The sequence below is a fragment of the Conger conger genome, chromosome 5, assembly GCF_963514075.1.
Source record: "Conger conger chromosome 5, fConCon1.1, whole genome shotgun sequence".
Lineage (NCBI taxonomy): Eukaryota > Metazoa > Chordata > Actinopteri > Anguilliformes > Congridae > Conger > Conger conger.
The window spans coordinates 66802945-66875033 of record NC_083764.1 but is presented as its reverse complement, the minus strand read 5'-3'; the positions used below and the strand labels follow the sequence as shown (position 1 = coordinate 66875033).

Below are 72089 nucleotides of genomic sequence, written 5' to 3'. Positions count from 1 at the left end.
CTGGTGCTCAGTCGCTTCACTCCAGGGCTCTTACACAGACAGGACCAATATGACTCTGACTGGCTTCATCAGCTTGTGGAATGGATGCTGAAGATTCCCCCTGTACAGTGAAAATATGGAGCTCCCTGCCCCCAGTACTCACTGTATTGAAGTGAGTTTCGTTGAAGTGAAGTTTCGAAGAGATATTTGCAAGTTACATGAAAAGGTAGCTTAGAGAATATTATATTGTATAAATGAATGTGGGTGAGCATTAACAGCAGTCTGTATAGAGTGCCACAGACACAGAGTGAACAGGTCTTACCTGCAGGAATGAGACATCTTCAGCTCCCAGCTCCTGTTCTATGGCTCTGATCTGTTCTGAAAGGGATGATATCTCTTCTGTCATCTTCTCAATCTTCTCCTTCATCTTCTGACTCTTCTGCTCCTCTTCCTCCCTCAGTGCAGTGATCCTGGCTGCCTCTTCATCTTTTAGGAACTGCTGAAGTTTCTCAAACTCCATCTTTATCTGTCTCTCTGTGTGCTGGGCCTGGCTCTGGAATAAACATTATTCACCATCATTTCAGCACAATCCAGTGCTGCATTTTCAACACTGTGATTTAAAGGCCTCAGTACAGTACCTTGATGTGCTTTGCCGTTTGATCACAGATTAGTTTCACTGCATTAAAGGCTCTTAGCTTCTCCTGCAGTGGAGCCAGTGCAGTCCTGAGTTTCCCCTGGAAAGAAATGAGAGTCAGAATGGAGATTCAGGTCACAACTTGTGTAAAAACAATGTGTTAATTGACACATACATATCTGTGCATTGATTCTATGACAGGTAAACAGGAATGACTACAGCAAATTACTGCACAGATATTCTGTTGAAGGGTCTAAGGTCCAGGAATGTGTAAATGAAATTGTTCCAAGTTTAATGTAGTGTTTAGTCTCTTTATGACACAGTGACCTGCCCTGTAAGGCCACATACACACATACAGTGAGCACTTTATTAGGTATTTATTCGACTTGTTTCTTAGACTTCTGCTGCTGTAGCCTATCCAGTTAGAGGTTTGATGCGTTGTGTGTTCAGAGATGCTCTTCTGCATACCACTGTTGTAATGTGTGGTTATTTGTATTACTGTCACCTTCCTGTCAGCTTTGACCAGTCTGGCCATTCTTGTCTCTAATTAACAAGGTGCTTCTGTCTGCAGAACTGCTGCTCACTGGATTTTTTTGTTTTTTCGCGTCATTCTCTGCAAACCCTAGAGACTGATGTATGTGAAAATCCAAAGAGATCAGCAGTTTCTGAGATACTTGAACCACTCTGTCTGGCACCAAGAATCATTCCACGTCAAAGTCACTTAGATCACATTTCTTCCCCATTCTGACATTTGGTCTGAAAAACAGCTGCACCTCTTGATCATGTCTGCATTCCTTTATTCATTCAATTGCTGCGACATGATTGGCTGATTAAATATTTGCATTAACAAGCTGATGTAGAGGTCAGTGATCACTTGAATGTATATCTGACCATGAACTTTGACCCCTCCTATCTCATGCTGAGCACTGCTCCCTAACACAGCTCTGAGAATGTCTTCACACTCCTGCCCCTCCCTCCTGTCTCTCTGTCAGTCATGTGATACGTAGTGAGGAGCTCAAACTGCAGTCAGGCCTGAGAACTAAAATGGATCCTTTTGAGGTTATAACCCTTTGGAAATACAATAACTACTTCATTAGAAATTCACAATCATGAAAAATATTAAGATTCAATATTAATTATATTTCCAGCACAAATATATATATATTTTTAGTTCCAAGGCCCTGTAGATGACAGCACTACAAAGCTTAACTTAACTTAAAATGTAAGTGAAATTTGTAAATTATAAAAGTAATTTAAATCTAAATCATATTACGAGACAGTTACCTTATTTTCTTCTGCAGCCTCCTGAACTGGTCAAAATTTGTGGTTTTCATGTTTTTTTGAAGTTTGACAGATATTACAGACAGGTATTTGATCTTCCAAACAGAAGAGTTTGAGTTTCTCACTGTGCAGACTGCAGAGCACTTCAGATCCTGCTTGAGCTCTATGACTTCTCTCCTTTAGGAACGACTCACAGGTATTCCTCAGAGACAGGTTACAGGTAGGTTGATCGTTAGAAGATCTTCTCCTGCAAACTGGGCACTCCTGAGATCCTTTCTCTCTCCACCAATGCAGCAGACAGGCCTTACAGAAGCTGTGACTGCATCTCAGGACAACAGGATCCCTGAAGATTTCAGAGCACACAGGACAGGAGAGGTCCTCTTCCAGGAGAGAAGATCCAGACGCCATTCTGTCCCGTCTGTTCTGAGCTGAGTAATGGCTTCTGCTAAATCTGTAGTTCAATTTCACTTCCTGCTGTTACACCTGGTCTAAGCGATGGTCCTGTCCTTGTTTTTCTGAACTGGTTACTCAACAGGGTCCAAGTTGTTATCTATGTGACACAGGGAACTACCCTTCCCTCTAGGGTTTGCAACACACTTGTGCCTGTTTATCCACTCTAAGAGCATCTGCTAAATGCCTGCAATGTACTGCAAAAGTCAGGGGCCCGGGTGGCATATTGGCACGGAAATGAAGACATACCCGTGGCAGAACTGAGCAGAGTGTTATCAGCGTATTCACACCAGGGCAAACACCGACACCAGGAGGATGGGCGTATTCACACCAGGGCAAACACCAACACCAGGAGGATGGGCGTATTCACACCAGAGCAAACACCAACACCAGGAGGATGGGTTTCTGGTCACACAACACCAGAGCCTGGTCTCATGGTCTTGGTTGAGACGTTCAGTTTGCCCGTTAGACTGGGGATGTTACACAGAGGACAAACAAGGCCCTGGTGAGAGTACAGAACGCTTTCCTAAACCGTGAGGAGAACTGGGGACCTCTGTCGGTCACAACGTCTGTGGGGAGACCGTGGAGGTGAAAAACATGAGACACTGTACTGCCTTGGAGAATGGACTAACTGATGAGCGTGTTGCACTCTGAAGGCAGGAGAATGGACTAACTGATGAGCGTGTTGCACTCTGAAGGCAGGAGAATGGACTAACTGATGAGCGTGTTGCACTCTGAAGGCAGGAGAATGGACTAACTGATAAGCGTGTTGCACTCTGAAGGCAGGAGAATGGACTAACTGATGAGTGTGTTGCACTCTGAAGGCAGGAGAATGGACTAACTGATGAGTGTGTTGCACTCTGAAGGCAGGAGAATGGACTAACTGATGAGCGTGTTGCACTCTGAAGGCAGGAGAATGGACTAACTGATGAGCGTGTTGCACTCTGAAGGCAGGAGAATGGACTAACTGATGAGGGTGTTGCACTCTGAAGGCAGGAGAATGGACTAACTGATGAGCGTGTTCCACTCTGAAGGCAGGAGACCAGTGACAGGGTCTAGAGCCATGTGAGACTGGAGCGACCAGGACCAGGCAAGGGGCGGAGCAGTGCGTTAAGGTGTTCGGCACTCTGGATGTACGCGAGAGTTTTATGACCCGTGAGGACCAGGAGAGGGTGTCCCGCCCCCTACAGCCCACGGCACCACTCCTCTAGAGCCAGCTTGATCACCTGCAGCTCTCCAGGGCCGACAGGACCTCGTAGTTCACCTCAGGATGGGTTAAGCCATATTTATTCAGGTTTAATGTGAATGCAAACTTTGGTGTCAGCTCTGCCTCTCATCACTCCTGGTTGTGAGCCTGATGAAACAGGAAGTGGCTGCAAACCCCCCTCATGGGGATCAGAGAGGCAGAGCTCACCGGTGGATGCTGGGGTGGTGGTGGTGGTGGGAGCGCAAACATTTTGAAGATATGAATTAGGAATAGCAGGATTCCAAAACAGGAAGTGCAGCAGAATGAGCCAGGCAGTGCTATGGCTTTGTTCAGGTTTGATCAGGTGTTGTGGAACTCCAAACAAACTCAGTTCTGAAAGCAACTATACCCTCATACCCTCATACCCTAATACCCTTATATCCTCATACCCTTATACCCTTGTACTCTCATACCCTCATACCCTCCACACAGCCTCATTCAGACCCAGCTGCGCTCCACACAGCCTCATTCAGACCCAGCTGAGCTCCACACAGCCTCATTCAGACCCAGCTGAGCTCCACACAGCCTCATTCAGACCCAGCTGAGCTCCACACAGCCTCATTCAGACCCAGCTGAGCTCCACACAGCCTCACTCAGACCCAGCTGAGCTCCACACAGCCTCATTCAGACCCAGCTGAGCTCCACACAGCCTCATTCAGACTTCAGCCTGTGAATACATACACTCACCCAGCACTTTATTAGGAACATTTACTTTATTACATCTACTTACTCATGAGATTATCCAATACATACATTAAGAAGTAGATCAAGTGTTTCGTAACTGGGCCTCTTTCTCAGCATACTTGCAGTTACTTTAAGCTCCTAATATTCAAGAATATGATTATGATTATGTATATAGGAGGACATGCAGCATATATGATCACTTATGCAACAGATGTATATGATAAAAATAAAAACAGGTAATACAAAAAGTTATTATGTAATACATAATAATAAAACAGCACATTTTTCCACATTTTTTTTTTTTTTTTTTGGGGGGGGGGGGGGGCACCCCAACTCATTACACACGCACCAATGTACTTACAATACCACCATGTACCACAGTCATAACAATGTGAGGTTATATCAGGGAGATCAGACATTTCTCATCAAGCATTATAGAATGTTTGTATTATATTTCAAATACTGTCCAAACTACCCCCTGACTCTGCATCTTCCGCCCTGCTTTCCTCTCTCTCCTCAGCCCTTGACTCTCTCTGTCCTCTTGTCTCCAGGCCTGCTCAATCCTCCCCTCTCAGCCCATGGGTTTGCGACCTACGTTCCTCCAGGCCCAGCCTACGTGCAGCTGAGAGGAAGTGGAGGAAATCAAAAGACCCATCAGACCTGTCTTCCGACTAATCTCCTCTGCTATCACCATCGCCAAAAGAAATTACTACCGAACAAAAATTCACTTAACCCTCGTCAACTGTTCTCCATTTTCTCCTCTCCTCAGCACACCTCCCCCACCATCTCAGGCCTCCCTCACTGCTGATGACTTCGCAGTGTTCTTCCACGAGAAGGTCCCAGACATCCGCAGCACCTTCACGACCACCATCACCTCTGTGCCTGCCTCCCTTTCTGAGCCTGCCTCCTGTTTCTCCTCTTTCTGTCCCCTTACAGATGCTGATGTGTCTCACCTCCTGCTCTCCCACCGCCCTACTACTTGTGCCCTGGACCCCATCCCCTCAAACCTCTTTCAGGCAATCACGCCTGACATCCTCCCGTTTGTCACCTCCCTTGTTAACTCCTCTCTGACCTCTGGCTGTTTTCCCTCATCATTCAAGAGGGCCTACATCACCCCACTCCTAAAGAAACCCACTCTTGACCCCTCCTGCATTCAGAACTACCATCCGGTATCTCTCCTTCCTTTTCTATCCAAATCCATTGAACGAGCTGCCTCCAACCAACTCTAGTGCAAGAAACCTTGGAGTGGTGATGGACAACAGGCTGTCCTTCTCTGAGAACATCACTATGGTGACCCGGGCGTGCAGGTTCTTCCTGTACAACATCCAGAGAATCCGACCCTTTCTCACCACCTACTCCACTCAGCTCCTTGTCCAAGCAATGGTCCTGTCCCGCCTGGACTATTGCAATTCTCTGCTGGCTGACCTTCCAGCATCTGCCATCAGACCCCTACAGCTGATCTAGAATGCCACAGCCTGTCTGGTATTCAATGTTCCCAGACATTCACATGTCACCCCCCTGCTCAGCAACCTCCACTGGCTGCCTGTTATGGCTCGCAAGACCCCTCCGTTCTGCCACTTCATGCCGTCTGGCTCCTCCCCCTCGCCACACCTGCACTTCACGCTCACAACTGCTATCTGTCCTGGTCCCACGGTGGTGGAATGACCTCCCTGTGGATGTCAGAACGGCAGAGTCTCTGACCTCTTTAAAGCGCAGACTGAAGACTCATCTCTTCAGGCTGCACCTTTCCCTCCTGACCTCACCAGCATGATTAGCCTTGTATATGCCATAGACCATATTGGCACTTATATAGTTATATATGGACATCATTGTGTTGTATTGTACTAGCTATTGTATTGTGTACTGGGGGTATTCTTGCTGCCAACTGTGGTATGCTAATTGGTAAGTTGTTGTACTCTTCAAAGGTTCCGATTGTATCTGCATGGTCACTCTAGGACTCGGAACACTTGTTCCTGTGTTCAATCTGCACTTCATTATTTGTCGCTCTGGATAAGAGCATCTGCTAAATGCCTTGAAAGGTACTGTAATGTAAAAAATAATAGACAATAGTCTGTTAATGATACATACAGCCCTTTGATTTCAGCCGATGTTTACCAACAATGCCACAGTGCTATTCTACACTTACAGACACCTTCTGTGGACAGATCTGCATAGTCTCCACAGTACAAAAGATTGGAAACAGTCTCTCAGTGAAGGAGTGTTTAAAAGTGTAGAGAGGAGTGTTGTCACTGGGGTCAGAGAATGACACCTCCCCCCTGTCCCAGTCCAGCTGCACTCTGACCCTCTGGATTTCCCACTGCACAGTGAGGGCTTTAGGTGGGGAGGTCCGGGCATAGTATTTCCCCCTGAGCAGCTCAATACCCCACACTCCTCTTGCTGGGGTCAGAAACACAATCCCTTTCCTGCTGATGGACTCTTTAACCACACCCACCATCCAGTCCACACCCCTGACTTCTACATCCCAGCAGTGTGTCCCTGAGCTGAATCCCTCAGAGCCCAGCACCCAACACCACCCACAATCAAATCTCTCTGGATTATCAGGAACCTGCTGTCTCTCAAAACTGTGGCTCACACTGGTCAGATCCTCAGACAGTGATAGTTCAGGATATGCTGTGTTTGGGTCCAGAGTCACAGGAGCTGAAGGGACAGAGAATGAGACGTCAGCACTGATCTGCACAAAGGGAAACCGTCAGACACAATGGGCTCCTAATGATATAAACTGGGTTTCACAAGAACAACATTATAGCCTCAGATATGTGTGAGAGAAGCACCAGAACTAAAGGATATTAATATTTCATAAGTCACACATTGTATAATCATTGTAAGATCTAAGCCTATCAGTGTTTGTGTAGCTCCTGTCCTTCCCCTTAAATACAGTATCACTCTTAAAGCAGCATATTATGAGCATCAGTGAGATTAAGGACTGGTGCTCAGTCTCTTCACTCCAGGGCTCTTACACAGAAAGGTGAGACGGGTGCGTGGGGGTTGGACCCAAAATGCACGACTCAGAAACAATAATGGAATAAAGTCCCGTCAGGGCTTTATTTGGGACGAATCCCAGGAGCGTAGTCACAACAAGCAAAGTCCATACACGTAGATCCAGCCAAACAAACGATAAACAAACAAAAAGCACGGTGCCGAGGGAAGAGGCAAACTCGTAGTCGGTAAACGTGCAGGGAGGTCCGGTAGCAGGAGAGCTGTCAGTGGGGCAGATGTACAGGCGGACGGCAGGCAGAGTCGTAGTCGAGGGCGATGCGGAAGTCGAAACCATAAAACAATCAGCGAGGCAAAGGTACAAAGACGGTAGGCGAGGACGTGGTCAAAAACAAACAATGGTCAACGAAACAGAAATCAATAACGATGGTCGGTAAAACAGGCTTGGATCTTAACGTGAATCAATCAGAAAAAAATGCTCAAGAGTTACGTAGTAAGACTAGAGGCAGACAATTTCGCGAAGAACAGTTGCGCGACTGGGCTATAAATGCGGGTGTAGACAGGTGTAGACGATTATTTAGAGTGTAGCAAGGAAATGGAAAACAGGTGCGATGGATGACAAGTTTAACAAGGAGATTAGTAATCGTTAGTAATAAACCTATCCTGCCCTAGCATTAGTAAATTAGTAAATGACATGCACGAGAAACATAAGGTAACATGAACACATGATTAGTCTTGTTAGTTTCTACCCAATCCTGATCTAGCGTTAGTCGTTTTAGTAAATAGACAAATGGAAACACTTAGGGAGTGAATGACAGAAGGAGAGAGAGAGAAAAGGCGGAACGCAAGGTTTGCGGAAAGACATGTAAAAGTGTATGCATAAACAACGACCAGTTAACGTAACAATAAACATAAATCAAAACATAACACAAAGCGAAACTAAGACAATAACCAATCAACATAACAAGGTAATATAATCGTACGAAACATAACTAGACATGACAAGAAAATAAATCGTAACGAAACATAACTAAACAACATGACGAACCTAGACTAACATAATACATGATAAGACACTACGTGACTAAGACAACATGAATAAACATAAAACATGGCGAGACAGACCTGAAACGTGACACAAGGACCAATATGACTCTGACTGGCTTCATCAGCTTGTGGAAAGGATGCTGAAGATTCCCCCTGTACAGTGACAATGTGGAGCTCCCTGCCCCCAGTACTCACTGTATTGAACAGTCCCCAGCATCTTCTCCCACACTCTGTACTTCAGATTGCCCAGGTGCTTGGCCACATCAATCAGCGGTCCTGAGACCTTTTCTGGATCCCCCAGTGTGCACTGGGCTCTGCAATAATATTCAGGAGTCACTTGTGCTGTGGGCGTTGCACTTATGATGACTATATGTTTAGAACAACACTTTTACTAGCTATGCTTTAACTTGTGGGAGAACCAATGCACTTGTAAATCGCTTTGGATTAAAAGCGTCTGCTAAATGACAAAATGTAAAATGTAAAATGTAAAAAATGGCTCCTTCCCTCCCAGCGTTCTGCCACACAGCCCCACTGAGAGACACACACTCACAGCCCCACTGAGAAACACACACTCACAGCCCCACTGAGAGACACACACTCACAGCCCCACTGAGAGACACACACTCACAGCCCCACTGAGGGACACACACTCACAGCCCCACTGAGAGACACACACTCACAGCTCCACTGAGAGACACACACTCACAGCCCCACTGAGAGACACACACTCACAGCCCCACTGAGACACACACTCACAGCCTCACTGAGAGACACACACTCACAGCCCCACTGAGAGACACACACTCGCAGGAGGATATTTATAATACAGGGAAATAGAGCATGTTCATTGAGCTTCATTACTTCATAGCAAACAAACAAATCACAGATCTGACACAAAACTATTTTTCTTTCACAGCTGAATATTCTGGCTTCATGAAACAAAAATTAAAATATTTTCATTAATGACATACTTCTTTCCAGATCAAGCAGAGGATATTGTTTGAGTTTTCTATCCTGACGCTTTGACGTCTTCCGTGGTCTACCTGTTTGGCCTACCTGTTTTCCTTTTATAACCTTCCCATTTTGTTCATACTTGTTCAAATTTTAGACACTGCTGACTGGGTACAACCCACATGTTCTGCTGCACTCAGTGTTGGATTTCATTCTTGTAGAGGTTTCATAATCCTTTCCATTGTTTCAATTGACAGCTCTCTTCTTGGAGCCATGTTTCCCTTCAATTAGCCAAGTCCAACAGCTCATTCAGATCTGCAAATACTCCCTTTTAACGGCCGACTAATTTGCATATTCAAACTTGTGCCAGTATTTGTTTTAGAAATACAAATTACAAAGTGATTCCATAATTTTTTCCTCTACTTGATCTAGAAAAAAATAATCCTATTAATGAAAATAAATGCCTTTAATTTATTTGAGCTATGATTCACCAAACCATGTTCAGCTGTTAAAAATGTAAAAATGTAAAAAATAGTTTTGTGTCAGATCTGTGATTTGTTTATTTGCAATGAAGTAAAAAAGCTGGATGAACATCCTCTAAGTGCTGATTCCACAAAAAGGGTTGTACTGTAATATTTTAAATGTTCTTCCATAGTGAGTATTTAAGCTGTGGTAGAGAGAAGCATTTCTAACACATTCCACAGAACCTCACTGATAGAACACTACAGCCTAATAAACTACTTTTGATATTTAATCTGATGAGAGTTTGTTTACCTGTTTTGTGTGTCCTTGTACCTCTGAAATAAAGAGAGTGAAACACAATAATCAAAACATTACACTCATGTATCAAATCCCTAAACCATTTCTGCAAACATTAAGCACATTCTCTGTTTCCACTCAGATCACAATTCTAAATCACATTTTTTGCAAAACTTTACACACAATTCTCTACTTTCGGCACAATTCTCATGAATGTAATTTCTTGTATTCACATGGAAAGCACTACTATTCAAAATGCTAAACACAAATGACCATCTGGCCAAATTACCTCCTCACCAGTTTAGACACTTGTCACATAAATCACAACTTACACATGAATAAAAGGACCACAGAAACGTAAAGAGTTTTTCCAGCATGGTTAATGGTATTGCAGTTTTTGTTTAGAGTTTTGAGAACTTGAGGTATGGTTTTAGAAAACTTGTGTAAAGAATAAAAAAAAAAAACCTGAATTATCACAGTAGGAGAAACTCCATGAGTCCATGAACACTGCGTTCGACACCACATTCATTCATTCATTCATTATCCTAACCTGCTTATCCTGAACAGGGTCACAGGGGGGCTGGAGCCTATCCCAGCATACATTGGGCGAAAGGTAGGAATACACCCTGGACAGGTCGCCAGTCCATCGCAGGGCACACACACTATTCACTCACACACTCATACATACGGGCAATTTAGACTCTCCAATCAGCCTAACCTGCATGTCTTTGGACTGTGGGAGGAAACCGGAGTACCCGGAGGAAACCCACGCAGACACGGGGAGAACATGCAAACTCCGCACAGAGAGGCCCCGGCTGACCGGGATTTGAACCCAGGACCTCCTTGCTGTGAGGCGGCAGTGCTACCCACTGCACCAACCGTGCCGCCCGATACCACATTAATATCTTTAAATAACTTTTGATATGACATGACATAGAACAAGTGTTAAATGGCGTAAAAATATTTTTATATAAGTTACATATAATATAGTGGGTGGCGGCACGGATGGTGCAGTGGGTAGCACTGCCGCCTCACAGCAAGGAGGTCCTGGGTTCGAATCCCCGTCGGCCGGGTCCTCTCTGTGCGGAGTTTGCATGTTCTCCCCGTGTCTGCGTGGGTTTCCTCCGGGTACTCCGGTTTCCTCCCACAGTCCAAAGACATGCATGTTAGGCTGATTGGAGAGTCTAAATTGCCCGTAGGTATGAGTGTATGAGTGTGTGAGTGTGTGAGTGTGTGAGTGTGTGAGTGAATGGTGTGTGTGCCCTGGGATAGACTGGCGACCTGTCCAGGGTGTATTCCTGCCTTTCGCCCAATGTATGCTGGGATAGGCTGCAGCCCCCCTGCGACCCTGATCAGGATAAGCGGGTTCAGATAATGGATGGATGGATGGATAATATAGTGGACACCATGCATAAATCAATATATATATATTAGCTTTAGCATTAGCATTTGCTTTAAATAAATGTTTTAAAAAACTAAATCAGGTCCTAAAAAATGTCATATATCAAAAATGTGTTGATGTTGGATAGGGTAGTCTTGCAGTGCATTAGCTTTGTAAATACCATATGTATAATAATAATAATACCATATGTAATGTCATAGAATATTTATTTATTTACTTACTTTCGGAAGACATTGTTACTGTGTATTAACCACAAACAAACACACACACACACACACACACACACACATACACACACACACACACACACACACACACACGCACACACACACACACATACACGCACACACAGGAACACACACACACACACACACACACACACACACACACTCACACACAAACACACACACAAACAATATAACTGTACAGTTGAACCCAGTCAAAGACAAACACAGCATACGTTTGGTTAAATAAAACATCCAAGTTAATAATTATCACTACTTTGAGTAAAACCTGCAAAATACAGATGCAGAGACAAATAGGCCCAATATGCAGAATGTCCCCTTTAACACACAATGTCCACTACAGTGGACAGATGCTATTTCAGTCACAGGAAAAGACAACCTTATTTAATTGAGAACCTTTTTTTACTTATCTGCATATCTTAGAAGAGATAAATTGGCATGACAGGCATTTGGCAGACACTCTTATCCAGAGCGAAGTGCCGTTGATTAGACTAAACAGGAGACAATCCTCCCCTGGTGCAATGCAGGGTGAAGGGCCTTGCTCAAGGGCTCAATGGCTGTGCTGATGTTATTGTGGCTACACTGGGGATCAAACCACTGACCTCGCGTGACCCAGCCATGTACCTTAACCACTACGCTACAGGCCGCCTGATTTAGCTCAGATTCATGGTGTTTCTCCACTTTCGTGTGTCATTTTGAACATATGATGTCATAGCTCAAACAGACAATGATACATAAGGACAGGAATCATATTTTATTAAGACTCGAGAGGGTGCAACCACTGGTGGTTTGAGCATGTAAACACAAACTAAATTATTACAAATGGCTTCTAAATATCTGTCCACTGTAGTGGACACCATGCATGAAAGGGCTAACCCTGTTATACATGTGTCCAGTGTGTGGATGTTCACTGATCTAAATTGGACAAAAACACTTTCCCTGCAAGACAATAATTTTCCTGCTGGATAAAGTTTTGAAGAGATTTAAGGATATTTGCAAGTTACATGAAGACGTGGCTTAGAGGATACTATATTGTAAAAATGAATGTGCGTGAGCATTAACAGCAGTCTGTATAGAGTCCCACAGACACAGAGTGAACGGGTCTTACCTGCAGGAATGAGATGTCTTCAGCTCCCAGCTCCTGTTCAATGGCTCTGATCTGTTCTGAAAGGGATGATATCTCTTCTGTCATCTTCTCAATCTTCTCCTTCATCTTCTGACTCTTCTGCTCCTCTTCCTCCCTCAGTGCAGTGATCCTGGCTGCCTCTTCATCTTTTAGGAACTTCTGAAGTTTCTCAAACTCCGTCCTTATCTGTCTCTCTGTGTGCTGGGCCTGGCTCTGGAATAAACATTATTCACCATCATTTCAGCACAATCCAGTGCTGCATTTTCAACACTGTGATTTAAAGGCCTCAGTTCAGTACCTTGATGTGCTCTGCTGTTTGATCACAGATTCGTTTCACTGCATTAAAGGCTTTTAGCTTCTTCTGCAGTGGAGCCAGTGCAGTCCTGAGTTTCTCCTGGAAATAAATGACAGAGTCAACACTTTACTGAGAAAACAGACAGACAGTAAGCTTCACTGCCTACACAGACAGCACAAGAGCCCCTGTTCAGACAGAGAGGAGCCAGAATGGAGACTCAGGTCACAACCTGTGTAAAAACAATTTGTTAATTGACACATACATATCTGTGCATTGATTCTAAACAGGAATATAGCACATTACTGCACAGATATTCTGTCAAAGGGTCAAAAGTCAATTTCTAGAAATATATAAATATTGTTCCAAGTTTAATGTTTTTAGTCCCTTTAGTGACACAGTGACCTGCCCTGTTAGGCCACATACACTCAGTGAGCACTTTATTAGGTATTTATTAGACTTGTTTCTTAGACTTCTGCTGCTGTAGCCTATCCAGTTAGAGGTTTGATGCGTTGTGTGTTCAGAGATGCTCTTCTGCATACCACTGTTGTAATGTGTGGTTATTTGCATTACTGTCACTTTCCTGTCAGCTTTGACCAGTCTGGCCATTCTTGTCTCTAATTAACAAGGTGCTTCTTTCTGCAGAACTGCTGCTCACTGGATTTTTTTTGTTTTTCGCACCATTCTCTGCAAACACTAGAGACTGATGTGTGTGAAAATCCCAAGAGATCAGCAGTTTCTGAGACACTTGAACCACTCTGTCTGGCACCAAGAATCATTCCACATCAAAGTCACTTAGATCACATTTCTTCCCCATTCTGACATTTGGTCTGAAAAACAGCTGCACCTCTTGATCATGTCTGCATGCCTTCATTCATTCAATTGCTGCCACATGATTGGCTGATTAAATATTTGCATTAACAAGCTGGTATACAGGTCAGTGATCACTTGAATGTATATCTGACCATGAACTTTGACCCCTCCTGTCCCATGCTGAGCACTGCTCCCTAACACAGGTCTGAGAATGTCTCCACACTCCTGCCCCTCCCTCCTGTCTCTCTGTCAATCATGTGAGGAGCTTAAACTGCAGTCAGGCCTGAGAACTAAAATGGATCCTTTTGAGGTTATAACCCTTTAGAAATTCACAATCATGAAAAATATTAAGATTCAATAAAAATTCTATTTCTGGCACAAATATTTTTTTGTTTTCAGTTAAGCTTTACCAAGGTCTCAGTAGATGAAAGCACTACAAAGCACAACTTTTTCAAAATCTGATGATTACAATCAACCAAAAATGTGAGTGAAATTTGTAAACTATTAACAACCAATGAAAAATGAAATGATAAAAGTCATTTAAATCTAAATTGTGTTATGAGACAGTTACCTTATTTTCTTCTGCAGCTTCCTGAACTGGTCGAAATTTGTGGTTGTCATGTTTTTTTGAAGTTTGACAGACAAGACAGACAGGTATTTGATCCTCCAAACAGAAGAGTTTGAGTTTCTCACTGTGCAGACTGCAGAGCACTTCAGATCCTGCTTCAGCCTCACAGGTATTCCTCAGAGACAGGTTACAGGGAGGACGATCCTTAGAAGATATTCTCCTGCAAACTGGGCACTCCCGAGATCCCTTCTCTCTCCACCATTGCTGCAGACAGGCCTTACAGAAGCTGTGACTGCATTTCAGGGCAACAGGATCCCTGAAGATTTCAGAGCACACAGGACAGGAGAGGTCCTCTTCCAGGAGAGAAGATCCAGATGCCATTCTGTCTCCGTCTGTTCTGAGCTCAGTAATGGCTTCTGCTAAATCTGTAATTTAGTTTCACTTTTACTTACTGCTGTTGCGCAAACTGCGGGTAAAAATTTACATTTCTGTTTCTCAGTCTGTTTTTGTTCCTGTATAACTTATCTATAAGTAATTATGTTTAAGAGCTTATAAGTTCCTTAATTTCTGGAAAATACACAGTAAAAACATATCATGGGATCCCCAGTTCCAAAGCTTCATCTTAGCATGAGTATGTATGTCCCTCTTCATGTGAGACGCACCCAATTACAGAGACACCATTTCCTGCAGCTGGCAGCATTGCATCACTGAGGTCTGAACGGCTTATCTGCCAGCAGGTTTCCACAAGCCCTGTTCTTCAGATTCTGTCAGTTCTCTCTCATGTGTTCATCAAAATGGAGTCTCCTTCTCCAGATAAACTCAAGCACAGACCCTCCCTTACAAACATGATGCACACACAGATGCAGAGCTGGAGTCCACAATCCATTCCTCTTCATAATATTGTCACTGATGAAGCTAATGGAGAGAGCTGTGCTTTAGAATAGCTCATCTACAGCACTGATGAAGCTAATGGAGAGAGCTGTGCTTCAGAATAGCTCATCTACAGCGCTGATGAAGCTAATGGAGAGAGCTGTGCTTTAGAATAGCTCATCTACAGCACTGATGAAGCTAATGGAGAGAGCCGTGCTTTAGAATAGCTCATCTACAGCACTGATGAAGCTAATGGAGAGAGCTGTGCTTTAGAATAGCTCATCTACAGCACTGATTAGAGTTAAACAGGCAACTATTGTTTAGGACACTGCGGGGATCAAGAGAGCATTAGGTCAATAAACTACATCCACCTACTCGACCCAGCTCCTGGTCTAAGTGATGGTCCTGTCCTTATTTTTTTTGCTGGTTACTCAACAGGGTCCAAGTTCTTATCTATAACTTATCTATCTAACAGCAGAGCCTGGTCTCAGGGTCTTGGTTGAGATGTTCAGTTTGCCCATTAGACTGGGGATGTTACACAGAGGACAAACAAGGCCCTGGTGAGAGTACAGAACGCTTTCCAAAACCGTGAGGTGAACTGGGGACCTCTGTCGGTCTGTGGGGAGACCGTGGAGGTGAAAAACATGAGATACCGTTAACTTAGCCGTGTCAGAAGCAGTGCGGCAAGTAGGATGAAATGTGCTGCCTTGGAGAATGGACTAACTGATGAGCGTGTTGCACTCTGAAGGCAGGAGAATGGACTAACTGATGAGCGTGTTGCACTCTGAAGGCAGGAGAATGGACTAACTGATGAGGGTGTTGCACTCTGAAGGCAGGAGAATGGACTAACTGATGAGCGTGTTGCACTCTGAAGGCAGGAGAATGGACTAACTGATGAGCGTGTTGCACTCTGAAGGCAGGAGAATGGACTAACTGATGAGCGTGTTGCACTCTGAAGGCAGGAGAATGGACTAACTGATGAGCGTGTTGCACTCTGAAGGCAGGAGAATGGACTAACTGATGAGGGTGTTGCACTCTGAAGGCAGGAGAATGGACTAACTGATGAGCGTGTTGCACTCTGAAGGCAGGAGAATGGACTAACTGATGAGCGTGTTGCACTCTGAAGGCAGGAGAATGGACTAACTGATGAGTGTGTTGCACTCTGAAGGCAGGAGAATGGACTAACTGATGAGCGTGTTGCACTCTGAAGGCAGGAGAATGGACTAACTGATGAGCGTGTTGCACTCTGAAGGCAGGAGAATGGACTAACTGATGAGCGTGTTGCACTCTGAAGGCAGGAGAATGGACTAACTGATGAGCGTGTTGCACTCTGAAGGCAGGAGAATGGACTAACTGATGAGGGTGTTGCACTCTGAAGGCAGGAGAATGGACTAACTGATGGGCGTGTTGCACTCTGAAGGCAGGAGAATGGACTAACTGATGAGGGTGTTGCACTCTGAAGGCAGGAGAATGGACTAACTGATGAGCGTGTTGCACTCTGAAGGCAGGAGAATGGACTAACTGATGAGCGTGTTGCACTCTGAAGGCAGGAGAATGGACTAACTGATGAGCCTGTTGCACTCTGAAGGCAGGAGAATGGACTAACTGATGAGCGTGTTGCACTCTGAAGGCAGGAGAATGGACTAACTGATGAGCGTGTTGCACTCTGAAGGCAGGAGAATGGACTAACTGATGAGCGTGTTCCACTCTGAAGGCAGGAGACCAGTGACAGGGTCTAGAGCCATGTGAGACTGGAGCGACCAGGACCAGGCAAGGGGCGGAGCAGTGCGTTAAGGTGTTCGGCACTCTGGATGTACGCGAGAGTTTTATGACCCGTGAGGACCAGGAGAGGGTGTCCCGCCCCCTACAGCCCACGGCACCACTCCTCTAGAGCCAGCTTGATCACCTGCAGCTCTCCAGGGCCGACAGGACCTCGTAGTTCACCTCAGGATGGGTTAAGCCATATTTATTCAGGTTTAATGTAAACTTTTGTGTCGGCTCTGCCTCTCATCACTCCTGGTTGTGAGCCTGATGAAACAGGAAGTGGCTGCAAACCCCCCTGATGTGGATCTGAGAGGCAGAGCTCACCGGTGGATGCTGGGGTGGTGGTGGTGGTGGTGGTGGTGGTGGGAGCGCAAACATTTTGAAGATATGAATTAGGAATAGCAGGATTCCAAAACAGGAAGTGCAGCAGAATGAGCCAGGCAGTGCTATGGCTTTGTTCAGGTTTGATCAGGTGTTGTGGAACTCCAAACAAACTCAGTTCTGAAAGCAACTATACCCTCATACCCTTATACCCTCATAGCCTTTATACCCTCTTACCCTTATACCCTCATACCCTTTATACCCTTGTACTCTCATACCCTCATACCCTCCACACAGCCTCATTCAGACCCAGCTGAGCTCCACACAGCCTCATTCAGACCCAGCTGAGCTCCACACAGCCTCATACAGACCCAGCTGAGCTCCACACAGCCTCATTCAGACCCAGCTGAGCTCCACACAGCCTCATTCAGACCCAGCTGAGCTCCACACAGCCTCATTCAGACCCAGCTGAGCTCCAAACAGCCTCATTCAGACCCAGCTGAGCTCCACACAGCCTCATTCAGACCCAGCTGAGCTCCACACAGCCTCATTCAGACCCAGCTGAGCTCCACACAGCCTCATTCAGACCCAGCTGAGCTCCACACAGCCTCATTCAGACCCAGCTGAGCTCCACACAGCCTCATTCAGACCCAGCTGAGCTCCACACAGCCTCATTCAGACCCAGCTGAGCTCCACACAGCCTCCTTCAGACTTCAGCCTGTGAATACATACACTCACCCAGCACTTTATTAGGAACATTTACTTTATTACACCTACTTACTCATGCGATTATCCAATGCATATTTTAAGCAGTAGATCAAGTGTTTGTCTCGTAACTGGGCCCTTTCTCAGAACTCTAGTTTTCATGCATGCTACTAATTCTCATTTTTCTCAGCACACCTACTTGCAGTTACTTTAAGCTCTTAATATTCAAGAATATGATTATGATTACGTATATAGGAGGATATGCAGCATATATGATCACTTATGCAACAGATGTATATGATTTTAAAAAAAAACGGTTATACAAGAAGTAATAATGTAATACATAATAATAAAACAGCACATTTTTCCACATTTTTTTTTGGTGAGGGGGGGGGGGCATTTATTACACCCCAACTCATTACACACACACCAATGTACTTACAATACCACCATGTACCACAGTATTACTCATTACACACACACCAATGTACTTACAATCCCACCATGTACCACAGTAATCACTCTTTACACACTGTCGAGGACCCGGCCCTAGGCCCCCCTGATGAGAGATTGACGGGGGATGGGTTAGAAAGGAATGCATTGTTAACCCCTCGCACACGCCATCGAGGTGGTAGTAAGAACGCCCATAAGAAGAAAAATATGTGGTTCAGAGAATAAGCAGCCATACTTGTCAGTAGAGGAGTCTGAAGTCGGGGGACTTAGATTTAGGGTTTTAAGGAGCAAGGTTAAAGTTCTGACTGAGAATACCCCAACCCTACAGGGGAGGGGCACAATGCCTGGCTAAAGAAAAACAAAAATAAGGAAAACGGAAGGGATGTCAATACCGAAAGAAAATTAATAATTAATGGCGGATGATTTACACTCAGCTATTGGCTGGATGTCCTTTGTAAATCCCTTAAGGCGCCACAAAAAGGGGCACCTGAAGAGGGTGTTGGGATGGTGGCAGGCTTTAACGTCTGGCTTACATGAAATCAAAGTTTGGAGGAAGTCAAGGAGAGATTATGAAACTGACACAGACACCAGTGATGAATAGGTTCATTAAAAACAACATAAGGGCTAGTGTTTTTCCACTCATATATTAAGTTGGGGGAAATTCCCAAACCAGAGGGGCCCATGAAATAAAATATTGGGGACAGTTCTTTGGAGGTATGAGAAAATGACAATTGGAAAAACAGAAATAATTAATATGGTCATTAAAAAACAGGTTATATAAAAGATAAATGTCTTCCCGCTTGACATAATGGGGGCATTTCTTATCAAAAAAGGTACACTTTTGTATGCAAAAAAGATATATAAGGGATAAGTTTTTAGACCTTAGAGCAGGATCCCAGAATTTGGCTTCAGAAGATATCTACGAGCTGTTGAAGAGAGAGCAACGCAAGACAGTCAAGCTGGAGTGGCGCGCTCCCTCTGCGCGCCACTCCAGGATATGGATATGGAGAGAGGAGTGACGTACGCAGTGCGGACTCAGGTGAAGAAAGAGCCACGCAGAACAATTATAACCAAGCTGGAGTGGTAATTATAATCTATATTACTTGTAGAAGTAGGAAAAGTAACATATTATAAGTTTACTTTTATATATCTTTTATTTCTCATTAGGGTACTATATAAAGTAGAAAAATGTAGAGAAATTATCATATTTAGATAAATATAATATTATAGGAATAGTTTCTTTTTAAACGTCAAGAAGGGGGAGCTATAGGATAAGGCTAAGGCCAAAGAGGATGGATATAGGAAGGGTGTACCTTGATTTTTAAACATCGTGGTGGAAAGGTAATTTAGAAAGAGCTAAGAGGGGTATATGTAACTTGCATGTGATTAGCAAACTGCAAAAGATGATATGTACACTGTAATCTGTACAACTCTATTCTTTTGATTGATTATAATAAAATATATCTTACTATAATCATATGTGACAAAGAGTCTTTAGAGGAAATACATTGAATACAGGACATCGATTACCAGATTTGCATCACACCCTTCACTTCGAGACTGGGCTGGAAGTTCAGTAGAACTTACCAGGGCTCCAGGACGTTCGGAGTACTTGATTTCGTCCCCGAGACACCTCATGGTGAGGTACTGCTCGTGGGAACGTGAGGTCTGAGCTCGGCAAGGGGTCCGTGGCTCACGACAACACACACCAATGTACTTACAATACCACCATGTACCACAGTATTACTCATTACACACACACCAATGTACTTACAATACCACCATGTACCACAGTAATTACTCAGTAATAACAATGTGAGGTTATATCAGGGAGATCAGACATTTCTCATCAAGCATTATAGAATGTTTGTATTATATTTCAAATACTGTCCAAACTACCCCCTAACTCTGCATCTTCCGCCCTGCTTTCCTCTCTCCTCAGCCCTTGACTCTCTCTGTCCTCTTGTCTCCCGGCCTGCTCGATCCTCCCCTCCCAGCCCATGGGTTTCTGACCTTCTACATTCCTCCAGGCCCAGCCTACGTGCAGCTGAGAGGAAGTGGAGGAAATCAAAAGACCCATCAGACCTGTCTTCCGACCAATCTCCTCTGCTATCACCATCGCCAAAAGAAATTACTACCGAACAAAAATTCACTTAACCCTCGTCAACTGTTCTCCATTTTCTCCTCTCTCTCCAGCACACCTCCCCCACCATCTCAGGCCTCCCTCACTGCTGATGACTTCACAGTGTTCTTCCACAAGAAGGTCCCAGACATCCGCAGCACCTTCACAACCACCACCCCCTCTGTGCCTGCCTCCCTTTCTGTGCCTGCCCCCTGTTTCTCCTCTTTCTGTCCCCTTACAAATGCTGTTGTGTCTCACCTCCTGCTCTCCCACCGCCCTACTACTTGTGCCCTGGACCCTATCCCCTCAAACCTCCTTCAGGCAATCACACCTGACATCCTCCCATTTGTCACCTCCCTTGTTAACTCCTCTCTGTCCTCTGGCTGTTTTCCCTCATCATTCAAGAGGGCCTACATCACCCCGCTCCTAAAGAAACCCACTCTGGACCCCTCCTGCATTCAAAACTACCGTCTGGTATCTCTCCTTCCTTTTCTATCCAAATCCATTGAACGAGCTGCCTCCAACCAACTCTAGTGCAAGAAACATTGGAGTGGTGATGGACAACAGGCTGTCCTTCTCCGAGAACATCGCAACAGTGACCCGGGCGTGCAGGTTCTTCCTGTACAACATCCAAAGAATCCAACCCTTCCTCACCACCTACTCCACTCAGCTCCTTGTCCAAGCAATGGTCCTGTCCCGCCTGGACTATTGCAATTCTCTGCTGGCTGGCCTTCCAGCATCTGCCATCAGACCCCTACAACTGATCCAGAATGCTGCAGCCTGTCTGGTATTCAATGTTCCCAGACATTCACCTGTCACCCCCCTGCTCAGCAACCTCCACTGGCTGCCTGTTATGGCTCGCATCAAAAACTTTGGTGCTTACGTACCAGGCAGTTAAAGGATCAGCCCCAGTATATATTCAATCACTTATCAAGACCTATACACCAGACCCCTCCGTTCTGCCACTTTGTGCCGTCTGGCTCCTCCCCCTCGCCTCACCTGCACTTCCCTCTCACGACTGCTGTCTGTCCTGGTCCCACGGTGGTGGAATGACCTCCCTGTGGATGTCAGAATGAGTTTCTGACCACTTTCAAATGCAGACTGAAGACGCATCTCTTCAGGCCGCACCTTTCCCTCCCGACCTCACCACCATGATTAGCCTTGTATATGCCATAGACTATAATGGCACTTATATAGTTATATATGGACATCTTTGTGTTGTATTGTATTAGCTACTGTATTGTGTACTGGGGGTATTCTAGCTGCCAACTGTGGTATGCTAATTGGTAAGTTGTTGTACTCTTCAAGGGTTCCGATTGTATCTATATGGTCACTCTAGGACTCGGAACCGTACTGTCAGGTCCTCTTCACACTAGTTCCTGTGTTCAATCTGCACTTCATTATATGTCGCTCTGGATAAGAGCATCTGCTAAATGCCTTGTAAGGTAATGTAATGTAAAAAATAATAGACAATATTTTGTTAATGACATGTTTTTGTTCATGACACTTGTAGCAAACCCGCTCTGAGTTGAATAAATACAGTCCTTTGATTTCAGCCAATGTTTACCAACAACGCCACAGTGCTATTTTACATGTACAGACACCTCCAGTGGACAGATCTGCACAGTCCCCATAGTACTAAAGAAAGGAAACAGTCTCTCAGTGAAGGAGTGTTTATAAGTGTAGAGGGGAGTGCAGTTACTGGGGTCGAGGATTGACACCTCCCCCCTGTCCCAGTCCAGCTGCACTCTGACCCTCTGGAGGTTCCTCTGCACATTGAGGAGTATAGATGGGGTGGTCAGGGCTCTGTATTTTTTCCTTACCAGCCCTATACCGAACACTCCTCCTGCTGGGCTCAGATCCACACCCCCTTTCCTGTTGATGGACGCTTTAACCACACCGACCTGCCAGGCCACACCCCCCACTTCTACATCCCAGCAGTGTCTCCCTGAGCTGAATCCCTCAGAGCCCAGCACCCAACACCGCCCAACACATCTCTCTGGATTATCAGGAACCTGCTGTCTCTCATCACTGCGTCTCACACTGGTCAGATCCTCAGACAGTGAGAGTTTGGGATGTGCTGTGTTTGGGTCCAGAGTCACAGGAGCTGAAGGGACAGAGAATGAGACGTCAGCACTGATCTGCACAAAGGGAAACCGTCAGACACAATGGGCTCCTAATGATATAAACTGGCTTTCACAAGAACAACATTATAGCCTCAGATACAAGTGTGAGAGAAGCACCAGAACTAGAAGATTTGAATATTTCCTATGTCACACATAATCCCTGTAAGAGGGAGAAAAGCCTGTCTGTGTTTGTGTAGCTCCTGTCCTTCCCCTTAAATACAGTATCACTCTTAAAGCAGCATTTTATTATGAGCATCAGTGAGATTAAGGACTGGTGCTCAGTCTCTTCACTCCAGGGCTCTTACACAGGCAGGACCAATATGACTCTGACTGGCTTCATCAGCTTGTGGAAAGGATGCTGAAGATTCCCCCTGTACAGTGAAAATATGGAGCTCCCTACCCCCAGTACTCACTGTATTGAACAGTCCCCAGCATCTTCTCCCACACTCTGTACTTCAGATTGCCCAGGTGCTTGGCCACATCAATCAGCGGTCCTGAGACCTTCTCTGGATCCCCCAGTGTGCACTGGGCTCTGCAATAATATTCAGGAGTCACTTGTGCTGTGGGCGTGGCTTCATTACCATAGAAGATTATCAGCAGCAACATCAGATCTTCATTCTGTAAGAAAATGGCTCCATCCCTCCCAGCATTCTGCCACACAGCCCCACTGAGAGACACACACTCACAGCCCCACTGAGAGACACACTCACAACCCCACTGAGAGACACACACTCACAGCCCCACTGAGGGACACACACTCACAGCCCCACTGAGAGACACACACTCACAGCCCGACCCCACTGAGAGACACACACTCACAGCCCCACTGAGAAACACACACTCACAGCCCCACTGAGAGACACACACTCACAGCCCCACTGAGAGACACACACTCACAGCCCCACCAAGAGACACACACTCACAGCCCACTGAGAGACACACACTCACAGCCCCACTGAGAGACACACACTCACAGTCCCACTGAGAGACACACACTCACAGCCCCACTGAGAGACACACACTCACAGGAGGGGAGGGGGGTATTCATATTAGAGGGAAATAATATTCATTTTTTTAATGTTCTTCCATAGTCAGTATTTAAACTGCGATAGAGAGAGGCATTTCTAACACATTCCATAGTTCCTCACTGATAGAACGCTAAAGGCTAATACACTACTTTTGAAATCTGATGAGAGTTTGTTTACCTGTTTTGTGTGTCCTTGTAGTTCTGAAATAAACACACAAACACTGGGACTTGAAACACAGTAATCAAAACCTTGCACTCATGTATCAAACCCCTATACCATGGTTTGGGCATGTAAACACAAACACAATTATGACAAATGGCTTCTCAATATCTGTCCACTATAGCGGACAACATGTATGAAAGGGCTAGCCCTGTTATACATGTGTCCAGTGTGTGGATGTTGCAGAAAAACACTTTCCCTGCAAGACAATAATTATCCTGCTGGATAAAGCTTTGAAGAGATATTTGCAAGTTACATGAAAAGGTAGCTTAGAGAATATTATATTGTATCAATGAATGTGGGTGAGCATTAACAGCAGTCTGTATAGAGTCCCACAGACACAGAGTGAACAGGTCTTACCTGCAGGAATGAGACGTCTTCAGCTCCCAGCTCCTGTTCTATGGCTCTGATCTGTTCTGAAAGGGATGATATCTCTTCTGTCATCTTCTCAATCTTCTCCTTCATCTTCTGACTCTTCTGCTCCTCTTCCTCCCTCAGTGCAGTGATCCTGGCTGCCTCTTCATCTTTTAGGAACTGCTGAAGTTTCTCAAACTCCATCTTTATCTGTCTCTCTGTGTGCTGGGCCTGGCTCTGGAATAAACATTATTCACCATCATTTCAGCACAATCCAGTGCTGCATTTTCAACACTGTGATTTAAAGGCCTCAGTACAGTACCTTGATGTGTTCTGCTGTTTTATCACAGATTAGCTTCACTGCATTAAAGGCTTTTAGCTTCTTCTGCAGTGGGGCCAGTGCAGTCCTGAGTTTCTCCTGGAAAGAAATGACAGAGTCAACAATTTACTGAGGAAACAGACCCACAGTAAACTTCACTGTCTACACAGACAGCACAAGAGCCCCTGCTCAGACACAGGGGAGCCAAAATGGAGACTCCAGTCAGTTTGTGTATAAACCATGTGTTAAGTGAGACATACATATCTGTGCATTGCCTCCAATACAGGACAGATAATCAGGAATGACTACAGAAAATCACCACACAAACTTTCTGTCTAAGGGTCAGAATTTCCAAGAATGTGTAAATGAAATTGTTCCCAGTTTAATGTGGTGTTTAGTCTCTTTATGACACAGTGACCTGCCCTGTAAGGCCACATACGTACACTCAGTGAGCACTTTATTAGGTATTTATTAGACTTCTGCTGCTGTAGCCTACCCAGAGGTTTGATGCGTTGTGTGTTCATAGATGCTCTTCTGCATACCACTGTTGTTATGTGTGGTTTTATCTGTTAGATTTGTTATTTGTGTATATTTATTATTTGTCTGGTCCTCAGTTTAGTTATTCATATTTCATTGCATTTGTCTTCCCCTGTGATGTCTGTGTTAATGTTTTATGTCAGTCCCCTGTCTGTGTGCTTCACTATTCAGGTGGTTTTGGAATTTTCCGGTTTCCCACAATTCCTTCTCAGTCTAGTTTCGCTTACTTCCTGCTTTTTCTCCATTCATGTTTGTTGATAGCACTAATCTCCTAAAAACTATTAACATAGATTTTGTATAGTACTAAATTATATTAACACACTAATTGTCTGTCTAACTAACTAACAGTCACTAGTTTTAGGTAGTTTTGTAATTATGTTTTTTTATTTTTTTATTTTTTTAGAGAGAAAGAGCGAGAGAGAGAGTGGAGGAAGAAAACAGTATGAAGCCTTTGAGGGGAATGTAAAGCAAAACAGACAGAGTTACGAAAGACAACAATAAATGAAAAAAGAATAATAATGAAAATAATAATAAAGTGTGGAAAGAGTGACTTGTGTATACATATGAACATGCAGACCAATGGGCAGATAGACAGGAAGATGAACAGACAAACAGACAGGTGGACAAGTGGGTGGTTGTTGATTAGAGCCTTGAATGGATAGTATGGAAAAAGGGAGAGAAGAGGGAAAAAGAAGTAATCAATATTAATAAAAGTAATGATGGGGAAAAAATGAAATAAAATAAAAAGAACATGATGAATATAAATAACACATTCTTAAAGAAAAAAGATATATAAATAAAATATAAATATAAATTTTTGTTATTTTTAGTTTTGTAATTATGAAACGAGCAGACTAACTCTACCTTTACTGCTCTATAACTCTGCCTCCCTGTTCTATCTCTAACTGCTTGCCTTGATTCAGGGAAATGTTCGCACCTGCTCTACCCGATCACTAGTTCCTGTGCAATTGTCTACTCCCTAGTCCGGAGCCGTCTGTATTTGTGAATTGTACATGTAGGCCTTTTAGAATCCAGTCCGCATTTTCGTTCCTCCCTCGTCATTGTATTAATGAGCCGCTCTTGTTCCTCACCTGATGTTCATTTGTTAGATCATCTTCACTCCCTTGTCCCACCTAGTTTGTATCATCCCTCTGTGTAATTTAAACCCTGGTCTCAGTTGTATTCCTTGTCATAACGTTGATCTACATACTCAGAGTCGGTTACTTGTAAGCCTCTTCTTTAGAGATTCTTGAGACAATCATTTGCCTGTTTTTCTGAGTTTGCCTAGCCCCTTTGATTTGTTTGCAATTACGTTTTTTGTTTTTTTATCTACTTTCCACATTTATCGACTACACTCTCGCCTTGACTTTTACCCTGGACTGTTTTACGACTATTATTTTGCAAACTCGATTTGGCACTGTTATCTCTGGTCACCGGGCTTCTTGACATTAGACGGAATAAACAACATGTTCTGTGTTCAGAGATGCTATTCTGCATACCACTGTTGTAATGTGTGGTTATTGGTGTTACTGTCACCTTCCTGTCAACTTTGACCAGTCTGGCCATTCCCCTCCGACGTCTCTCACTAACAATGTGTTTTTCGCACCATTCTCTGCAATCTCTAGAGACCCCAGGAGATCAGCAGTTTCTGCGATACTCAAACCGCCCTGTGTGACACCAAATTCCATTTCAAAGTCACTTAGATCACATTTCTTCACCATTTGGTCTGAAAAACAGCTGACCCTCTTGACCATTCATTCAATTGCTGCCACATGTTTGGCTGATTAAATATTTGCCTAAACAAGCTGATGTAGAGGTCAGTGATCACTTGAATGTATATCTGACCATGAACTTTGACCCTCCTGTCCCATGCTGAGCACTGCTCCCTAACACAGCTCTGAGAATGTCTCCACACTCCTGCCCCTCCCTCCTGTCTCTCTGTCAGTCATGTGACACGTAGTGAGGAGCTCAAACTGCAGTCAGGCCTGAGAACTAAAATGGATCCTTTTGAGGTTATAACCCTTTGGAAATACAATAACTACTTCATTAGAAATTCTGAATCATGAAAAATATTACGATTCAATACTAATTCTATTTCTGGCACAGACATTTTTTGTTTTCAGTTAAGCATTTGATAAGCTTCACCAAGGTATCAGTAGATGACAGCACTACAAAGCACAATTTTTTCAAAATCTGATTATTATAATCAACCATAAATGTGAGTGAAATTTATAAACTATAAACAACCAATGAAAAATTAAATGATAAAAGTTATTTAAATCTAAATTGTGTTAGGAGACAGTTACCTTATTTTCATCTGCAGCCTCCTGAACTGGTCGAAATTTGTGGTTTTCGTGGTTTCTTGAAGTTTGACAAACAAAGCAGACAGGTATTTGATCCTCCAAACAGAAGAGTTTGAGTTTCTCACTGTGCAGACTGCAGAGCACTGGTCCTGCTTCAGCTCTGTGACGTCTCTCCTTTAAGAACGCCTCACAGATATTCCTCAGATACATACGAATGGGTGGACAATCCTTCGAAGATATTCTCCTGCAAACTGGGCACTCCTGAGATCCCTTCTTTCCCCACCAATGCTGCAGACAGGCCTCACAGAAGCTGTGACTGCAACTCAGGACAACAGGATCCCTGAAGATTTCAGAGCACACAGGACAGGAGAGCTCCTCTTCCAGGAGAGAAGATGCAGACGCCATTCCGTACCTGAAGCAGGTCTCGGTCTGCAACAGGTAATCAGGGCCACGCCTATAATCAGGCAGGCAGGCACAGTGTTCAGTGTTCAGTGTGCTTCCCAGAAGAAAATGTGAGCAAGACCAAGAAAACACAGCGAAAGTGGCTGAAAAGTCTTCGTGGAAGTAATGTTTATTTTCTCTTTATTATTACAGTTTTCTGCATTTACCCTTTTTTATTTCTTCTTTGCTTAAATTCTTGCTCATGTCCAATTCTCTTCCTCCCGTGCGGCGCGACCACAGTCTGTTCTCAGCTCAGTAATGGCTTCCGCTAACTCCGCAGTGTAAAACCCCATGAATTTAGCGAGGGCTGAAGGTATCAGCGTGCTCGTCCTTCTGGTGTTGCTGAAAGAATACTAATAGGGTTAAAAATTAGTGGCCCCTATGCGGAGAGTCTAGATCAGCCAATAAATAAACCAAATACAAAGACAGGAGTACCACTCTGCCTTCCGCTCTTTACTGGTCCGGGATGACCAAGAATCTCCCAAGAATCTCCACAATAGGGCCAATATATTCACCTTCGTTTATCTGACTCCATTTTAGAATAATAATTTAGATTAGTTATCCACATTAGGTAGATTTCTTATTGATAATTTTGACTTGATCGCTATAGGAATCCTGTACTGAGAAGAACTCGCTGAACAGTCCTCTGCTGGTACCACCGCATGTCACATCGCGTGTTATGTGCACGTCTCACAAACTGACTAGCTATCTGTAGTCATTACAGAGGTCGCAGGAATAGCTACTCTCGGGTATATCTGTTTACAGCCTAGGGACCCAAGCAGACCAACATAGCTACGGCTGTGCTCGACATGAATGAACTACCATGCGGAGGCGAGGGATTTACCAACATAGGTCTACGGGTGCTATACGCCGTGATACAGTAAGTGAAAATAATCATCCTCCCTAGACCAGTTTGAGGGGGTAAACCACGCATTCCCTGTGTAACATTAAGCGTCAGTAAGGAAAACCAAACAGATCAAGTTTTAACAATTTATTTTACCAGGCAGGTTACATACACATAATTACATACTAGTTCCAAATCAAAAAACATTACAACGGAAACCAAATTATGGAGTCTTAAAAGTCATACCTGGTAATAAAAGCTACATACGGGAGTCTGGCTACAGACACCCTGTACGTAGAAATTACGTGCACGGAGTGCACGGGAGGCTGATTGCATTCTCCCAGATTGCTTAGTTTACTGTCCTTAAATCCAAAATCTGGACTTTGATGTTAACCCTAAAAATGGGTCACCCATCTGTAATTTGGAGCCACGCCTCCCCAGGAAACGCAGGGGGGTTGAGGCACATGGCTTTCACTGGGGCAGAGCTCCACACAGTTTTCCCTGGTTCCTGGTTGGTTATGATGTCTAGGGTTTGCTGTTGCAGAAATAAAACCATTGCACCAGTCGCACTGAAACAATCAGAATAATACCAAACATCTAAACTGACTTTGTCATGAAACGTCCAGTGCTGTACACATCATTTAGTGACTGAGTAAAGAGGGAGAGAGCAATAAAGGGGGGTTCAGGAGAAGGTCAGGGCCTAGCAGGAAGTATTTCCTCCCACCTCCCTGTGCCGTAAAGAATGTTGCCCCGTCGTAACGAGTTTCACGGCTGGAGGCCTGAGTCTTCCCCCACAGGCTCCTGCCCGTATGGGTGCGGAGATAGTGGGGGTTAATGATGCATGCTCCTAAATTACTTTACAGCCACAAATTCCACAATACCAGAGGAAGCCAGCAAGCTGACCAGCCCTGAGTGATAATGCCAGATATAATAATAATATATAATAATATAATAATTTCCGTCTTTTAGTTTAGTCCGTTTAGTTTAGTTTTTAGGCGACTTTCCGCTGTTACACAAAATACAGCAAAGACCGTCCTTTGATCAGTCTTAAATGTTGTCGTCTTCAAAGTCAAGGGTTTTTCTCCATCGACTTTTCAAAAACTCCTCCATTTGTGAAATAGAGGCTACACATTGCAATCACATTAAAAGATACCTGGTGTAATTAAAGAGTAAACCTGTGAGAAACACTACTTCCTGATGGCACTGATTATCAGAGACACTTCCTGCAGGGGGCAGCATTGTGCCACTGAGGTCTGAGTGGCTGATGTGCCAGCAGGTTTCAACCAGCCATTACATTACATTACATTATTGGCATTTGGCAGACGCTCTTATCCAGAGCGACGTACAACAAAGTGCATACCCATAACCAGGGATAAGTACGCTGAAAGACCCTAGAGGGAAGTACAATTTCAACTGCTACCTGTACAACAAAGATAAGGACGAGGGCCTTTTTTTTTTTTTTTTTGAGAACAAACAAACAAACAAACAAACAAACAGAGCAAAAGTGACCAAAGTGAACTATCCAAACACTGCTTACCTAACCAACTAAAAATACCGATACACAAAGCAGTCACAGAGACAACAATTAAGGTTCACAGGGAGGTAGGGAGGGATGGGGAGAGGTGCTGCTTGAAGAGGTGTGTCTTCAGCTTGCGCTTGAAGGTGGGGAGAGATTCTACAGTTCTGACCTCAACGGGGAGTTTGTTCCACCACCGTGGAGCCAGAACAGACAGTAGTCGTGATCGTGAGGTGGAGGTTCAGAGAGGGGAAGGTGCCAAACGGCCTGTGGAGGCTGAACGAAGAGGTCTGGCAGGGGTGTACGGTCTGATGATTAACATTATAACATTGTGAGGTTATATCAGAGAGATCAGACATTTCTCATCAAGCACTTTAGAATATTTGTATTTAAATTTGACATAATAGATATTTTGTTCATGACGTGTACAAAAGGCTCAGGACTTATATTCTGTTTATTTCTCCTATTCATGCTTATGAACTTTTACCTACGTTAAGACGCGAGACCTATTGTTTACTTTTAGGCTGGCGCGCTGTTGAAGTAGCAACTTCATTGCTCTCCGTGTTGTCTGAGCAAAGTATACCCGGTAGTTTAAAGTGTGCGTCTATGAACAAAGTAAGTTTTCTAATATGAAGTTAAGGCTGTATGTTAAGCTATGAAATGTGTTGGGAGAAGTGAATTGCCTGTTGCTAGTTTAAGCGAGGGAGAAAAATGTTAGCACTTATAGCATTTACTACCGTGTTGGCTGACGTTATTATTAGCTGCTAAATTACGCGTATTGTGCCAGCACACAGACCTTTATCCGGCGCATATATGCCAAATGTGTTATTTGGTTTATCTGTATGCTTAGTTTGCTTAGTACTGTGTAAGGACATAGTTTACTGGTATTATCTAGCTGGTCATTTGCCTGCTTGTTCCTCGGTGATGCTGCAAGTTGACTAGCTCGTTAACTATGACACATGCATGCGTGCTACGTTGTAGCCCTATGCTTATTATTATTTCTCTTTATTTTCAGAACCACACTAGCCATCTACTCAATGTAGAGAAGGAACACACACACTGGAATATACACACACCTTGTTGCACTGTGATATCTTGTGGATAATACAAGTGATTGCATCCAATCCCGTCTCCTCATTCTGTGTCCTCTCTCACATGCGCCCCTCCTGCCCTGAACATTCTGGCCTTGAAGTAGTGTTCTGGCCGACACTCCAGATTGTGTGCGGTGTTAAAATACAAACAGCCCTATACAGTCCTACCCATCCATAGAGTCTAACCCATCTACTAACCCTCACCCACATGACGTGTTTTTGTTTATGTCATTTGAAGTCAACCTGATCTGATAAATACAGTCCTTTGATTTCAGCCAATGTTTACCAACAATCCCACAGTGCTATTTTACACTTACAGACACCTTCTGTGGACAGATCCGCACAGTCCCCAGAGTAAAAAAGAAAGGAAACAGTCTCTTAGTGAAGGAGTGTTTAAAAGTGTAGAGAGGAGTGTTGTCACTGGGGTCAGAGAATGACACCTCCCCCCTGTCCCAGTCCAGCTGCACTCTGACCCTCTGGAGTTTCCTCTGCACAGTGAGGGGTGTAGGTGGGGAGGTCCGGGCTCTGTATTCCCCACTGAACAGTCCTATACTCCACACTCCTCCTGCTGGGCTCAGAGCCACACCCCCTTTCCTGCTGAGGGACTCTTTAACCACACCCACCCGCCAGTCCTCACCCCCCACTTCTACATCCCAGCAGTGTCTCCCTGAGCTGAATCCCTCAGAGCCCAGCACCCACAACCACCTATGAAATCTCTCTGGATTATCAGGAACCTGCTGTCTCTCATCTCTGTATCTCACACTGGTCAGATCCTCAGACAGTGAAAGGAGTGGATGTGCTGTGTTTGGGTCCAGAGTCACAGGAGCTGAAGGGACAGAGAATGAGACGTCAGCACTGATCTGCACAAAGGGAAACCGTCAGACACAATGGGCTCCTAATGATATAAACTGGGTTTCACAAGAACAACATTATAGCCTCAGATACATGTGTGAGAGAAGCTAAAAGAACTCAAAGATTTCAGAAGTCACACATTGTATAATCCCTGTAAGAGGGAGCAAAGCCTGTCTGTGTTTGTGTAGCTCCTGTCCTTCCCCTTAAATACAGTATCACTCTTAAAGTAGCATTTTATTATGAGCATCAGTGAGATTAAGGACTGGTGCTCAGTCTCTTCGCTCCAGGGCTCTTACACAGACAGGACCAATATGATTCTGACTGGCTTCATCAGCTTGTGGAAAGGATGCTGAAGATTCCCCCTGTACAGTGACAATGTGGAGCTCCCTGCCCTCAGTACTCACTGTATTGAACAGTCCCCAGCATCTTCTCCCACACTCTGTACTTCAGATTGGCCAGGTGCTTGGCCACATCAATCAGCACTCCTGAGACCTTCTCTGGATCCCCCAGTGTGCACTGGGCTCTGCAATAATATTCAGGAGTCACTTGTGCTGTGGGCGTGGCTTCATTACCATAGAAGATTATCAGCAGCAACAGCAGATCTTCATTCTGTAAGAAAATGGCTCCATCCCTCCCAGCCACACAGCCCCACTGAGAGACACACACTCACAGCCCCTCTGAGAGACACACACTCACAGCCCCACTGAGGGACACACACTCACAGCCTGACCCCACTGAGAGACACACACTCACAGCCCCACTGAGAGACACACACTCACAGCCTGACCCCACTGAGAGACACACACAGATATTTAATCATATGAGAGTTTACTTACCTATTTTGTGTGTCCTTGTACTTCTGAAATAAAGAGAGTGTTAAAGATTTTTTTCACATTTCTACACACAAACACTGGGACATTACATTAATGTGTCAAACGCCTATACCATTTCTGCAAATATTAAGCACATTCTCTGAGTTTCCACTCAGAGCACAAATCCACTCAAATCACACTTTTTGAAAAACTTTACACACAATTCTCTACTTCTGGCACAATTCTCATGAATGTAATTTCTTGTATTCACATGGAAAGCACTACTATTCAAAATGCTAAACACAAATGACCATCTGGCCAAATTACCTCCTCACCAGTTTAGACACTCATCACATAAATCACAACTTACACATGAATAAAAGGGCCACAGATATGTAAATCACAACTTACACATGAATAAAAGGGCCACAGATACGTAAATCACAACTTACACATGAATAAAAGGGCCACAGATACGTAAATCACAACTTACACATGCATGAAAGGGCCACAGATACGTATGCTCTGCTGTATTGGTGAACAATGGATGCCAAAGCTGCAGTGAGAGTCAGAGTAAGAGATGGAGGAGGGGTAGGAGTTCTCCAACACCAGGCCAACCCTGGACCCTACAATACTGCCCATCTGATCACCTTTTGGCCACCCTCCACAACATCATGACTCCACCAGCACAGATGAGCCAGAGCAGCCCATGTGGGTTATCATCTGGGACAACGTTAGTTTCCACCGGGCTGCTCTGGTCCACAACTGCTTCCTTACCCACCCTGGATTTTCCAACATTTGTCTCCCACCATATTCTCCATCTAATGGAAGAACATTTCTCTGCATGGTGATGGAAAGTCTAGGACCAGAATCCACACAGAGATGCCCCTTCTAAAGACAAAGGAGGAGTCATGTGGTGGTGATCCTACAGAAGCACTCCAGGGTTGGATACCTCATGCCAGGAGATACCTTCCACTGCCTGGCCAGGGAAACATCACCTGTGATGTGGATGAGATTCTGTGGCCAGACAGAACGAACGACAGGATGCAGCCAAAATGTGTTTTTCTTTCATTATGATTCATTATGATGTTATAATTTAGCCTACTGTATAAAGTATTTGTAGAGAACACCTTGAACACCAAGAGCATGTGTTGAAAGGTTTTCATTACTTTTGGGAAAAAAAAGATTTTGTTATTTTTTTGGTGTGTTTGTAGAACATGTTACTGTAGTATATTATAAAATACTGTATAAAACAATCAGCTACTGTCCATAGCTTGTATGTGCAACACTGAAAATGCAGAAGCCGTAAGCCCACTGATAAGTAAAACTATTCATAATCGTGTTTTTCATTTATCAAATCTGTGTTCAATAAGTGAGGTTTATTCACGATGCATGTGTGTGTCATTTTCACACTAATGTGATTTGGAGAAGTGGGAATATGGTTTCAACAGAAAAGTTTCATTTAGCCAGAGATTTGTGGAGTTTTTCCAGCATGGTTAATGGTATTGCAGTTTTTAGTTTCAGAACTTGAGGTATGGTTTCAGAAAACATGTGTAAAGAATAAAAAAACCCTGAATTATCACTGTAGCGAAAACTCTGTCCTTGAACACTGCGTTGGACACCACATTAATAACTTTAAGTAACTTTATATATGACATGACATAGAACAAGTGTAAAATGGTGTAAAAATATATTTATATAAGTTACATATACTATAGTGGACACCATGCATAAATATATATATATATATATATATATATATATATATATATATAAAGCATTAGCTTTAAATAAATGTAATAAAAAACCAAGTGAGGTCCTAAAAACTGTCATATATCATGTGTTGATCTTCGATAGGGTAGCCCTGTACAATACAATGGCATTCTTGCAGTGCATTAGCTTTGTAAATACCATATGTAATGTAATATTATATTTTTGTATTTACTTACTTTAGGAAGACATTGTTACTGTGTATTAACCACAAACACACACACACACACACACACACACACACACACACACACACAAACCCCATCCTCCTCAACCTCACATAAGCCTATAATACATAAATATATGAACAATATAACTGTACAGTTGAACCCAGTCAAATGACAAACACAGCACAAGTTTGGTTAAATAAAACATCCAAGTGAATAATTATCACTACTTTGAGTAAAACCTGAAAAATACCGACGCAGGGACAAAAAGGCCCAATATGCAGAATGTCCCCTTTAACACACAATGTCCACTACAGTGGACAGATGCTTTTTCAGTCACAACCTATTTAACTGAGAACCTTTTTTTACCTATCTGCATAGCTTAGAATAGAAAGGTTGACATTAATGGCATTTGGCAGAGGCTCTTATCCAGAGGGAAGTGCAGTTGATTAGACTAAACAGGAGACAATCCTCCCCTGGAGCAATGCAGGGTTAAGGGCCTTGCTCAAGGGCTCAATGGCTGTGCTGATCTTATCGTGGCTACACCGGGGATCGAACCACTGACCTCACGTGACCCAGGCATGTACCTTAACCACTACACTACCGGCCGCCCGATTTAGCTCAGATTCATGGTGTTTCTCCACTTTCCTGTGTCATTTTGAACGTATGATGTCATAGCTCAAACAGACAATGATACATAAGGACAGGAATCATATCACATTTTATTAAGACTCGAGAGGGTGCAACCACTGGTGGTTTGGGCATGTAAACAAACTAAATTATTACAAATGGCTTCTAAATATCTGTCCACTATAGTGGACAACATGCATGAAAGGGCTAATCCTGTTATACATGTGTCCAGTGTGTGGATGTTGTATGAAAGGGTTATACATGTGTCCAGTGTGTGGATGTTGTATGAAAGGGCTAACCCTGTTATACATGTGTCCAGTGTGTGGATGTTGTATGGAAGGGTTATACATGTGTCCAGTGTGTGGATGTTGTATGGAAGGGTTGTACATGTGTCCAGTGTGTGGATGTTGTATGAAAGGGTTAACACTGTTATACATGTGTCCAGTGTGTGGATGTTCACTGATCTAAATTTATCCTGCTGGATAAAGTTTTGAAGAGATATTTGGAAGTTACATGAAAAGGGGGCTTTGATACTATATTGTATAAATGAATGTGCGTCAGCATTAACAGCAGTCTGTATAGAGTCCCACAGACACAGGGTGAACGGGTCTTACCTGCAGGAATGAGACGTCTTCAGCTCCCAGCTCCTGTTTTATGACTCTGATCTGTTCTGAGAGGGATGATATCGCTTCTGTCATCTTCTCAATCTTCTCCTTCATCTTCTGACTCTTCTGCTCCTCTTCCTCCCTCAGTGCAGTGATCCTGGCTGCCTCTTCATCTTTTAGGAACTGCTGAAGTTTCTCAAACTCTGTCCTTATCTGTCTCTCTGTGTGCTGGGCCTGGCTCTGGAATAAACATTATTCACCATCATTTCAGCGCAATCCAGTGATGCATTTTCAACACTGTGATTTAAAGGCCTCAGTACAGTACCTTGATGTGCTTTGCTGTTTGATCACAGAGTAGTTTCACTGCATTAAAGGCTTTTAGCTTCTTCTGCAGTGGAGCCAGTGCAGTCCTGAGTTTCTCCTGGAAAGAAATGACAGAATCCACACTTTACTGAAGAAACAGACAGACAGTAAACTTCACTGCCTACACAGACAGCACAAGAGCCCCTGTTCAGACAGAGATGAGCCAGAATGGAGACTCAGGTCACAACTTGTGTAAAAACAATGTGTTAATTGATACATACATATCTGTGCATTGATTCTATGACAGGTAAACAGGAATGACTACAGCAAATTACTGCACAGATATTCTGTTGAAGGGTCTAAGGTCCAGGAATGTGTAAATGAAATTGTTCCAAGTTTAATGTAGTGTTTAGTCTCTTTATGACACAGTGACCTGCCCTGTAAGGCCACATACACTCAGTGAGCACTTTATTAGGTATTTATTAGACTTGTTAGAGGTTTGATGCGTTGTGTGTTCAGAGATGCTCTTCTGCATACCACTGTTGTAATGTGTGGTTATTTGCATTACTGTCACCTTCCTGTCAGCTTTGACCAGTCTGGCCATTCTTGTCTCTAATTAACAAGGTGCTTCTTTCTGCAGAACTGCTGCTCACTGGATTTTTTTGGTTTTTCGCGCCATTCTCTGCAAACACTAGAGACTGATGTGTGTGAAAATCCCAAGAGATCAGCAGTTTCTCAGATACTTGAACCACTCTGACCAAGAATCATTCCACGTCAAAGTCACTTCGATCACATTTCTGACATTCTGACATTTGGTCTGAAAAACAGCTTCACCTCTTGACCATGTCTGCATTCCTTCATTCATTCAATTGCTGCCACATGATTGGCTGATTAAATATTTGCATTAACAAGCTGATGTAGAGGTCAGTGATCACTTGAATGTATATCTGACCATGAACTTTGACCCCTCCTGTCCCATGCTGAGCACTGCTCCCTAACACAGCTCTGAGAATGTCTCCACACTCCTGCCCCTCCCTCCTGTCTCTCTGTCAGTCATGTGATACGTAGTGAGGAGCTTAAACTGCAGTCAGGCCTGAGAACTAAAATGGATCCTTTTGATATTATAACCCTTTGGAAATACAATAACTACTTCATTAGAAATTCACAATCATGAAAAATATTAAGATTCAATATTAATTATATTTCCAGCACAAATATATATATATTTTTAGTTCCAAGGCCCTGTAGATGACAGCACTACAAAGCTTAACTTAAATTAAAATGTAAGTGAAATTTGTAAATTATAAAAGTCATTTATGAAACAGTTACCTTATTTTCTTCTGCAGCCTCCTGAACTGGTCGAAATTTGTGGTTTTCATGTTTTTTTGAAGTTTGACAGACAAGACAGACAGGTATTTGATCGTCCAAACAGAAGAGGTTGAGTTTCTCACTGTGCAGACTGCAGAGCACTGATCCTGCTTCAACTCTCTGACTTCTCTCCTTTAAGAATGACTCACAGGCATTCCTCAGAGACAGGCTAGGGAGAGGTGGATCCATAGAAGCTCTTCTTCTGCAAACTGGGCACTCCTGAGATCCCTTCTCTCTCCACCAATGCTGCAGACAGGCCTTACAGAAGCTGTGACCGCATCTCAGGACAACAGGATCCCTGAAGATTTCAGAGCACACAGGACAAGAGAGGTCCTCTTCCAGGAGAGAAGGTCCAGATGCCATTCTGTCCCGTCTGTTCTGAGCTCAGTAATGGCTTCTGCTAAATCTGTAGTTCAATTTCACTTCCTGCTGTTACACAAGCAGCAGGTAAAAATAATAAATGTCTTTAAATTTCTGTTTCTCAGTCTGTTTTTGTTCCTGTATCTATAGTCTAAGTTATCTATAAGTAATTATGTTTATGAGCTAATAAGTTCCTTCATTTCTGGAAAATATACAGTAGAAAATATATCATGAGATCCCCAGTTCCAAAGCTTCGTCTTAGCATGAGAAACTGTATGTCCCTCTTCATGTGAGATGCACCCAATTATAGAGACACCATTTCCTGCAGTTGGCAGCAATGCATCACTGAGGTCTGAACGGCTTATCTGCCAGCAGCAGCAGCTCTCATGTGTTCATCAAAATGGAGTCTCATTCCCCAGATAAACTCAAGTACACACCCTCCCTTACAAACATGATGCACACACAGATGCAGAGCTGGAGTCCACAATCCAATATCGTCACTGATGAAGCTAATGTAGAGAGCTGTGCTTTAGAATAGCTCATCTAGAGCACTGATGAAGCTAATGGAGAGAGCTGTGCTTTAGAATAGCTCATCTAGAGCACTGATGAAGCTAATGGAGAGAGCAGTGCTTTAGAATAGCTCATCTACAGCGCTGATGAAGCTAATGGAGAGAGCTGTGCTTTAGAATAGCTCATCTACAGCACTGATGAAGCTAATGGAGAGAGCTGTGCTTTAGAATAGCTCATTTACAGCGCTGATGAAGCTAATGGAGAGAGCTGTGCTTCTGAATAGCTCATCTACAGCACTGATGAAGCTAATGGAGAGAGCTGTGCTTTAGAATAGCTCATTTACAGCGCTGATGAAGCTAATGGAGAGAGCTGTGCTTTAGAATAGCTCATCTACAGCACCCTGCAGAGCTCTGAGACTCTGTCTCTCCTCTGTACTCAGGGCACTGTGGTGAGCTGAAGCCCCTCTGCTAGTCGATGGGTTTCACAAACCTTTCACAGTCTGAAGGACAAAGCTCACACTGAGAGGTCATTACTCTATAACTGTGTCTCCAGTCACACTGACTGGTCATTACTCTATAACTGTGTCTCACAAACAGGCTTGGAAGCACGTACCACAGCCATTTTTCAGACCCGTAATAAACCTGATAAAATGACAAATCTCAGCACTGTTTCTCAAAGCTTCAGCACAGAATCTTCAAACTAAAAGGGGCTGATCTCTGGCCTACAGCTCACAAACCTGACTTTAATGAACCCAAACCGGCCCACTGCTGAGAGCAGCAGGTGAGAGGAGCCCTAGTGCTCTCTCACTCCACACACCTGGTGGAGCCAGAGAGAGGAGCCCTAGTGCTGTCTCACTCCACACACCTGGTGGAGCCAGAGAGAGGAGCCCTAGTGCTCTGTCACTCCACACACCTGGTGGAGCCAGAGAGAGGAGCCCTAGCGCTCTGTCACTCCACACACCTGGTGGAGCCAGAGAGAGGAGCCCTAGTGCTCTCACTCCACACACCTGGTGGAGCCAGAGAGAGGAGCCCTAGTGCTCTCTCACTCCACACACCTGGTGGAGCCAGAGAGAGGAGCCCTAGTGCTCTCTCACTCCACACACCTGGTGGAGCCAGAGAGAGGAGCCCTAGTGCTCTGTCACTCCACACACCTGGTGGAGCCAGAGAGAGGAGCCCTAGCGCTCTCTCACTCCACACACCTGGTGGAGCCAGAGAGAGGAGCCCTAGCGCTCTCTCACTCCACACACCTGGTGGAGCCAGGGCCTCATCCAGCACCTCAGCAGAGCTTCAGTCGCCCTCTAGTGGACAGAGTGAGTATGACCTCAGACATTTCCTTCACTCTCTGAGTTCACAGAGCCATCTGGGGGCACTGGGCTTATCTGCGTTTCTCAACTGATCTCAGATCAGCTCAAGTGAGTGTGGAATGAACCCAAACCCAGCGTATGAGGGGCGTATTTGTCTCTGTCTGCGTTCATACTGCACTGGAGAGAGAGACTTACCTCATCACACACCTGGGAGACACACTGGTGATGGGTCAGGAAAAGAGCAGCACTCTGGAGTCATTCCACTGGTGTATTTATTACACCCCAACTCATTACACACACACCAGTGTACTTACAATACCACCATATACCACAGGAATAACTCATTACACACACACCAGTGTACTTACAATACCACCATATACCACAGGAATAACTCATTACACACACACCAGTGTACTTACAATACCACCATATACCACAGGAATAACTCATTACACACACACCAGTGTACTTACAATACCACCATGTACCACAGGAATAACTCATTACACACACACACCAGTGTACTTACAATACCACCATGTACCACAGGAATAACTCATTACACACACACCAGTGTACTTACAATACCACCATATACCACAGTAATCACTCATTACACACACACACCAGTGTACTTACAATACCACCATGTACCACAGTAATTACTCAGTAATAACACTGTGAGGTTATATCAGAGAGATCAGACATTTGTCATCAAGCACTTTAGAATGTTTGTATTTACATTTCAGATAATAGAAAATATTTTGTTCATGTCTGTAGTAAACCTGCTTGGAGTTTCATAAATAAAGTCATTTTACTTCAACTGATGTTTACCCACAATCCCACAGTGCTATTTAACACTTACAAACACCTCCAGTGGACAGATCCGCAGAGTCTCCAGAGTACAAAAGAAAGGAAACAGTCTCTCAGTGAAGGAGTGTTTAAAAGTGTAGAGAGGAGTGTTGTCACTGGGGTCAGAGAATGACACCTCCCCCCTGTCCCAGTCCAGCTGCACTCTGACCCTCTGGAGTTTCCTCTGCACAGTGAGGACTGTAAGTGGGGAGGTCAGTGCTGTGTATTTCCCACTGATCAGCCCTATACCCCACACTCTTCCTGCTGGGTTCAGAGCCACACCCCCTTTTCTGCCGATGGACTCTCTAACCACACCCACCATCCAGGCCACACCCCCCACTTCTACATCCCAGCAGTGTCTCCCTGAGTTGAATCCCTCAGAGCCTAGCACCCAACACCACCAATCAAATCTCTCTGGATTATCAGGAACCTGCTCACTCTTACCACTGTATCTCACACTGGTCAGATGCTCAGACAGTGAGAGTTCAGGATGTGCTGTGTTTGGGTCCAGAGTCACAGGAGCTGAAGGGACAGAGAATGAGACGTCAGCACTGATCTGCACAAAGGGAAACCGTCAGACACAAAGGGCTCCTAATGATATAAACTGGGTTTCACAAAAACAACATTATAGCGTCAGATACATGTGAGAGAAGCACCAGAACTAAAGGATAATATTTCACAATCCCTGTAAAAGGGATGAAAGCCTGTCAGTGTTTGTGCTCCTGTCCTTCCCCTGAAATACAGTATCACTCTTAAAGCAGCATTTTATGATGAGCATCAGTGAGATTAAGGACTGGTGCTCAGTCTCTTCACTCCAGGGCTCTTACACAGACAGGACCAATATGACTCTGACTGGCTTCATCAGCTTGTGGAAAGGATGCTGAAGATTCCCCCAGTACAGTGACAATGTGGAGCTCCCTGCCCCCAGTACTCACTGTATTGAACAGTCCCCAGCATCTTCTCCCACACTCTGTACTTCAGATTGCCCAGGTGCTTGGCCACATCAATCAGCGCTCCTGAGACCTTCTCTGGATCCCCCAGTGTGCACTGGGCTCTGCAATAATATTCAGGAGTCACTTGTGCTGTGGGCGTGGCTTCATTACCATAGAAGATTATCAGCGGCAACATCAGATCTTCATTCTGTAAGAAAATGGCTCCATCCCTCCCAGCGTTCTGCCACACAGCCCCACTGAGAGACACACACTCACAGCCCCACTGAGAGACACACACTCACAGCCCCACTGAGAGACACACACTCACAGCCCTGCTGAGATACACACACTCACATTCCCACTGAGAGATACACACTCACAGCCCCACTGAGAGACACACACTCACAGCCTGACTCCACTGAGAGACACACACTCACAGCCCCACTGAGAGACACACACTCACAGCCCCACTGAGAGACACACACTCACAGCCCCACTGAGAGACACACACTCACAGCTAGATGGGGTTCATACTAGATGGAAATAGTATTCATTTTATTACTTTAATAATTTCAATGTTCTTCCATAGTCAGCGGTATTTATTACAGAAAGAGGCATTTCTAACACATTCCACAGTTCCTCACTAATAGAACGCTAAAGGCTAATAAACTACTTAATCTGATGACAGTTTGTTTACCTGTTTTGTGTGTCCTTGTACTTCTGAAATAAAGAGAGTGTTTCAGATTTTTTCACATTTCTACACACAAACACTGGGACCTTACATTGATGTATCAAACCTCTAAACCATTTCTGCAAATATTAAGCACATTCTCTGAGTTTCCACTCAGAGCACAAATCCACTCAAATCACACTTTTTGAAAAACTTTACACACAATTCTCTACTTCTGGCACAATTCTCATGAATGTAATTTCTTTCACATGGAAAGCACTACTATTCAAAATGCTGAACACAAATGACCATCTGGCCAAATTACCTCCTCACCAGTTTAGACACTTGTCAAATAAATCACAACTTACACATGAATAAAAGGGCCACAGATATGTAAATCACAACTTACACATGAATAAAAGGGCCACAGATATGTAAATCACAACTTACACATGAATAAAAGGGCCACAGATACGTATGCTCTGCTGTATTGGTGAACAATGGATGCCAAAGCTGCAGTGAGAGTCAGAGTAAGAGATGGAGGAGGGGTAGGAGTTCTCCAACACCAGGCCAACCCTGGACCCTACAATACTGCCCATCTGATCACCTTTTGGCCACCCTCCACAACATCATGACTCCACCAGCACAGATGAGCCAGAGCAGCCCACGTGGGTTATCACCTGGGACAACGTTAGTTTCCACCGGGCTGCTCTGGTCCTCAACTGCTTCCTTGCCCACCCTGGATTTTCCAACATTTGTCTCCCACCATATTCTCCATCTAATGGAAGAACATTTCTCTGCATGGTGATGGAAAGTCTAGGACCAGAATCCACACAGAGATGCCCCTTCTAAAGACAAAGGAGGAGTCATGTGGTGGTGATCCTACAGAAGCACTCCAGGGTTGGATACCTCATGCCAGGAGATACCTTCCACTGCCTGGCCAGGGAAACATCACCTGTGATGTGGATGAGATTCTGTGGCCAGACAGAACGAACGACAGGATGCAGCCAAAATGTGTTTTTCTTTCATTATGATTCATTATGATGTTATAATTTAGCCTACTGTATAAAGTATTTGTAGAGAACACCTTGAACACCAAGAGCATGTGTTGAAAGGTTTTCATTACTTTTGGGAAAAAAAAGATTTTGTTATTTTTTTTGTGTGTTTGTAGAACATGTTACTGTAGTATATTATAAAATACTGTATAAAACAATCAGCTACTGTCCATAGCTTGTATGTGCAACACTGAAAATGCAGAAGCCGTAAGCCCACTGATAAGTAAAACTATTCATAATCGTGTTTTTCATTTATCAAATCTGTGTTCAATAAGTGAGGTTTATTCACGATGCATGTGTGTGTCATTTTCACACTAATGTGATTTGGAGAAGTGGGAATATGGTTTCAACAGAAAAGTTTCATTTAGCCAGAGATTTGTGGAGTTTTTCCAGCATGGTTAATGGTATTGCAGTTTTTAGTTTCAGAACTTGAGGTATGGTTTCAGAAAACATGTGTAAAGAATAAAAAAACCCTGAATTATCACTGTAGCGAAAACTCTGTCCTTGAACACTGCGTTGGACACCACATTAATAACTTTAAGTAACTTTATATATGACATGACATAGAACAAGTGTAAAATGGTGTAAAAATATATTTATATAAGTTACATATACTATAGTGGACACCATGCATAAATATATATATATATATATATATATATATATATATATATATAAAGCATTAGCTTTAAATAAATGTAATAAAAAACCAAGTGAGGTCCTAAAAACTGTCATATATCATGTGTTGATCTTCGATAGGGTAGCCCTGTACAATACAATGGCATTCTTGCAGTGCATTAGCTTTGTAAATACCATATGTAATGTAATATTATATTTTTGTATTTACTTACTTTAGGAAGACATTGTTACTGTGTATTAACCACAAACACACACACACACACACACACACACACACACACACACAAACCCCATCCTCCTCAACCTCACATAAGCCTATAATACATAAATATATGAACAATATAACTGTACAGTTGAACCCAGTCAAATGACAAACACAGCACAAGTTTGGTTAAATAAAACATCCAAGTGAATAATTATCACTACTTTGAGTAAAACCTGAAAAATACCGACGCAGGGACAAAAAGGCCCAATATGCAGAATGTCCCCTTTAACACACAATGTCCACTACAGTGGACAGATGCTTTTTCAGTCACAACCTATTTAACTGAGAACCTTTTTTTACCTATCTGCATAGCTTAGAATAGAAAGGTTGACATTAATGGCATTTGGCAGAGGCTCTTATCCAGAGGGAAGTGCAGTTGATTAGACTAAACAGGAGACAATCCTCCCCTGGAGCAATGCAGGGTTAAGGGCCTTGCTCAAGGGCTCAATGGCTGTGCTGATCTTATCGTGGCTACACCGGGGATCGAACCACTGACCTCACGTGACCCAGGCATGTACCTTAACCACTACACTACCGGCCGCCCGATTTAGCTCAGATTCATGGTGTTTCTCCACTTTCCTGTGTCATTTTGAACGTATGATGTCATAGCTCAAACAGACAATGATACATAAGGACAGGAATCATATCACATTTTATTAAGACTCGAGAGGGTGCAACCACTGGTGGTTTGGGCATGTAAACAAACTAAATTATTACAAATGGCTTCTAAATATCTGTCCACTATAGTGGACAACATGCATGAAAGGGCTAATCCTGTTATACATGTGTCCAGTGTGTGGATGTTGTATGAAAGGGTTATACATGTGTCCAGTGTGTGGATGTTGTATGAAAGGGCTAACCCTGTTATACATGTGTCCAGTGTGTGGATGTTGTATGGAAGGGTTATACATGTGTCCAGTGTGTGGATGTTGTATGGAAGGGTTATACATGTGTCCAGTGTGTGGATGTTGTATGAAAGGGTTAACACTGTTATACATGTGTCCAGTGTGTGGATGTTCACTGATCTAAATTTATCCTGCTGGATAAAGTTTTGAAGAGATATTTGGAAGTTACATGAAAAGGGGGCTTTGATACTATATTGTATAAATGAATGTGCGTCAGCATTAACAGCAGTCTGTATAGAGTCCCACAGACACAGGGTGAACGGGTCTTACCTGCAGGAATGAGACGTCTTCAGCTCCCAGCTCCTGTTTTATGACTCTGATCTGTTCTGAGAGGGATGATATCGCTTCTGTCATCTTCTCAATCTTCTCCTTCATCTTCTGACTCTTCTGCTCCTCTTCCTCCCTCAGTGCAGTGATCCTGGCTGCCTCTTCATCTTTTAGGAACTGCTGAAGTTTCTCAAACTCTGTCCTTATCTGTCTCTCTGTGTGCTGGGCCTGGCTCTGGAATAAACATTATTCACCATCATTTCAGCGCAATCCAGTGATGCATTTTCAACACTGTGATTTAAAGGCCTCAGTACAGTACCTTGATGTGCTTTGCTGTTTGATCACAGAGTAGTTTCACTGCATTAAAGGCTTTTAGCTTCTTCTGCAGTGGAGCCAGTGCAGTCCTGAGTTTCTCCTGGAAAGAAATGACAGAATCCACACTTTACTGAAGAAACAGACAGACAGTAAACTTCACTGCCTACACAGACAGCACAAGAGCCCCTGTTCAGACAGAGATGAGCCAGAATGGAGACTCAGGTCACAACTTGTGTAAAAACAATGTGTTAATTGATACATACATATCTGTGCATTGATTCTATGACAGGTAAACAGGAAATTACAGCAAATTACTGCACAGATATTCTGTTGAAGGGTCTAAGGTCCAGGAATGTGTAAATGAAATTGTTCCAAGTTTAATGTAGTGTTTAGTCTCTTTATGACACAGTGACCTGCCCTGTAAGGCCACATACACTCAGTGAGCACTTTATTAGGTATTTATTAGACTTGTTAGAGGTTTGATGCGTTGTGTGTTCAGAGATGCTCTTCTGCATACCACTGTTGTAATGTGTGGTTATTTGCATTACTGTCACCTTCCTGTCAGCTTTGACCAGTCTGGCCATTCTTGTCTCTAATTAACAAGGTGCTTCTTTCTGCAGAACTGCTGCTCACTGGATTTTTTTGGTTTTTCGCGCCATTCTCTGCAAACACTAGAGACTGATGTGTGTGAAAATCCCAAGAGATCAGCAGTTTCTCAGATACTTGAACCACTCTGACCAAGAATCATTCCACGTCAAAGTCACTTCGATCACATTTCTGACATTCTGACATTTGGTCTGAAAAACAGCTTCACCTCTTGACCATGTCTGCATTCCTTCATTCATTCAATTGCTGCCACATGATTGGCTGATTAAATATTTGCATTAACAAGCTGATGTAGAGGTCAGTGATCACTTGAATGTATATCTGACCATGAACTTTGACCCCTCCTGTCCCATGCTGAGCACTGCTCCCTAACACAGCTCTGAGAATGTCTCCACACTCCTGCCCCTCCCTCCTGTCTCTCTGTCAGTCATGTGATACGTAGTGAGGAGCTTAAACTGCAGTCAGGCCTGAGAACTAAAATGGATCCTTTTGATATTATAACCCTTTGGAAATACAATAACTACTTCATTAGAAATTCACAATCATGAAAAATATTAAGATTCAATATTAATTATATTTCCAGCACAAATATATATATATTTTTAGTTCCAAGGCCCTGTAGATGACAGCACTACAAAGCTTAACTTAAATTAAAATGTAAGTGAAATTTGTAAATTATAAAAGTCATTTATGAAACAGTTACCTTATTTTCTTCTGCAGCCTCCTGAACTGGTCGAAATTTGTGGTTTTCATGTTTTTTTGAAGTTTGACAGACAAGACAGACAGGTATTTGATCGTCCAAACAGAAGAGGTTGAGTTTCTCACTGTGCAGACTGCAGAGCACTGATCCTGCTTCAACTCTCTGACTTCTCTCCTTTAAGAATGACTCACAGGCATTCCTCAGAGACAGGCTAGGGAGAGGTGGATCCATAGAAGCTCTTCTTCTGCAAACTGGGCACTCCTGAGATCCCTTCTCTCTCCACCAATGCTGCAGACAGGCCTTACAGAAGCTGTGACCGCATCTCAGGACAACAGGATCCCTGAAGATTTCAGAGCACACAGGACAAGAGAGGTCCTCTTCCAGGAGAGAAGGTCCAGATGCCATTCTGTCCCGTCTGTTCTGAGCTCAGTAATGGCTTCTGCTAAATCTGTAGTTCAATTTCACTTCCTGCTGTTACACAAGCAGCAGGTAAAAATAATAAATGTCTTTAAATTTCTGTTTCTCAGTCTGTTTTTGTTCCTGTATCTATAGTCTAAGTTATCTATAAGTAATTATGTTTATGAGCTAATAAGTTCCTTCATTTCTGGAAAATATACAGTAGAAAATATATCATGAGATCCCCAGTTCCAAAGCTTCGTCTTAGCATGAGAAACTGTATGTCCCTCTTCATGTGAGATGCACCCAATTATAGAGACACCATTTCCTGCAGTTGGCAGCAATGCATCACTGAGGTCTGAACGGCTTATCTGCCAGCAGCAGCAGCTCTCATGTGTTCATCAAAATGGAGTCTCATTCCCCAGATAAACTCAAGTACACACCCTCCCTTACAAACATGATGCACACACAGATGCAGAGCTGGAGTCCACAATCCAATATCGTCACTGATGAAGCTAATGTAGAGAGCTGTGCTTTAGAATAGCTCATCTAGAGCACTGATGAAGCTAATGGAGAGAGCTGTGCTTTAGAATAGCTCATCTAGAGCACTGATGAAGCTAATGGAGAGAGCAGTGCTTTAGAATAGCTCATCTACAGCGCTGATGAAGCTAATGGAGAGAGCTGTGCTTTAGAATAGCTCATCTACAGCACTGATGAAGCTAATGGAGAGAGCTGTGCTTTAGAATAGCTCATTTACAGCGCTGATGAAGCTAATGGAGAGAGCTGTGCTTCTGAATAGCTCATCTACAGCACTGATGAAGCTAATGGAGAGAGCTGTGCTTTAGAATAGCTCATTTACAGCGCTGATGAAGCTAATGGAGAGAGCTGTGCTTTAGAATAGCTCATCTACAGCACCCTGCAGAGCTCTGAGACTCTGTCTCTCCTCTGTACTCAGGGCACTGTGGTGAGCTGAAGCCCCTCTGCTAGTCGATGGGTTTCACAAACCTTTCACAGTCTGAAGGACAAAGCTCACACTGAGAGGTCATTACTCTATAACTGTGTCTCCAGTCACACTGACTGGTCATTACTCTATAACTGTGTCTCACAAACAGGCTTGGAAGCACGTACCACAGCCATTTTTCAGACCCGTAATAAACCTGATAAAATGACAAATCTCAGCACTGTTTCTCAAAGCTTCAGCACAGAATCTTCAAACTAAAAGGGGCTGATCTCTGGCCTACAGCTCACAAACCTGACTTTAATGAACCCAAACCGGCCCACTGCTGAGAGCAGCAGGTGAGAGGAGCCCTAGTGCTCTCTCACTCCACACACCTGGTGGAGCCAGAGAGAGGAGCCCTAGTGCTGTCTCACTCCACACACCTGGTGGAGCCAGAGAGAGGAGCCCTAGTGCTCTGTCACTCCACACACCTGGTGGAGCCAGAGAGAGGAGCCCTAGCGCTCTGTCACTCCACACACCTGGTGGAGCCAGAGAGAGGAGCCCTAGTGCTCTCACTCCACACACCTGGTGGAGCCAGAGAGAGGAGCCCTAGTGCTCTCTCACTCCACACACCTGGTGGAGCCAGAGAGAGGAGCCCTAGTGCTCTCTCACTCCACACACCTGGTGGAGCCAGAGAGAGGAGCCCTAGTGCTCTGTCACTCCACACACCTGGTGGAGCCAGAGAGAGGAGCCCTAGCGCTCTCTCACTCCACACACCTGGTGGAGCCAGAGAGAGGAGCCCTAGCGCTCTCTCACTCCACACACCTGGTGGAGCCAGAGAGAGGAGCCCTAGCGCTCTCTCACTCCACACACCTGGTGGAGCCAGGGCCTCATCCAGCACCTCAGCAGAGCTTCAGTCGCCCTCTAGTGGACAGAGTGAGTATGACCTCAGACATTTCCTTCACTCTCTGAGTTCACAGAGCCATCTGGGGGCACTGGGCTTATCTGCGTTTCTCAACTGATCTCAGATCAGCTCAAGTGAGTGTGGAATGAACCCAAACCCAGCGTTTCAGGGGCGTATTTGTCTCTGTCTGCGTTCATACTGCACTGGAGAGAGAGACTTACCTTATCACACACCTGGGAGACACACTGGTGATGGGTCAGGAAAAGAGCAGCACTCTGGAGTCATTCCACTGGTGTATTTATTACACCCCAACTCATTACACACACACCAGTGTACTTACAATACCACCATATACCACAGGAATAACTCATTACACACACACCAGTGTACTTACAATACCACCATATACCACAGGAATAACTCATTACACACACACCAGTGTACTTACAATACCACCATATACCACAGGAATAACTCATTACACACACACCAGTGTACTTACAATACCACCATGTACCACAGGAATAACTCATTACACACACACACCAGTGTACTTACAATACCACCATGTACCACAGGAATAACTCATTACACACACACCAGTGTACTTACAATACCACCATATACCACAGTAATCACTCATTACACACACACACCAGTGTACTTACAATACCACCATGTACCACAGTAATTACTCAGTAATAACACTGTGAGGTTATATCAGAGAGATCAGACATTTGTCATCAAGCACTTTAGAATGTTTGTATTTACATTTCAGATAATAGAAAATATTTTGTTCATGTCTGTAGTAAACCTGCTTGGAGTTTCATAAATAAAGTCATTTTACTTCAACTGATGTTTACCCACAATCCCACAGTGCTATTTAACACTTACAAACACCTCCAGTGGACAGATCTGCACAGTCTCCAGAGTACAAAAGAAAGGAAACAGTCTCTCAGTGAAGGTGTGTTTAAATGTGCTGAGAGGTGTGTGGTCACTGGGGTCAGAGAATGACACCTCCCCCCTGTCCCAGTCCAGCTGCACTCTGACCCTCTGGAGTTTCCTCTGCACAGTGAGGACTGTAAGTGGGGAGGTCAGTGCTGTGTATTTCCAACTGAACAGCCCTATACCCCACACTCTTCCTGCTGGGTTCAGAGCCACACCCCCTTTTCTGCTGATGGACTCTCTAACCACACCAACCTGCCAGGCCACACCCCCCACTTCTACATCCCAGCAGTGTCTCCCTGAGCTGAATCCCTCAGAGCCTAGCACCCAACACCACCAATCAAATCTCTCTGGATTATCAGGAACCTGCTGTCTCTCACCACTGTATCTCACACTGGTCAGATGCTCAGACAGTGAGAGTTTGGGGTGTGCTGTGTTTGGGTCCAGAGTCACAGGAGCTGAAGGGACAGAGAATGAGACGTCAGCACTGATCTGCACAAAGGGAAACCGTCAGACACAATGGGGTCCTAATGATATAAACTGGGTTTCACAAAAACAACATTATAGCCTCAGATACATGTGAGAGAAGCACCAGAACTAAAGGATAATATTTCACAATCCCTGTAAAAGGGATGAAAGTCTGTCAGTGTTTGTGTAGCTCCTGTCCTTCCCCTGAAATACAGTATCACTCTTAAAGCAGCATTTTATTATGAGCATCAGTGAGATTAAGGACTGGTGCTCAGTCTCTTCACTCCAGGGCTCTTACACAGACAGGACCAATATGACTGGCTTCATCAGCTTGTGGAAAGGATGCTGAAGATTCCCCCTGTACAGTGACAATGTGGAGCTCCCTGCCCCCAGTACTCACTGTATTGAACAGTCCCCAGCATCTTCTTCCACACTCTGTACTTCAGATTACCCAGGTGCTTGGCCACATCAATCAGCGGTCCTGAGACCTTCTCTGGATCTCCTAGTGTGCACTGGGCTCTGCAATAATATTCAGGAGTCACTTGTGCTGTGGGCTTCATTACCATAGAAGATTATCAGCAGCAACATCAGATCTTCATTCTGTAAGAAAATGGCTCCATCCCTCCCAGCATTCTGCCACACAGCCCCACTGAGAGACACACACTCACAGCCCCACTGAGAGACACACACTCACAGCCCCACTGAGAAACACACACTCACAGCCCCACTGAGAGACACACACTCACAGCCCCACTGAGAGACACACACTCACAGCTAGATGGGGTTCATACTAGATGGAAATAGTATTCATTTTATTACTTTAATAATTTCAATGTTCTTCCATAGTCAGCGGTAATTATTACAGAAAGAGGCATTTCTAACACATTCCACAGTTCCTCACTGATAGAACGCTAAAGGCTAATAAACTACTTAATCTGATGACAGTTTGTTTACCTGTTTTGTGTGTCCTTGTACTTCTGAAATAAAGAGAGTGTTTCAGATTTTTTCACATTTCTACACACAAACACTGGGACCTTACATTGATGTATCAAACCTCTAAACCATTTCTGCAAATATTAAGCACATTCTCTGAGTTTCCACTCAGAGCACAAATCCACTCAAATCACACTTTTTGAAAAACTTTACACACAATTCTCTACTTCTGGCACAATTCTCATGAATGTAATTTCTTTCACATGGAAAGCACTACTTTTCAAAATGCTAAACACAAATGACCATCTGGCCAAATTACCTCCTCACCAGTTTAGACACTTGTCACATAAATCACAACTTACACATGAATAAAAGGGCCACAGATATGTAAATCACAACTTACACATGAATAAAAGGGCCACAGATATGTAAATCACAACTTACACATTAATAAAAGGGCCACAGATATGTAAATCACAACTTACACATGAATAAAAGGGCCACAGATACGTATGCTCTGCTGTATTGGTGAACAATGGATGCCAAAGCTGCAGTGAGAGTCAGAGTAAGAGATGGAGGAGGGGTAGGAGTTCTCCAACACCAGGCCAACCCTGGACCCTACAATACTGCCCATCTGATCACCTTTTGGCCACCCTCCACAACATCATGACTCCACCAGCACAGATGAGACAGAGCAGCCCACGTGGGTTATCATCTGGGACAACGTTAGTTTCCACCGGGCTGCTCTGGTCCTCAACTGCTTCCTTGCCCACCCTGGATTTTCCAACATTTGTCTCCCACCATATTCTCCATCTAATGGAAGAACGTTTCTCTGCATGGTGATGGAAAGTCTAGGACCAGAATCCACACAGAGATGCCCCTTCTAAAGGCAATGGAGGAGGTATGTGGTGGTGTTCCTACAGAAGCACTCCAGGGTTGGATACCTCCTGCCAGGAGATACCTTCCACTGCCTGGTCAGGGAACCATCACCTGTGATGTGGATGAGGTTCTGTGGCCAGACAGAACGAACGACAGGATGCAGCCAAAATGTGTTTTTCTTTCATTATGATTCATTATGATGTTATAATTTAGTCTAGTGTATAAAGTATTTGTCGAGAACACCTTGAACACCAAGAGCATGTGTTGAAAGGTTTTCATTACTTTTGGGAAAAAAAAGATTTTGTTATTTTATTGGTGTATTTGTAGAACATGTTACTGTAGTATATTATAAACTACTGTATAAAACAATCAGCTACTGTCCATAGCTTGTATGCACAACAATGGTGTAAAATGGTGTAAAAATATATTCATATAAGTTACATATATGATAGTGGACACCATGCATAATATATATATATATATATATATATATATATATATATATATATATATATAGCATTAGCTTTAAATAAATGTTATAAAAAACCAAGTCAGGTCCTAAAAACTGTCATATATCATGTGTTGATGTTGGATAGGGTAGCCCTTTACAATACAATAGCATTCTTGCAGTGCATTAGCTTTGTAAATACCATATGTAATGTAATATAATATTTTTGTATTTACTTACTTTAGGAAGACATTGTTACTGTGTATTAACCACAAACACACACACACACACACACACACACACACACACATACATACACATACACACACTCACACTCACACACACACACACACACACACACACACATACATACACACACACACACACACACACATACACACACATGAACACACACACACACACACACACACACACACACATACACAGACAGGCTACATCATCACTCACACACAAACACACACACAAACCCCATCCTCCTCAACCTCACATAAGCCTATAATACATAAATATATGAACAATATAACTGTACAGTTCAACCCAGTCAAATGACAAACACAGCACAAGTTTGGTTAAATAAAACATCCAAATGAATAATTATCACTACTTTGAGTAAAACCTGAAAAATACAGATGCAGGGACAAATAGGCCTAATATGCAGAATGTCCCCTTTAACACACAATGTCCACTACAGTGGACAGATGCTTTTTCAGTCACAGAAAAAGACAACCTTATTTGACTGAGAACCTTTTTTTACCTATCTGCATAGCTTAGAATAGAAAGGTTGACATTAATGGCATTTGGCAGAGGCTCTTATCCAGAGGGAAGTGCAATTGATTAGACTAAACAGGAGACAATCCTCCCCTGGAGCAATGCAGGGTTGAGGGCCTTGCTCAAGGGCTCAATGGCTGTGCTGATCTTATCGTGGCTACACTGGGGATCGAACCACTGACCTCGCGTGACCCAGCCATGTACCTTAACCACTACGCTACAGGCCGCCTGATTTAGCTCAGATTCATGGTGTTTCTCCACTTTCCTGTGTCATTTTGAACGTATGATGTCATAGCTCAAACAGACAATGATACATAAGGACAGGAATCATATCACATTTTATTAAGACTTGAGAGGGTGCAACCACTGGTGGTTTGAGCATGTAAACACAAACTAAATTATTACAAATGGCTTCTAAATATCTGTCCACTGTAGTGGACAACATGCATGAAAGGGTTAACACTTATACATGTGTCCAGTGTGTGGATGTTCACTGATCTAAATTTATCCTGCTGGATAAAGTTTTGAAGAGATATTTGCAAGTTACATGAAAAGGGGGCTTTGATACTATATTGTATAAATGAATGTGCATCAGCATTAACAGCCGTCTGAAAAGAGTCCCACAGACACAGGGTGAACAGGTCTTACCTGCAGGAATGAGACATCTTCAGCTCCCAGCTCCTGTTCTATGGTTCTGATCTGTTCTGAAAGGGATGATATCTCTTCTGTCATCTTCTCAATCTTCTCCTTCATCTTCTGACTCTTCTGCTCCTCTTCCTCCCTCAGTGCAGTGATCCTGGCTGCCTCTTCATCTTTTAGGAACTGCTGAAGTTTCTCAAACTCCCTCTTTATCTGTCTCTCTGTGTGCTGGGCCTGACTCTGGAATAAACATTATTCACCATCATTTCAGCACAATCCAGTTCTGCATTTTCAACACTGTGATTTAAAGGCCTCAGTACAGTACCTTGATGTGCTTTGCCGTTTGATCACAGATTAGTTTCACTGCATTAAAGGCTTTTAGCTTTTTCTGCAGTGGAGCCAGTGCAGTCCTGAGTTTCCCCTGGAAATAAATGACAGAGTCCACACTTTACTGAGGAAACAGACCGACAGTAAGCTTCACTACACAGACAGCACAAGAGCCCCTGCTCAGACAGAGGGGAGCCAGAATGGAGACTCAGGTCACAACTTGTGTAAAAACAATGTGTTAATTGACACATACATATCTGTGCATTGATTCTATGACAGGTAAACGGGAATGATTACAGCAAATTACTGCACAGATATTCTGTCGGAGGGTCTAAGGTCCAGGAATGTGTAAATGAAATTGTTCCAAGTTTAATGTAGTGTTTAGTCTCTTTATGACACAGTGACCTGCCCTGTAAGGCCACATACACTCAGTGGGCACTTTATTAGGTATTTATTAGACTTGTTTCTTAGACTTCTGCTGCTGTAGCCTAACCAGTTAGAGGTTTGATGCGTTGTGTGTTCAGAGATGCTCTTCTGCATACCACTGTTGTAATGTGTGGTTATTTGCATTACTGTCACCTTCCTGTCAGCTTTGACCAGTCTGGCCATTCTTGTCTCTAATTAACAAGGTGCTTCTTTCTGCAGAACTGCTGCTCACTGGATTTTTTTGGTTTTTCGCGCCATTCTCTGCAAACACTAGAGACTGATGTGTGTGAAAATCCCAAGAGATCAGCAGTTTCTGAGATACTTGAACCACTCTGTCTGGCACCAAGAATCATTCCACGTCAAAGTCACTTCGATCACATTTCTGACATTCTGACATTTGGTCTGAAAAACAGCTGCACCTTGTGACCATGTCTGCATTCCTTCATTCATTCAATTGCTGCCACATGATTGGCTGATTAAATATTTGCATTAACAAGCTGATGTAGAGGTCAGTGATCACTTGAATGTATATCTGAGCATGAACTTTGACCCCTCCTGTCCCATGCTGAGCACTGCTCCCTAACACAGCTCTGAGAATGTCTCCACACTCCTGCCCCTCCCTCCTGTCTCTCTGTCAGTCATGTGACACGTAGTGAGGAGCTTAAACTGCAGTCAGGCCTGAGAACTAAAATGGATCCTTTTGAGATTATAACCCTTTGGAAATACAATAACTACTTCATTAGAAATTCACAATCATGAAAAATATTAAGATTCAATATTAATTATATTTCCAGCACAAATATATATATATTTTTAGTTGCAAGGCCCTGTAGATGACAGCACTACAAAGCTTCACTTAAATTAAAATGTAAGTGAAATTTGTAAATTATAAAAGTCATTTAAATCTAAATCATATTATGAGACAGTTACCTTATTTTCTTCTGCAGCCTCCTGAACTGGTCGAAATTTGTGGTTTTCATGTTTTTTTGAAGTTTGACAGACAAAGCAGACGGGTATTTGATCCTCCAAACAGAAGAGTTTGAGTTTCTCACTGTGCAGACTGCAGAGCACCTCAGATCCTGCTTCAGCTCTCTGACTTCTCTCCTTTAAGAATGACTCACAGGCATTCCTCAGAGACAGGCTAGGGAGAGGTGGAACCATAGAAGCTCTTCTTCTGCAAACTGGGCACTCCTGAGATCCCTTGTCTCTCCACCAATGCTGCAGACAGGCCTCACAGAAGCTGTGACTGCATCTCAGGACAACAGGATCCCTGAAGATTTCAGAGAACACAGGACAGGAGAGGTCCTCTTCCAGGAGAGAAGGTCCAGACGCCATTCTGTCCCGTCTGTTCTGAGCTCAGTAATGGCTTCTGCTAAATCTGTAGTTCAATTTCACTTCCTGCTGTTACACAAGCAGCAGGTAAAAATAATAAATGTCTTTAAATTTCTGTTTCTCAGTCTTTTGTTCCTGTATCTATAGTCTAAGTTATCTATAAGTAATTATGTTTATGAGCTAATAAGTTCCTTCATTTCTGGAAAATATACAGTAGAAAACATATCATGAGATCCCCAGTTCCAAAGCTTCATCTTAGCATGAGAAACTGTATGTCCCTCTTCATGTGAGACGCACCCAATTATAGAGACACCATTTCCTGCAGTTGGCAGCAATGCATCACTGAGGTCTGAACGGCTTATCTGCCAGCAGCAGCAGCTCTCATGTGTTCATCAAAATGGAGTCTCATTCCCCAGATAAACTCAAGTACACACCCTCCCTTACAAAAATGATGCACACACAGATGCAGAGCTGGAGTCCACAATCCATTCCTCTTCATAATATCGTCACTGATGAAGCTAATGGAGAGAGCTGTGCTTTAGAATAGCTCATCTACAGCGCTGATGAAGCTAATGGAGAGAGCTGTGCTTTAGAATAGCTCATCTACAGCACTGATGAAGCTAATGGAGAGAGCTGTGCTTTAGAATAGCTCATCTACAGCACTGATGAAGCTAATGGAGAGAGCTGTGCTTTAGAATAGCTCATCTACAGCACTGATGAAGCTAATGGAGAGAGCTGTGCTTTAGAATAGCTCATCTACAGCGCTGATGAAGCTAATGGAGAGAGCTGTGCTTTAGAATAGCTCATCTACAGCGCTGATGAAGCTAATGGAGAGAGCTGTGCTTTAGAATAACTCATCTACAGCACTGATGAAGCTAATGGAGAGAGCTGTGCTTTAGAATAGCTCATCTACAGCACTGATGAAGCTAATGGAGAGAGCTGTGCTTTAGAATAGCTCATCTACAGCGCTGATTAGTGTTATACAGGCAACTATCGTTTAGGACACTGCGGGGATCAAGAGAGCATTAGGTCAATATACTGTAAACACCTACTTGACCCAGCTCCTGGTCTAAGCGATGGTCCTGTCCTTGTTTTTCTGAGCTGGTTACTCAACAGGGTCCAAGTTCTTATCTATATCTTATCTTGTTCAAAAAATAAATAAATAAATAAATAAATAAATTGGCCCTCTTTGTTGTACAGGTAGCAGTTGAACTTGTACTTCCCTCTAGGGTCTTTCAGCGCACTTATCCCTGGTTATGGGGTATGCACTTTGTTGTACGTCGCTCTGGATAAGAGCGTCTGCCAAATGCCAATAATGTAATGTAATGTAATGTTATCTATCTAACACCAGAGCCTGGTCTCAGGGTCTTGGTGGAGACGTTCAGTTTGCCCGTTAGACTGGGGATGTTACACAGAGGACAAACAAGGCCCTGGTGAGAGTACAGAACGCTTTCCTAAACCGTGAGGAGAACTGGGGACCTCTGTCGGACACAACGTCTGTGGGGAGACCATGGAGGTGAAAAACATGAGATACCGTTAACTTAGCCGTGTCAGAAGCAGTGCGGCAGGAAGGATGAAATGTTCTGCCTTGGAGAATGGACTAACTGATGAGAGTGTTGCACTCTGAAGGCAGGAGAGTGGACTAACTGATGAGCGTGTTGCACTCTGAAGGCAGGAGAATGGACTAACTGATGAGCGTGTTGCACTCTGAAGGCAGGAGAATGGACTAACTGATGAGCGTGTTGCACTCTGAAGGCAGGAGAATGGACTAACTGATGAGTGTGTTGCACTCTGAAGGCAGGAGAGTGGACTAACTGATGAGCGTGTTGCACTCTGAAGGCAGGAGAATGGACTAACTGATGAGCGTGTTGCACTCTGAAGGCAGGAGAATGGACTAACTGATGAGCGTGTTGCACTCTGAAGGCAGGAGAATGGCCTAACTGATGAGTGTGTTGCACTCTGAAGGCAGGAGACCAGTGACAGGGTCTAGAGCCATGTGAGACTGGAGCGACCAGGACCAGGCAAGGGGCGGAGCAGTGCGTTAAGGTGTTCGGCACTCTGGATGTACGTGAGAGTTTTATGACCCGTGAGGACCAGGAGAGGGTGTCCCGCCCCCTACAGCCCATGGCACCACTCCTCTAGAGCCAGCTTGATCACCTGCAGCTCTCCAGGGCCGACAGGACCTCGTAGTTCACCTCAGGATGGGTTAAGCCATATTTATTCAGGTTTAATGCAAACTTTTGTGTCGGCTCTGCCTCTCATCACTCCTGGTTGTGAGCCTGATGAAACAGGAAGTGGCTGCAAACCCCCCTGATGGGGATCTGAGAGGCAGAGCTCACCGGTGGATTCTGGGGTGGTGGTGGTGGTGGGAGAGTAAACATTTTGAAGATATGAATTAGGAATAGCAGGATTCCAAAACAGGAAGTGCAGCAGAATGAGCCAGGCAGTGCTATGGCTTTAGCATGCAGAATGAGCCAGGCAGCGCTATGGCTTTAGCATGCAGAATGAGCCAGGCAGCGCTATGGCTTTAGCATGCAGAATGAGCCAGGCAGCGCTATGGCTTTAGCATGCAGAATGAGCCAGGCAGTGCTATGGCTTTGTTCAGGTTTGATCAGGTGTTGTGGAACTCCAAACAAACTCTTTATACCCTCATACCCTCCACACAGCCTCATTCAGACCCAGCTGAGCTCCACACAGCCTCATTCAGACCCAGCTGAGCTCCACACAGCCTCATTCAGACCCAGCTGAGCTCCACACAGCCTCATTCAGACCCAGCTGAGCTCCACACAGCCTCATTCAGACCCAGCTGAGCTCCACACAGCCTCACTCAGACCCAGCTGAGCTCCACACAGCCTCATTCAGACCCAGCTGAGCTCCACACAGCCTCACTCAGCCTTCAGCCTGTGAATACATACACTCACCCAGCACTTTATTAGGAACATTTACTTTATTACGCCGACTTACTCATGTGATTATCCAATGCATATTTTAAGCAGTAGATCAAGTGTTTGTCTCCTAACTGGGCCTCTTTCTCAGAACTCTAGTTCATGCATGCTACTAACTCTATTTTTTCTCAGCACACCTACTTGCAGTTACTTCAAGCTCTTAATATTCAAGAATATGATTATGATTACGTATATAGGAGGATATGCAGCATATATGATCACTTATGCAACAGATGTATATGTCAATCATAAAAACAGGTTCAACTTGGACAACATTTCTCTTCAAGCACTACAGAATGTTTGTATTTACATTTCTAATAGACAATATTTTGTTTATGACGTGTTTTTGTTCATGACATTTGAAATACACCTGAGTTTAATGAACAGTCCTTTGACTTCTGCTGATGTTTACCAACAATCCCACAGTGCTATTTTACACTTACAGACACCTTCAGTGGACAGATCCGCACAGTCCCCATAGTACTAAAGAAAGGAAACAGTCTCTCAGTGAAGGAGTGTTTAAAAGTGTAGAGAGGAGTGTTGTCACTGGGGTCAGAGAATGACACCTTCCCCTTGTCCCAGTCCAGCTGCACTCTGACCCTCTGGAGTTTCCTCTGCACAGTGAGGAGTGTAGGTGGGGAGGTCATGGCTCTGTATTCCCCACTGGTCAGCTCTATACCCCACACTCCTCCTTTTGGGTTCAGAGTGAAGTCACCTTTTCTGCTGATGGACTCTTTAACCACACCCACCATCCAGGCCACACCCCCCACTTCTACATCCCAGCAGTGGCCTCCGGAGCTGAATCCCTCAGAGCCCAGCACACACAACCACCCATAATCAAATCTCTCTGGATTATCAGGAACCTGCTGTCTCTCATCACTGCGTCTCATACTGGTCAGATCCTCAGACAGTGAAAGTTCAGGATGTGCTGTGTTTGGGTCCAGATTCACAGGAGCTGAAGGGACAGAGAATGAGACGTCAGCACTGATCTGCACAAAGGGAAACCGTCAGACACAATGGGCTCCTGATGATATAAACTGGGTTTCACAAAAACAACAATATAGATACATGTGTGAGAGAAGCACCAGAACTAAAGGATATTAATATTTCATAAGTCACACATTGTATAATCCCTATAAGAGGGAACAAAGCCTGTCAGTGCTTCTGTCCTTCCCCTTAAATACAGTATCACTCTTAAAGCAACATTGTTCCCCCCAGCATAACAATAATACAGAGGAACCAAAAGCAGACAGGGTGCAGAAAATTGCAAGTTTACTCGCAGGTGAAGGGGCAGACAGAGCGTAGTCACAAAACAGGCCAAGGTCAAAAACCAGGGGGTCAGTCCAACAATGCAGAGGTACAGATATCCACAACAACGAAAGAAGAGTCCAGGGAAGCAGGCAGTGGTCAAAACCGGAAATCCAATAAACAGGGGCAAGGACTCAGGAACAAGGGCAAGGATACAGGAACAAGAGCTCAGGAACAAGGGGGCTAGAACTGGGGGAAAGAATAAAGGGCTCGGGAACAAAAACAGGACAAGACAAACTAGCAGCGTGCAACTGAAAAGGACAGGTATAAATACACAGGGGAATGAGACAAACTAGGCGGGGCATGGGAGTGAGGGTGGTCTAACAAATAAACATCAGGTGAGACACATGAAAGGGTAATGGGACAATAACGAGGGGGAAATGAAAACGCAGACTGGATTCACAAAGACGCACATGTAATACAAACGGCTCTGGACTAGGGAGTGGACAATTTGCAGAGCATCAGGAGATGCAGAGATACGGAGAGACAGGTGCAAATACTTCGCTGAAACTAAGCAAGTAATCAGTGATAGAATAGGGAGGCGGAGTTACAGAACAGAATTGAAACTGGAGATGCGTAAGTTAGTTAAGTGATATAAATGACAAATACCCAAAACTAGTGTATGTTAGTTTGACAAACATATTAGTGTGTTAGTATAATTAGTACTGTACAATTTCTAAGTTAGTTGAGATTAGTATATTAGTGCTATGTACAAACATGAAATGGAGAGAAAGCAGGAAGTAAGGAATGCAAGATTGGAAGGAAGGTTGAACCGCGGAACTACCATAAACACCCAAATAGTGATAGATAGATCCCTGCCCCCAGTACTCACTGTATTGAACAGTCCCCAGCATCTTCTCCCACACTCTGTACTTCAGATTGCCCAGGTGCTTGGCCACATCAATCAGCGGTCCTGAGACCTTCTCTGGATCCCCCAGTGTGCACTGGGCTCTGCAATAATATTCAGGAGTCACTTGTGCTGTGGGCATGGCTTCATTACCATAGAAGATTATCAGCAGCAACATCAGATCTTCATTCTGTAAGAAAATGGCTCCATCCCTCCCAGCGTTCTGCCACACAGCCCCACTGAGAGACACACACTCACAGCCCCACTGAGAGAGACACACACTCACAGCCCCACTGAGAGACACACACACACAGCCCCACCCCACTGAGACACACACTCACAGGAGGATATTTATAATACAAGGAAATAGAGCATGTTCATTCAGCTTCATTACTTCATAGCAAACAAACAAATCACAAATCTGACACAAAACTAATTTTCTTTAACAGCAGAATATTCTGGCTTCATGAAACAAATAAATTAGATTAAAATATTTTCATTAATGACAAACTTCTTTCCAGATCAAGCAGAGGATATTGTTTGAGTTTTCTATCCTGACGCTTTGACGTCTTCCGTGGTCTACCTGTTTGGCCTACCTGTTTTCCTTTTATAACCTTCCCATTTTGTTCATACTTGCACCAAATTTTAGACACTGCTGACTGGGTACAACCCACATGTTCTGCTGCACTCAGTGTTGGATTTCCTTCTTGAAGGAGCTTCATAATCCTTTCCATTGTTTCAATTGACAGCTCTCTTCTTGGAGCCATGTTCCCCTTCAATTAGCCAAGTCCAACAGCTCGTTAAGGTCTGCAAACACTCCCTTTTAATGGCAGACTAATTTGCATATTCTGACTTGTGCCGGTATTTGTTTTAGAAATACAAATTACAAAGTGATTCCATAATTGTTTCCTCTACTTGATCTAGAAAAAAAATATCCTATTAATGAAAATAAATGCCTTTAATTTATTTGAGCTATGTTTCACCAAACCATGTTCAGCTGTTAAAAATGTTAAAAATGTTAAAAATTGTTTTGTGTCAGATCTGTGATTTGTTTATTTGCAATGAAGTAAAAAAGCTGGATGAACATCCTCTAAGTGCTGATTCCACAAAAAGGGTTGTACTGTAATATTTTAAATGTTCTTCCATAGTGAGTATTTAAGCTGTGGTAGAGAGAGGCATTTCTAACACATTCCACAGAACCTCACTGATAGAACACTACAGAGCTAATAAACTACTTTTGATATTTCATCTGATGAGAGTTTGTTTACCTGTTTTGTGTGTCCTTGTAGCTCTGAAATAAAGAGAGCAAATTAAAGATTTTTTCACATTTTTATACATGAACACCGGGACTTGAAACACAATAATCAAAACATTACACTATACATGTATCAAATCCCTAAACCATTTCTGCAAACATTAAGCACATTCTCTGTTTCCACTTTTCGGCACAATTCTCATTAATGTAATTTCTTGTATTCACATGGAAAGCACTACTATTCAAAATGCTAAAAACAAATGACCATCTGACAAATTACCTCCTCACCAGTTTAGACACTCGTCACATAAATCACAACTTACACATGAATAAAAGGGCCACAGATATGTAAATCACAACTTACACATGAATAAAAGGGCCACAGATATGTAAATCACAACTTACACATGAATAAAAGGGCCACAGATATGTAAATTACAACTTACACATGAATAAAAGGGCCACAGATATGTAAATCACAACTTACACATGAATAAAAGGGCCACAGATACGTAAATCACAACTTACACATGAATAAAAGGGCCACATATACGTATGCTCTGCTGTATTGGTGAACAATGGATGCCAAAGCTGCAGTGAGAGTCAGAGTAAGAGATGGAGGAGGGGTAGGAGTTCTCCAACACCATGCCAACCCTGGACCCGACAATACTGCCCATCTGATCACCTTTTGGCCACCCTCCACAACATCATGACTCCACCAGCACAGATGAGCCAGAGCAGCCCATGTGGGTTATCATCTGGGACAATGTTAGTTTCCACCGGGCTGCTCTGGTCCACAACTGCTTCCTTGCCCACCCTGGATTTTCCAACATTTGTCTCCCACCATATTCACCATCTAATGGAAGAACGTTTCTCTGCATAGTGATGGAAAGTTTAGGACCAGAATCCACACAGAGATGCCCCTTCTAAAGGCAATGGAGGAGGTATGTGGTGGTGTTCCTACAGAAGCACTCCAGGGTTGGATACCTCATGCCAGGAGATACCTTCCACTGCCTGGTCAGGGAAACATCACCTGTGATGTGGATGAGGTTCTGTGGCCAGACAGAACGAACGACAGGATGCAGCCAAAATGTGTTTTTCTTTCATTATGATTCATTATGATGTTATAATTTAGCCTACTGTATAAAGTATTTGTAGAGAACACCTTGAACACCAAGATGTGAATGTTTTGTTAAAGTTTTCATAACTTTTGTTAAAAAATACTTTTGTTATTTTATTGGTATGTTACTGTAGTATATTATAAAATACTGTATAAAACAATCAGCTACTGTCCATAGCTTGTATGTGCAACACTGAAAATGCAGAAGGCGTAAGCCCACTGATAAGTAAAACTATTCATAATCGTGTTTTTCATTTAGCAAATCTGTGTTCAATAAGTAAGGTTTATTCATTTAGCAAATCTGTGTTCAATAAGTAAGGTTTATTCACGATGCATGTGTGTGTCATTTTCACACAAATTTGATTTGGAGAAGTGGGAATATGGTTTGACCACCTGGTGGTGAGTTGGATCAAGTGGCCGGGAAGACTGCCGGACAGACCTGGTAAACCCAAACATGTAGTGAGGGTGAACTGGGAACGTCTGGCGGAGGCCCCTGTTAGTGAGGTCTTCAACTCCCACCTCCGGAGGAACTTCTCACGCATCCCGGGGGAAGCTGGGGACATGGAGTCCGAGTGGGCCATGTTCAAAGCCTCCATTGCAGAGGCGGCAAGCAGGAGCTGTGGCCAGAAGGTCATCGGTGCCTGTCGGGGCGGCAACCCAAGAACCCGCTGGTGGACACCAGCGGTGAGGGAGGCCGTCAAACTGAAGAAGGAGGCCTTTCGGGCTTGGCTGGCCCGGGGGTCCCCTGAAGCAGCAGACAGGTACCGGGTGGCCAGAAGGGCTGCGGCTTCGGCAGTCACTGAAGCAAAAACCCGGGTATGGGAGTTTGGGGAGGCTATGGAGAAGGACTTTCGGTTGGCCTCAAGGAAGTTCTGGCAAACCATCCGACGACTCAGAAAAGGAAAGCAGGGCTTGTCTCAGGCTGTTTTCAGCAGAGGAGGAGAACTGCTGACCCGGACTGGGAGCTCGGGGATGAGGAGCTCGGACATCCGGAGGGAGCTCGGAGTAGAGCCGCTGCTCCTTCGGGTCGAAAGGAGCCAATAGAGGTGGTTCGGGCATCTGATCAGGATGCCTCCCGGGCGCCTCCCTTTGGAGGTTTTCCGGGCTCGTCCAACTGGGCGGAGACCCCGAGGGAGACCCAGAGCCCGCTGGAGAGATTATATATCTCTCCTGGCCAGGGAACGCCTCGGGATCCCCCAGGAGGAGCTAGAATGCGTTGCTGGGGAGAGGGACGCCTGGAATACCCGGCTTTGCCTACTGCCACCACGACCCGACTCCGGATAAGCGGGTGATGATGGATGGTTTTGAGAACTTGAGGTATGGTTTCAGAAAGCTTGTGTTAAGAAAAAAACCCCAGAATTATCACTGTAGCGGAAACTCCATGAACACTGCGTTCGACACCACATTAATATCTTTAAATAACTTTTGATATGACATGACATAGAACAAGTGTAAAATGGTGTAGAAATATATTTATATAAGTTACATATACTATCGTGGACACCATGCATAAATATATATATATATATATCGATATATATATTTATATATATATATATATATTAGCTTTAGGATTAGCTTTAAATAAATGTAATAAAAACCAAATCAGGTCGTAAAATATACGATCTATCAAAAATGTGTTGATATTGGCCCTTTACAGTACAATGGCATTCTTAATTGCATTAGCTTTGTAAATACCATATGAAATGTAATATAATATTTATTTATTTACTTACTTTCGGAAGACATTGTTACTGTGTACTAACCACAAACAAACACACACACACACACATACACATATACACACCTACACACACACACACACATGAACACATACACACACACACACACACACACACAGGCTACGTCATCACTCACACACAAACACACACACAATCCCCATCCTCCTCCACCTCACATAAGCCTATAATACATAAATATATGAACAATATAACTGTACAGTTGAACCCAGTCAAATGACAAACACAGCACACGTTTGGTTAAATAAAACATCCAAGTGAATAATTATCACTATTTTGAGTAAAACCTGCAAAATACAGATGCATGGACATATAGGCCCACTATGCAGAATGTCCCCTTTAACACATGATGTCCACTACAGTGGACAGATGCTATTTCAGTCACAGGAAAAGACAACCTTATTTAATTGAGAACCTTTTTTTACCTATCTGCATATCTTAGAAGAGATAAATTGGCATGACAGGCATTTGGCAGATGCTCTTATCCAGAGCGAAGTGCCGTTGATTAGACTAAACAGGAGATAATCCTCACCTGGTGCAATGCAGGGTTAAGGGCCTTGCTCAAGGGCTCAATGGCTGTGCTGATCTTATCGTGGTTACACTGGGGATCGAACCACTGACCTCACGTGACCCAGGCATGTACCTTAACCACTCCACTACCGGCTGCCCGATTTAGCTCAGATTCATGGTGTTTCTCCACTTTCTTTTTTTTAAAGATATTTTTTAGGCCTTTTATTGGACAGTATATAGTATATAGAGACAGGAAGAATGGGAGCGAGAGAGAGGGGAAGACATGTGATAAATGTCGGACGGTCGGATTCGAACCGCCGACGTCGCGGCTCGCAATGAGCATGCAGTCAGTGCTCTGCAGGCTGCGCCACCGAGACACCCCTCCTGGGCCATTTTGAACATATGATGTCATAGCTCAAACAGACAATGATACATAAGGACAGGAATCATCACATCACATCACATTTTATTAAGACTCGAGAGGGTGCAACCACTGGTGGTTTGGGCATGTAAGTGTAGCATGGTTAGCTCAGCTAGTTCGCTAGTAAGCACGGATGGTGCAGTGAAAGCAAAGGCTGGTAGCAGGTTATCGCGACAACATTCCCCGATGACGTAACCCTCAAATTCAAAAGAACGTTGTTGCCCTTGGCAAGAGGCGAGTTCGTCTTTAGCTGACTGGTAACGCGTTCGTTCAACAAATAATTTGGACAAGTGAGAAGGCCGGGGTTCAAATCCCACCTCGGACTCAGTCAATTTCTCACCTGTTACATAAACACAAACTAAATTATGACAAATGGCTTCTAAATATCTGTCCACTGTAGTGGACACCATGCATGAAAGGGCTAACCCTGTTATACATGTGTCCAGTGTGTGGATGTTGTATGAAAGGGTTAACACTGTTATACCAGTGTGTGGATGTTGTATGGAATGGTTATACATGTGTCCAGTATGTGGATGTTGTATGGAAGGGTTATACATATGTCCAGTGTGTGGATGTTGTATGAAAGGGCTAACCCTGTTATACATGTGTCCAGTGTGTGGATGTTGTATGGAAGGGTTAACACTGTTATACCAGTGTGTGGATGTTGTATGGAAGGGTTATACATGTGTCCAGTGTGTGGATGTTGTATGGAAGGGTTATACATGTGTCCAGTGTGTGGATGTTATATGAAAGGGCTAACCCTATTATACATGTGTCCAGTGTGTGGATGTTGTATGGAAGGGTTATACATGTGTCCAGTGTGTGGATGTTGTATGAAAGGGTTAACACTGTTATACCAGTGTGTGGATGTTCACTGATCTAAATTGGACAAAAACACTTTCCCTGCAAGACAATAATTCTCCTGCTGGATAAAGTTTTGAAGAGATTTAAGGAAATTTGCAAATTACATGAAAAGGTGGCTTAGAGAATATTATATTGTATAAATGAATGTATGTGTGAGCATTAACAGCAGTCTGTATATTTCCGGTACCAGTTCTGTCGAAAAGGCCGGCAATCTTACTGATCTGGGTAGAATAGCTCTGTGGCCCTTTGCGTGTGTGATCTCCATTGAGTCCCACAGGCACAGAGTGAACAGGTCTTACCTGCAGGAATGAGATGCCTTCAGCTCCCAGCTCCTGTTCTATGGCTCTGATCTGTTCTGAAAGGGATGATATCTCTTCTGTCATCTTCTCAATCTTCTCCTTCATCTTCTGACTCTTCTGCTCCTCTTCCTCCCTCAGTGCAGTGATCCTGGCTGCCTCTTCATCTTTTAGGAACTGCTGAAGTTTCTCAAACTCCATCTTTATCTGTCTCTCTGTGTGCTGGGCCTGGCTCTGGAATAAATATTATTCACCATCATTTCAGCACAATCCAGTGATGCATTTTCAACAATGTGATTTAAAGGCCTCAGTACAGTACCTTGATGTGCTCTGCTGTTTGATCACAGATTAGTTTCACTGCATTAAAGGCTCTTAGCTTCTCCTGCAGTGGAGCCAGTGCAGTCCTGAGTTTCTCCTGGAAAGAAATGACAGAGTCCACACTTTACTGAGGAAACAGACCCACAGTAAGCTTCACTACACAGACAGCACAAGAGCCCCTGCTCAGACAGAGGGGAGCCAGAATGGAGACTCAGGTCACAATTTGTGTAAAAACAATGTGTTAATTGATACATACAAATCTGTGCATTGATTCTAAACAGGAATATAACAAATTACTGCAGAGATATTCTGTCAAAGGGTCAAAAGAAATATATAAATATTGTTCCAAGTTTAATGTTTTTAGTCCCTTTAGTGACACAGTGACCTGCCCTGTTAGGCCACATACACTCAGTGAGCACTTTATTAGGTATTTATTAGACTTCTGCTGCTGTAGCCTACCCAGTTAGAGGTTTGATGTGTTGTGTGTTCAGAGATGCTCTTCTGCATACCACTTTTGTAATGTGTGATTATTTGCGTTACTGTCACCTTCCTGTCAGCTTTGACCAGTCTGGCCATTCTCCTCTGACATCTCTCATTAACAAGGTGTTTCTGTCTGCAGAACTGCTGCTCACTGGATGATTTTTGTTTTTCGCACCATTCTCTGCAAACCCTAGAGACTGATGTGTGTGTACAAGCTGTTTCTTAGATACTTGAACCACTCTGTCTGGCACCAAGAATCATTCCACGTCAAAGTCACTTAGATCACATTTCTTCCCCATTCTGACATTTGGTCTGAAAAACAGCTGCACCTCTTGACCATGCCTTCATTCATTCAATTGCTGCCACATGATTGGCTGATTAAATATTTGCATTAACAAGCTGATGTAGAGGTCAGTGATCACTTGAATGTATATCTGAGCATGAACTTTGACCCCCTCCTGTCCCATGCTGAGCAATGCTCCCTAACACAGCTCTGAGAATGTCTCCACACTCCTGCCCCTCCCTCCTGTCTCTCTGTCAGTCATGTGAGGAGCTCAAACTGCAGTCAGGCCTAAGAACTAAAATGGCTTCTTCTGCAGATTATAACCCTTTCAGGCCTGAGAACTAAAATGGCTCCTTTTGAGGTTATAACCCTTTGGAAATACTATAACTACGTCATTAGAAATTCACAATCATGAAAAATATTAAGATTCAATACTAATTCTATTTCTGGCACAAATATTTTTTGTTTTCAGTTAAGCTTTACCAAGATCTCAGTATTATAATAATCAACCAGAAATGTGAGTGAAATTTGAAAACTATAAACAACCAATGAAAAATTAAATGATAAAAGTCATTTAAATCTAAATTGTGTTATGAGACAGTTACCTTATTTTCTTCTGCAGCCTCCTGAACTGGTCGAAATTTGTGGTTGTCATGTTTTTTTGAAGCTTGACAGACAAGACAGACAGGTATTTGATCCTCCAAACAGAAGAGTTTGAGTTTCTCACTGTGCAGACTGCAGAGCACTGATCCTGCTTCAGCTCTCTGACTTCTCTCCTTTAAGAACGCCTCACAGGTATTCCTCAGAGACAAGTTAGGGGAAGGAAAATCCATGGAAGATATTCTCCTGCAAACTGGGCACTCCTGAGATCCCTTCTCTCTCCACCAATGCTGCAGACAGGCCTTACAGAAGCTGTGACTGCATCTCAGGACAACAGGATCCCTGAAGATTTGAGAGCACACAGGACAGGAGAGGTCCTCTTCCAGGAGAGAAGGTCCAGACGCCATTCTGTCCCGTCTGTAGCTCGGTAATGGCTTCTGCTAAATCTGTAGTTTAGTTTCACTTCCTGCTGTTACACAAGCAGCAGATAAAAATATCTTTAAATTTCTGTTTCTCAGTCTGTTTTTGTTCCTGTATAAGTTATCAAGCACACACCCTCCCTTACAAACAGGATGCACACACAGATGCAGAGCTGGAGTCCACAATCCATTCCTCTTCATAATATCGTCACTGATGTAGCTAATGAAAAGAGATGTGCTTCTGAATAGCTCATCTAAAGCACTGATGAAGCTAATGGAGAGAGCTGTGCTTTAGAATAGCTCATCTACAGTGCTGATGAAGCTAATGGAGAGAGCTGTGCTTCTGAATAGCTCATCTACAGCACTGATGAAGCTAATGGAGAGAGCTGTGCTTTAGAATAGGTCATCTACAGCACTGATGAAGCTAATGGAGAGAGCTGTGCTTTAGAATAGCTCATCTACAGTGCTGATGAAGCAAATGGAGAGAGCTGTGCTTCTGAATAGCTCATCTATAGCACTGATGAAGCTAATGGAGAGAGCTGTGCTTTAGAATAGCTCATCTACAGCACTGATGAAGCTAATGGAGAGAGCTGCGCTTTAGAATAGCTCATCTACAGCACTGATGAAGCTAATGGAGAGAGCTGTGCTTTAGAATAGCTCATCTAGAGTGCTGATGAAGCTAATGGAGAGAGCTGTGCTTTATAATAGCTCATCTACAGCACTGATGAAGCTAATGGAGAGAGCTGTGCTTTAGAATAGCTCATCTACAGCACTGATTAGAGTTAAACAGGCAACTATTGTTTAGGACACAGCGTGGATCAAGAGAGCATTAGGTCAATAAATTACATCCACCTACTCGACCCAGCTCCTGGTCTAAGCGATAGTCCTGGCCTTGTTTTTCTGAGCTGGTTACTCAACAGGGTCCAAGTTCTTATCTATATCTTATCAATCTAACACCAGAGCCTGGTCTCAGGGTCTTGGTTGAGACGTTCAGTTTGCCCGTTAGACTGGGGATGTTACACAGAGGACAAACAAGGCCCTGGTGAGAGTACAGAACGCTTTCCTAAACCGTGAGGTGAAATGGGGACCTCTGTCGGACACAACGTCTGTGGGGAGACCGTGGAGGTGAAAAACATGAGATACCGTTAACTTAGCCGTGTCAGAAGCAGTGCGGCAAGTAGGATGAAATGTTCTGCCTTGGAGAATGGACTAACTGATGAGCGTGTTGCACTCTGAAGGCAGGAGAATGGACTAACTGATGAGCGTGTTGCACTCTGAAGGCAGGAGAATGGACTAACTGATGAGCGTGTTGCACTCTGAAGGCAGGAGAATGGACTAACTGATGAGGGTGTTGCACTCTGAAGGCAGGAGAATGGACTAACTGATGAGCGTGTTGCACTCTGAAGGCTGGAGAATGGACAGGAGAATGGACTAACTGATGAGCGTGTTGCACTCTGAAGGCAGGAGAATGGACTAACTGATGAGCGTGTTGCACTCTGAAGGCAGGAGAATGGACTAACTGATGAGCGTGTTGCACTCTGAAGGCAGGAGAATGGACTAACTGATGAGCGTGTTGCACTCTGAAGGCAGGAGAATGGACTAACTGATGAGCGTGTTGCACTCTGAAGGCAGGAGAATGGACTAACTGATGAGCGTGTTGCACTCTGAAGGCAGGAGAATGGACTAACTGATGAGCGTGTTGCACTCTGAAGGCAGGAGACCAGTGACAGGGTCTAGAGCCATGTGAGACTGGAGCGACCAGGACCAGGCAAGGGGCGGAGCAGTGCGTTAAGGTGTTCGGCACTCTGGATGTACGTGAGAGTTTTATGACCCGTGAGGACCAGGAGAGGGTGTCCCGCCCCCTACAGCCCACGGCACCACTCCTCTAGAGCCAGCTTGATCACCT

The 72089-nt window shown here is 43.8% G+C and overlaps 5 protein-coding genes across 5 annotated transcripts in view; all 5 read right to left on the bottom strand.

Annotated features, from left to right (window-relative positions):
• Window positions 1–11885: 11885 nt before the first annotated feature.
• On the bottom strand, window positions 11886–17671 carry LOC133129006 (E3 ubiquitin-protein ligase TRIM35-like). The gene is made up of 5 exons (XM_061242810.1): window positions 17666–17671; window positions 14436–14783; window positions 13058–13153; window positions 12746–12972; window positions 11886–11901 (listed from the first exon to the last, which is right to left on the bottom strand). Exons 1-5 carry the CDS (start codon window positions 17669–17671, stop codon window positions 11886–11888), a joined length of 693 nt encoding a protein of 230 aa, XP_061098794.1.
• A 14076-nt stretch (window positions 17672–31747) lies between these two features.
• LOC133129005 (zinc-binding protein A33-like) lies at window positions 31748–33921 on the bottom strand. Its single transcript, XM_061242809.1, has 3 exons — window positions 33891–33921; window positions 32702–32815; window positions 31748–32271 (listed from the first exon to the last, which is right to left on the bottom strand). Exons 1-3 carry the CDS (start codon window positions 33919–33921, stop codon window positions 31748–31750), a joined length of 669 nt encoding a protein of 222 aa, XP_061098793.1.
• Window positions 33922–40667: 6746 nt separating this feature from the next.
• On the bottom strand, window positions 40668–45946 carry LOC133129704 (zinc-binding protein A33-like). Its single transcript, XM_061243966.1, has 4 exons — window positions 45717–45946; window positions 42610–42632; window positions 41916–42034; window positions 40668–41502 (listed from the first exon to the last, which is right to left on the bottom strand). Exons 1-4 carry the CDS (start codon window positions 45819–45821, stop codon window positions 40979–40981), a joined length of 771 nt encoding a protein of 256 aa, XP_061099950.1. The 5' UTR covers window positions 45822–45946; the 3' UTR covers window positions 40668–40978.
• A 4037-nt stretch (window positions 45947–49983) lies between these two features.
• LOC133128630 (E3 ubiquitin-protein ligase TRIM35-like) lies at window positions 49984–57096 on the bottom strand. Its single transcript, XM_061242311.1, has 6 exons — window positions 56356–57096; window positions 54998–55093; window positions 54682–54912; window positions 51939–51961; window positions 51385–51503; window positions 49984–50974 (listed from the first exon to the last, which is right to left on the bottom strand). The coding sequence occupies exons 1-6, from the start codon at window positions 56758–56760 to the stop codon at window positions 50451–50453; spliced, it is 1398 nt and encodes a 465-aa protein (XP_061098295.1). The 5' UTR covers window positions 56761–57096; the 3' UTR covers window positions 49984–50450.
• A 2595-nt stretch (window positions 57097–59691) lies between these two features.
• LOC133129004 (E3 ubiquitin-protein ligase TRIM35-like) overlaps window positions 59692–72089 on the bottom strand; it is a 19168-nt gene continuing 6770 nt past the window's right edge. Inside the window, exons 7-12 of the mRNA XM_061242808.1 lie at window positions 69770–70204; window positions 68403–68498; window positions 68087–68317; window positions 63126–63148; window positions 61843–61961; window positions 59692–60657 (exon numbers count right to left, since the gene is read on the bottom strand). Of these exons, the coding sequence (XP_061098792.1) occupies window positions 60131–60657; window positions 61843–61961; window positions 63126–63148; window positions 68087–68317; window positions 68403–68498; window positions 69770–70204 (1431 nt within the window). The 3' untranslated portion in view covers window positions 59692–60130. The remainder of the gene's footprint in view (window positions 60658–61842; window positions 61962–63125; window positions 63149–68086; window positions 68318–68402; window positions 68499–69769; window positions 70205–72089) is intronic.

Bases quoted from the DNA above. Each gene is read 5' to 3' on its own strand.
- LOC133129006 (XM_061242810.1), bottom strand. The intron at 13,154-14,435 runs GTAACTGTCTCA...ATTTATTTCCAG, and splicing joins AAGCTGCAGAAGAAAATAAG to GAGAAACTCAGGACTGCACT. The intron at 12,973-13,057 runs GTACTGAACTGA...TGTTTATTCCAG, and splicing joins AAACAGCAGAGCACATCAAG to AGCCAGGCCCAGCACACAGA.
- LOC133129005 (XM_061242809.1), bottom strand. From the start codon at position 33,921: ATGGTGGGAGACAAATGTTGGAAAATCCAGG. The intron at 32,816-33,890 runs GTGGGTAAGGAA...ATTGCAGAGCCC, and splicing joins CAAATGTTGGAAAATCCAGG to AGTGCACACTGGGGGATCCA. The intron at 32,272-32,701 runs GTGAGTACTGAG...CTGTCCCTTCAG, and splicing joins GCTGGGGACTGTTCAATACA to CTCCTGTGACTCTGGACCCA.
- LOC133129704 (XM_061243966.1), bottom strand. From the start codon at position 45,821: ATGAAGGAGAAGATTGAGAAGATGACAGAAGCGATATCATCCCTCTCA. The intron at 42,633-45,716 runs GTAAGACCCGTT...TCTTTATTTCAG, and splicing joins AAGACGTCTCATTCCTGCAG to AAGTACAAGGACACACAAAA. The intron at 41,503-41,915 runs GTGAGTACTGGG...CTGTCCCTTCAG, and splicing joins GCTGGGGACTGTTCAATACA to CTCCTGTGACTCTGGACCCA.
- LOC133128630 (XM_061242311.1), bottom strand. From the start codon at position 56,760: ATGGCGTCTGGACCTTCTCTCCTGGAAGAGGACCTCTCCTGTCCTGTG. The intron at 51,504-51,938 runs GTAAACAAACTG...ATATTATTGCAG, and splicing joins TACAAGGACACACAAAACAG to AGCCCAGTGCACACTAGGAG. The intron at 50,975-51,384 runs GTGAGTACTGGG...CTGTCCCTTCAG, and splicing joins GCTGGGGACTGTTCAATACA to CTCCTGTGACTCTGGACCCA.